Source organism: Asparagus officinalis, chromosome 6, assembly GCF_001876935.1.
Source record: "Asparagus officinalis chromosome 6, Aspof.V1, whole genome shotgun sequence".
NCBI classification, from domain to species: domain Eukaryota; kingdom Viridiplantae; phylum Streptophyta; class Magnoliopsida; order Asparagales; family Asparagaceae; genus Asparagus; species Asparagus officinalis.
Genome location: NC_033799.1, coordinates 39,145,009 through 39,217,097, shown reverse-complemented (window position 1 = coordinate 39,217,097; position 72,089 = coordinate 39,145,009). Strand labels below are relative to the sequence as shown.

The 72,089-nt window shown below is 37.5% G+C and overlaps 1 protein-coding gene across 1 annotated transcript; it reads right to left on the bottom strand.

Annotated features, from left to right (window-relative positions):
- Nucleotides 35,528-56,845, bottom strand: LOC109844746 (putative lipase YDL109C). The gene is made up of 12 exons (XM_020413858.1): nt 56,437-56,845; nt 50,417-50,561; nt 47,845-47,912; nt 47,605-47,675; nt 47,389-47,503; nt 47,234-47,310; nt 39,013-39,176; nt 38,876-38,931; nt 38,694-38,746; nt 36,501-36,669; nt 36,300-36,397; nt 35,528-35,945 (listed from the first exon to the last, which is right to left on the bottom strand). Exons 1-12 carry the CDS (start codon nt 56,612-56,614, stop codon nt 35,841-35,843), a joined length of 1,299 nt encoding a protein of 432 aa, XP_020269447.1. The 5' UTR covers nt 56,615-56,845; the 3' UTR covers nt 35,528-35,840.

Here is a 72,089-nt window from a genome sequence, read left to right as displayed (position 1 = left end):
TAGCCGGTAAAGGCTTCTCAAACCCGTTGAGGCGCTGGCAGGCCGTTTTGCCAAAATCCATATAAATACGGAGCAGTCACTGACGCATCAGCTTCATCTGTTGGTCTCTGACCTGAGCAGTCCAACGACATTCAAAACCCTGGTTAAAGCCGGTCAAGGCGTAACCCTAGCGTCACGAGTCATGGCGTCTTGCCCGATGCAAAATTCAACGTTTACGACGCTATCAAAACCTTTAAGGGTTAACGCCGTCAACGCGTACCCTAGGTCAACGCCAGGTCAGAGTTGGTTGCGAGCAAAATCAACGATACGACGTTTCAGAACCTAAGACGGTTAACACGGTCAACGCGTGCCATAATAGGATGTCAACGCCAGTCAACGCGGGTTGGCGAGGCAAAATTCAACGTACGACGGTCGAAACCCTAGGGTTAACGGGCGGACAACGTGTACCCGGTGTAGGTCAACGCTATCCAATGCGTGCAATTGAAGAATCAACACTCCGAAAAGTATACGAGTATAAACTTGCCCTTCTAAAATACTCCGAATAAAGTATCATGAGTTATAAAACTGTTCCCTAATTTGAGAAGTCCTGGAGAATGTTCTTGATAATATTCTTAAGGATAACCAACAATACAACGCGGACAAGGGCAGATAATAAAAAGACTCCGACGGGCCAACAATCGGATGGGTTCAGCTAAACAGGAAACGACTTCAAAAGTTCAAAAATTCCCGACACACGGTCAGATTAATGCAGCACTGAACTCTTTCAGACATTCCCGACAAAGCGACGAATAAGCCTTGTGGAAGAAAATTGAAGAATCGAAGAACGGAAGTCATTCAAGGTTCCCATTACACCAACTGAAGCGTGTCAGGCGTTGGTGACGATTCATATCCAAAGTATTCCCAGACTCTTCTAATAAAAGAACGAGGAATATACTTTGGAGGCGGGGTATCTGTAGGCATTATTTTTTAACATTGCTTATAAGGTCCCTTAGCATAGCTCGGCACAAACGACAAACCAACGAGCCAACGAGATTGACTAATCGCACGCAAGCAACGGAATACGTCCATTCGCCGTGCGGGATCAAGCCAAGTGTTCGAAGAGTCAACGAGCTCTCCAACCAAGGGGATACTCGGACGAATCACGATCGAATCCAAGATCGATTTCGGAACTCGAACTCAAGTAGATTTTACTGCTTAATCGGGATCCGGATTACTGCCAAATCAGATCAACGAATCAAGTCTGGATAAATCAACCACAAAATCGAATCCGAACCTATCAACCGCAGGAACCGGAAAACGGGCACAAGAGGCAAAACGACAAAACCTAGAGGTCGGCCTCCACCGAGCCACCAAGGAGCTCAGTGGCCGAGCACACAAGGTGGTGGCTCGGCCGAGCCACCTCTGTGGTGGCTCTGGGCGGCCACCAAGCTGGCTCGGCCACCACCGAGCCACCACATGTTGTCGGTGGCCGTGAGCCACCTTATAGGTTGGACTCGCGGCCACCTTGTGGTGGCTCGGCCACCAGCGAGCCCCAAGAGGTTGGCCGTGGCCGACGCCCCAATTCCGGTCACAATGGCTCTTGGCCGCCCAAGCCACTTGTGGCGGCCACCCTGTGCCAAGGACAGTGAGGGTAGCCTATAAATAGGCCACCCCCTTGTTCATTTGAGAAGGTTGGAAAATTTGGAGGCGAAGCTCTGCCGGATTTAAGACTCAAAACTTAAAAAAGATTGGAGCTTTGGGACTTCGGGGACTCACTCTTCCAGATCTGGTGCTCAACGATCGTCAACGTCAAATAAGGCAGGTGTTCGAGAGGATCGGATCTCAGATCTACGCAGGCATATTCCGGATCTAAGCTTGGTCTTAGATCCCGAGGTTTGGACGATTGTTTCCTTGGTGAATCAATCCTCCCCGGCTATTATTTCCTTGGTGAAATAATACCCGTTGTACTGCGTAGATCCGACCGGATCTAGATCGCGCGGTGGTCCACGGCAAACAACCCCGGCGCAGGCAAAGAACCCACAAAGCGAGCGACCGCAAAACAGGAGCTCGTGATTCGTTCGACAAACAAGGAAACAAAGTTGTAATTTTCATTTCTTTTCAATTTGATTTAGTTGTAACCGGATCTTATAAAAAGACCGGATCTTTGTAATCGATAAACTATTACTAGAGTGTACAATTGAATCATTAATGAAGAAAGCAACGATTTTTCCCGCGAACACTCATCTCCAGATAGATCGTCATCCACATCATCAGCAGTAGCTGCTGAACTCGGTCTCGCCTCATCCTCTCCTGGGAAATCATCAGGCTGAAGCGGTGTGATAAAACTCTAAAGCTCAGGTGGAGGTCCAGCTGTATCTCCATGTTCCCTCTGCCACTCTCTCACCAAGTATGCCAAGGTTTCGGTGATGTAGTTCATCTAACCCTGCATCATGTGCATATGAATCTGCATCCTATCCAAACGACTCCACATCCTTTCCAACTCTTCACGAATGGGGTCATGTGTAACTGGTTGGTGCTGAGGAGGATCTCTACCTGAACATCCTTTCCAACTCTTCACGAATGGGGTCATGTGTAACTGGTTGGTGCTGAGGAGGATCTCTACCTGAAGAACCGGACTGATCTCGCCCTGAAATGCTGGTGCTGAGGAGGATCTCTACCTGAAGAACCGGACTGATCTCGCCCTGAAATGCTCCTCCTCACAGTCTTATCATTTAATAACTCATTCCCTGTTTCTAGTTTATCCTCTACAAATACTGGAACATGAAATCTATGGCAGAGTCTAGTAATGAAATAGGGGAAAATGAGCTGAGCTCGTGATGAAGACTGTGTCCTGACCCAATCCAACACACCCTCCACTGATGAGCGCATCCACATAAATATAATACTCGTTATATCAAACTGCTGACTAGTGGCTATCCAAGAAAGAAGGAGTATATCATGGGTGGTAATGACAGAGTATGCAGTGGTGGGTTTCAAATCAAAGTTCAGGAAAAGATTAAGTAATCTGTATTTTGGTTTGAGATTTCCTAAACCGAAACTAGATGTGAAGATCCTCCCACACAAAGTCATGGACATGTTATTATATTTTGGTGTACCAGGCTGTAATGTGGAGGCTAAGTAGAAATAATCTGGTACATCAGTCGGTGGTTCTGTAAGATCAAAGGTAGCACGGATAGTGGGAAGATAAAAAAAAAACCTAACACCCCTCACTACAGAAAAAGCTAAAAATTCTCTATCTGGATCAATTTCCCTTTCAGAATAGAACTCATGGACTAACGAAATATTTGCTTTCTCTAGGGGTTTAGTCATCATGCCTTGAAGACCTACTGCAGTTAACATGGTAAGTGTAGATTGATATGTCTGCAATGCACTAATCTGAAAACCTCTCTCAAAGTGAACATTAAGACCCACAATTCTGGCTAGAATTGTGGGTCTATCTATATCGGTATCAAAAGGTTCTAGAGAAGATGAAGAACTAGCTTGGGATCTCTTTCTAGGGGGCATCTATAGAAAAAGAAAGAAAAAAAATATTTTAATAACAAAATTCCAAAAAAAAAATTAAAATTTTTATTGAGAATTTATTTACAAATTATTCAACATGAGTTAATTTTAAGTTATCAAAATTTTGTTTTGTTAATAAATTTCCTCAAAATTATTCTTTTAAAACAAAAATGTTAAATTTTTGATAACTTGATCGGTGAAACATGCATGTTGATAAAACATCCTCAATTATCCAATCGTTTTTATCATAATAAATTTTCAAATGTGAGAAGTACACCCAATTCAAACTTTTAGTTGACCAATTAATCACTTTTTCACAAGTTAAAATTTGAATTTTCGAATTTTCAAAATTTACACAAAACACCTCAAATTCAAGTTTAATATTTTGCATAAACCCCCCAACTTTAAACTTCAATTGGAATTTATTTGTAAATCAATCACTCTTCACCCAAATTGAAGGTCTGAATTTTTTTCACAAAACCCCCAAGAATTTTCGGATTTGTATAAATCACCCAAATTGAATTTTTTATTTTGCATAAAATACCTCTAATTTTTTTTAGCTTATGGACAACATATTCGCAATTTGAAATCACTCACCTAGTTGAATTCAAAATTATGTGTTTTTGCATAAACCCCTAAGAATTTTCGAGTTTGCATAAAATCCCCAAAATTTTTAGATTTTTGCACAAAATCCCCACTTTAAACCCTCAATTTGTTAACTTGATCAATTTTTATCATGAATCAACACAAAATATGATAATAATACAAAACTACTCATGATTCAACCACTAGATCATCCATGTACACATTCAAAATAATGAAATTACAAGATCAACAAAACTACTCATGATTCAACCACTAGATCATCCATGTACACATTCAAAATAATGAAATTACAAGATCAAGATAGAAATTATACCTTGGGGAGATGTGTAGAGGTGGAAGAAGCCTAAATATAGTGAAATTTTTTTCTCCAATAGATCCAATCCTCTTGAGAGTGAAATTAGGGTTTTAGAGAGAGGGGAAATCGGGTTTGGGAAGAAGAAGAATTAAAGGAGGCTGCTAGCTACGATTTTGAGGTAGCAGGCTTTGGGTATCGATGCGGGCATCGATGCCAGCATCGATGGCAAAGGTGTTAGCGTTTGGGCCAACCAGCCCAAACACAATTTTTTTTCTTTTGGGCTAGTGAATATGGGCCGAACTTATTTTATATATATATATATATTTTCTTTTTAAAGCCCATATTACTTATTCAAAGTTTGTTTTTTTTGTTTTGTTTTTGTTTTTTTAAGTGAAAGACAAACATGAGAAAATGTGTATATATATTTACATATATATTTAATTTTTTCTTATATATATATAGAAAATTCAAAAAATGGTTTTAGACGTTGACCATTTATTTTAAAAATGTCACCATTTTTAGGATTTTCTATCTCAACAACCTCATGCGAGAAAACTTGTTTGATAATAAATGGACCTGTCCATCCTTGATCTTAATTTTCTAGAAAAAAGATATAATTTTGAATTGTAGAGTAAAACTTTTTTTCCTGGAGAGAAAATTTTTCGTTAAATTGATTTGTCATGAAAAATCTTGGTTTTCTCTTTGTAAAATTTTGAGTTAAAATATGCATCATTTTGAATTTCTTCCAACTCATTTATTTGGAGCAATCTATTTTTACCTACCGAGTCTAAGTCAAAATTCAACTGTTTGATAGCCCATATTGCTCGGTATTCCAACTCTACCGGTAGATGACAAGCTTTTCCAAACACGAGCCTGTATGGTGACATCCATAAAATTGCCTTGAATGCTGTCCGATATGCCTACAAAGCATCACACAATTTTACAGACCAATCCTTCCTATTATGATTAACTATTTTTTCTAAGATTTGTTTGATCTGCATATTTGTGACCTCTACTTGACCACTGGTTTGGGGGTGATAAGGAGTTGATAATTTGTACTGTTGTCGCTAATGATCGCTCGGGTCACTCCAACACGTGCAAAAACATTCTCCTTTAGAAACTTGACAACAACCTTGTTGTTTTTAGCTTTACAAGCTACCGCCTCAACCCATTTTGATATGTATTTGACGGCTACTAGAATGTAAATATTTCCAAAGGAATTTAGAAATGGACCCATGAAATCGATATCCCACAAATCAAAGAGTTCAACAGATAAGATGGGTTGTAAGGGCATCATATTTCTTCTAGTGACTTTTCCTAAAAGCTGACAGTGGTTATAGGTTTTGCAAAACTCGTATGAATCCTTAAAAAGAGTGGGCCAGTATAGCCCACATTGGAGAAGTTTTTCAGCTGTTTTTCTTGGGCCAAAATGGCCCCCACATGCTTGCTCATAACAAAAGGATAAAACACTCCTAGTTTCTTCAGTGGAAACACACCTCCTAAAGATTTGATCAGGACAATATTTGAACAGATATGGATTATCCCATTAAAAGTATTTTACCTGGGAGAGGAAACAAGATCTATCCTGTTTAGACCAATGAGAGCGAATCTGTTTCATGACTAAGTAATTCACAATGTCGGCAAACCATGGAACAAATTGGATTTGTAGGAGTTGTTCATCTGGAAAATATTCGTTGATTGGGACGATTGATGTTGGTGCATTCAGAAGTCTAGAGAGGTGATCCGCTATGGGGTTTTCTGCTCCTCTTCTATCAAGAATTTGAATGTCAAACTCTTAAAGTAGGAGAATCCATCTAATGAGCTGTGCTTTAGCATCCTTTTTGGTCAAAAGATACTTTAGTGTGGCATGATCTGTGAAAACTTTGGTTAAAAACCCGATGAGGTAGGACCTAAATTTTTTTAAGGTAAAGACTACACCTAAAAACTCTTTTTTCGTGACAGAGTAATTTTGCTGGGAATCATTCAGAGTCCTACTTGCATAGTAGATCATATGTAGTTTTCCATCAAACAGTTGTCCTAAAACAGCACCAATTGCAGAATAGGATGCATCACACATCAGTTCGAAGGGTAAGGTCCAGTCTGGTGCATGAATCATATGAGCTATGGTTAAATCTTTTTTCAGAAATTCAAAGGCTTTGAGGCATTCGAGAGAGAAGATAAATGATGTATCTTTGGCTAAGAGATTGGTCAAAGGTCTAGCACTTTTGCTAAAATCTTTGATGAAATGTCGGTAAAAACTAGTATGACCAAGAAATAATCTGACATCTTTGACAGTTTTGGGAGGAGGAATGTTAGAAATGAGATCTACCTTAGCTTTGTCTACTTCGATTCCCCTGTTGGAAACTACATGTCCTAAGACATTGGCCTGCTTGACCATGATGTGACATTTCTCCCAATTGAGTGTAAGATTTTTCTCCCTACATCGTTCTAGGACCAGTTTAAGATGATGCAAACATTGGGAAAATGTATCACCAAAGATTTTTCTCCCTACATCGTTCTAGGACCAGTTTAAGATGATGCAAACATTGGGAAAATGTATCACCAAAAATGGAAAAGTCGTCCACCAGTTTAAGATGATGCAAACATTGGGAAAATGTATCACCAAAAATGGAAAAGTCGTCCATGAAAATTTCTAAAAATCTCTCTACCATGTCGGAAAAATACTGATCATGCAACGTTAGAATGTGGTAGGTGTGTTATAAAGCCCAAAAGGCATGTGCCGGAATGCGAATGTTCCATATGGGCAAGTGAATGTGGTTTTCTCCTGATCTTCGGGAATGATAGGGATTTGATTGTAACCTAAATATCCATCCAGGAAACAATAGAACTCATGTCCTACTAAGCTCTCTAACATTTGGTCAATGAATGAAAGAGGGAAGTGATCTTTTCGAGTGGCTAAGTTGAGTTTTCGGTAGTCAATGCAAACTCGTCATCCAGTTTGGATCTGAGTGGGAATCAGCTCGTTAGCCTCATTTTGGATCACGGTGATCCCATATTTTTTTGGAACAACTTGGACCGGACTCACCCATGAACTATCAAAAATAGGATAAATGATCCCATGATCGAGACATTTCAGAATGTCTTTCCTAACAGCTTCTTTCATCACTGGGTTTAACCGACATTGAGGATCTATAGTAGGTTTGGCGTCATTTATCAAATGGATTCGATGTTGAATAATGGTTGGACTCATCCCTTTGACATCAGCCATGGTCCATCCAATGGCTTCCCTATTCTCTCTTAAAAGATCTAAGAGAGCTTCCTTTTGATCGATAGTCAAGTCAGAAGAAATGATAACTGGTAAAGTCTCGCTCTCCCTTAAGTAGCATACTCTAGATTTTCAGGTAGAGGTTTGAGCTCTAATTTAGGGGGTTCCTTCACATATGTGCAAAGTTGAACTCAAGGTTCTATCTCCAAAGGTTCTCATTGCCAGCCAATTGCAGATACATGATTGACCAGCGGATCTAATTCTATTTCATCCTCAAAAGACTCTTCAAACACTAAGTCAGATACAAATGAATCTGACCCACACTCTCCCTCTTGTTGCTCACTGGATATTCCCTGAATGAAGTTCACTCCCATGGGTTGATCAGATGGATCACTAGGCTACATTCCTAGGTTGAAGATATTAAGGTCAATAGTCATGTTCCCAAAAGATAGTTTCATCTTACCCATCCTACAATTGATCAAAGCATTTGAGGTGGCTAAGAACAGTCTTCCTAGAATGACTGAGATTTGACTTTTAAGATTGCAAACGGGTTGTGTTTCCAAGACAATAAAATCAACAGATAAACTCTCCAACCTTGATCAAAACATCCTCTACCTCTCTTTTGGAAACTTTTACGGATCTATCAGCTAATTATAGAGTGCATCTGGTCGGTTTAAGTTCTGCTATACCTGTAGGCGTCTAAAAATGCCTATAGGTGTCCGCACACAGCTCGAGATGGAGAGAAGATGACGAACATCATTATCCGAGTCTAAGAGGATTATCTGATGCCGACAAGTGCATGAACCGGAATGACAAACCAACTGTGTCTCGTGCGCTCACCGACCACCTTCAGTAAACTCGCGCACGTCGGTCAACATGCGCACTTCAGTCAACACGTGCACTTCAGTCAACGCACGTACGTAAATCAACTCGCGCGCGTCGATCAACACACGCACGTCAGTCAACGCGCGCACTTCAGTCAACGTGCACGGAGTGTACAAGTCAACACGACAGACAAGTAAACGAAGCGACAGAAAGTACAAGTCCCGAAAAGTCGCAAATTGCCAAAAAGAAGAAGTTCAGTTGAGGCGGTTAACCTACGACCACGCGAGACGACGCTGGCGGACCCGCGCCAGTGCGGGATGACCCTGACCGTATCGCAGCGAGGATCTGGCGCCGACCCGCCCCGGCAAGAGACGGATCCGTCTGACCCCGCACCAACACGGGAGACAGATTCGTCTGACTCGCGCCCTCCCAACGACCGCGGACGGATCTGTCCGACCCGCCCGGCCGCGGTTCAGCACGAGCTGTTTCGCACAGGTTTGACCCAAAAACGTGTTTTCGACGGTTTTGGGCTGTTTTCTCGAGATTTATCTGTTCTAGGGGTTCCCAACTGACTTAATATCATACACAAACATGGTTGGGCTGTTATTGACTGAAGATAAGGCCGAATCTCTCATTCTCATCCAAATACCCATATCTGAAGCCTATAAATACAGGCTTAGGGGCTCATTTCATGGGGAGGAGATAAAGAGGGCGAAACGCTACCGAATTGGAGAGTGGAGCCACAAATTTACAGTGAGGGTTAACAGATCTTAGCGAGTTCCTGTGCATAAAGAGTGGAGTTCGAGAGATCTGAGATCCGTACCCTATTTCTCCGGATTTAAGCTTAGTTTAATCTCGATAAGAGCCGTAATCTCGCTTGGTCGAGATTATTGCTGCAGCGAATACTTCCTTCATGAAGTAGAAGCTTTGATTCCATAATCTGTCAATCGGATCTGATCCGTAGTGGTCCACGGATATCAACGTCCCCGGTACAGGTAAAGATCCCACGCAAGTAAGAGCTGATAAACGATTCTTATGTTTATTTTCAAGAGAGTTGTAACTTTTATTTTTGTTATTTGAATTCTTTGTAAACGATTAAAGTTATAATCAAATCGATAATAAAGGCGACTTTCAACGAAAATAAACTGGTGACCACAGTGGGAGCCGACAACCTTTCTGTGAAGGCTGACGTGTCGCAACCTCGGATCCTTATCCCAGTTGAAGAAGAGGTCGAGTACGAGTTCGACTAACAAAAGTACGAGGAGTACTTGTCCTCCTCCTCTAGATCCTCCGCCTCTCGCAAGCGCAGAAAGATCAACACCCCCATTGCTACGATGGTTGTACCTTGCACGAATCTACAGATTTGAACTCCTTTTCAATCAGGGAGTTGAGTACTGAAGGCACGCCAATCCTATCGAAGAGGGCATGTCAAAGGCAACTTCAACGTCTAGCTCGCCAACTCGCTAAGCCTTTGGAGCCACTGGACGGGATCTGTTACAGGGCAGATCTGAAATTCAGGGAACACCAAGCGTCCCAACGGCGAACAAACGCCCCCTCCTCCAAATCATCAGCAAGTGAATGGATCTAAGTCAAAAGCACCCATTCAACTCTTAAGGAGAGGATTCAGAAACACCGCGTATTGCTTGTACATGCAAGAATTCTTATGCAAAAAGCCAAAAAATTGTAGAAGGAAGAAGTGGAAAAGAAGCAACCAAGGCTGCATCAAACTTGGAGCCAAAGTCCGAAACAGCGGCCGAGAAAGATCAAAAATCGTGGGTCACTTCAATCTGACCCTCCCAGCCGCGGGTCACTCAGGTCTGACCCTCCAACTCGCGGGACACTCAGATCCGACCTTCCAGCCTGTGGGATACCCAGATACGACCCTCCTGCCCGCGAATCACCCAGATCAGACCCTCCAGCTCGCGGGTCACCCAGATCCGACCCTCCAGCCCGTGGGTCACTAAGATCTGACCCTCCAACCTGCGGGTTACTCAAGTCTGACCTGCGCCAAGGTCAAGACAGAAGATGTTTTGCACCTGTTTCATCGATTCCATCGAGCTCTGCACCTACGGCGGAGATCCGCGACAGTGTGGATTTATCTCGGTTTAAGATAAAGATCACGGATCGCCTTGTCCCTTCACACGATGATCGAGGCAAAGCTCCAGTCAAAGAGCGCTTAGGCCCATTGAACGGATCTCGAACCGTTTTTCAGGCTGGAGGTCGTAGTCGTCCTCCTAAGTAGTGGAGGAGAATGCATGATGGGAAAAGTCCTATAACTGACCACCTCGGACTGCAAGTCAGGATCCAAGAGTCCGTTAAGGTCCCACGCTCACGAAAGTGTGGCTCCAAACGTGTGACTCTTGAGAACGCCATCAAGGCAGCAAGTCCTCAGAAGGAAACGTATTCGTCAGACAATGACGTTATACCTACGGAGTCGTACCAACACACGATAGGTTGCTCTGGTCTTTGGACCGATGAGTTATACTATCGGGCTGGGGCTACGAACAGATCTTAAAAGAGAGGTACCCAAGAAACGGACTCTCACTGTCCGTACACTAATATTATCAGGGTAGTATTATCAGCGTGTAGCTACCCCAAGACCGCTTCGCAGAGGGTCTCGGTATTCCATAAGAAACGATCAGTCGTTCAAGGTAACGAATTTCTGAAAGTTACGGTAAATATGGTTGATAAGGGAAAGTCGGCTCGACCTTCTAGCTCCGACCCCCTTGTATCGCATCGTCTGACTCGGCTACATGCAGGGACCACTAGACGTAGGGATTATCAGAGAATACAGAGGGGATTATCCTCGGATGATGAAACATCAGATGCTAACTCTGAAGTTGCTTCTGACAAAATAGTATCCAGCCCAGGACAATCCCACGAGGCATTTATGATCAACACCGAGCATATCGCCAAAATTCTCGAGGATGCTCTAACCAAGCAGAAAGAGGCATTCAAGATTGAAATAGAAATGGCTATGCAGCGGATGAAGGAAGAGCATGACCAATATATTCGGGCTCTGTCCAATCAATTTGATGAATCCAGCCGTCGCAACACTGCTAACCAAGCAGGTAGCGATTCAGACGTGGATGAACACATCAATGCAGATGACCCTCCCGTTGACCAAAACACTAGGGTGGTCCTACTGAAAATAATGACGCTGGGGGTGGTCCTACTAAAGATGACAACACTGGGGGTAGCCCCGTTGTTCCTCTTAAGAATCGTCCAGGGGTGGTCCTACTAAAGATGACAACACTGGGGGTAGCCCCGTTGTTCCTCTTAAGAATCGTCCAAGGCCTGATACGAGCGAGAATGAGAAAATTAAAGAACTCAAGAGAAAAATCAACGCTCTAATGTCTGCTCGAGAGGTGAAAAGGATCAGTATTCCGTGTCCTTACCCAAGGGAGTGGGATTCGATCCCGTACCCGATGAAGTTCAACCTGATCAACTTCACACCGTTTGATGGGAAGGGCTCGCCTACTCAGCACCTGATTTACTTCAAGTCTCACTTGGACGTGATTTTTGGGAATGAATCCCTGATGGTTCGGTCATTCGTTGGCACCCTTTGTGGGCCCGCCTTCGATTGGTACCACCGTCTTAAGTCTGGAAGCATCAACAGCTGGGATGACCTGGAGAACCTGTTCCTCGCCCACTTCTTTGATGATGATGCCGAGATATCAATCAGAACGCTCTTCGAGGAGAAATATGAAGACGGAGAGATGGTCGACGACTTCATCAAGCGCTTTCGGAATAAGACGATGAACTGCCGAGATCCGATCACGGAGGACTTCATCCCCCTAACCTGTCACAACAACCTCTCTTTGGACGTGTTGGAGGTTATGGGAGTAGCACCCTCCAATACCTGGAAAGAGTTAAAGATGCACGGAGAGCGGGCCGAACACTTCCTTAGAAGGAAGAAGGCCGAGAGGAGCCAACTGACGGCTAATCCTCCGAACTCGAACTTCGCCTCCCGTGGTAAGGGAAAGGCACCTGCAGTAGTTGTTGACGTTAATCAGACGTCGCAACAACAACCCCGAAGGTAGCAAAAGACTTTGGATCCAAGACTCAAAAAAGAGTACTCTTTTAAAGATGAAGACGTTCCAGCCATCTTCGAGTCCCTTCTTGAAAACAATAAGATTAAACTACCACCTATCGCAAATCAGGAGGAAGCTGACAATACTGCCGATCCGAAGTACTATGCGTACCACAGGAGGATCCTTTATCCTACCAAGGCTTGCTTCTCTCTCAAGAATAGCATCCAAACGTTGGTTGAAGCTGGCATCATAACGCTAAATTGAGCCAAGTGAAGACTCCGATAAGTATAAGAGTATAAACTACTCCTTCCGACACTCCGAAGAGTATACGAGTATAAACTGCTTCTTAAAACTCCAACAGGTATATGAGTCTAAATTGTTTCCTTTCTTTCATGGGAAGTTCCTGGAGAGTGCCATGTCTGGTATTCTTAAAGATAACCCGATCACCCAACTAAGTATAATGTTAAACCCAGTTTCGCGAAGAAAGCTGAGGGTGGATGATTCATGTAACGGGAAGTTCCCGAAAGAATGCTACATGTAATTTTCTTAGGGATAACTCGATCATTACGAACAAAGTGATAAATACTAAACTCCCACGGTGATTTTCGAACACTCTTTTGCTGAGACGAGATTCGATCACTTCGTTGGATCAATTTTCCTTCACAAAACTCTTATTGGTGTTTGACGACTCATAGCCTTCCACCACAAAACCCCCACTGATCATACTAATTGATGGTGGGACCACAAATTCCTTTCGGTTGAATCCACTCAAACTTCTGATGCGTCTGTGCAGTCAACATTCCCATTATTAAATTCCGGACATAGTACTTGGAATTTCAACATATTGATCATTGACGACTGTCAAGCCCCTCCGTGTTAAGTATTTATCACTTAACATCAGAAACCCCTTTGAGTGATTTGTACGAGTCAACACTCCCACTATGATTTGTACTCCCACTCTCACTGTTCATTTGGTCAAAACTTCCTATAATTAAGACAAAAACCAAAATCCCCCCTCGATTCCTTCAATAAATGAGAGGTCCACAAATTAAGCGATCAAACCTATAAAAGTTAGGATTGTCTCAAAACTCCCCACTTGGTCAAACCTTCTTACAGTTAAGGTCAAAACCAAAATATCATCTCGATTTCTTTCATGAACGAGAGGTCCACTTTCAAATCGAGCGATCAAACCTTCCTACAGTTAGGGTCGTCTTAAGCCTCCTATTTGGTTAAACATTCCTACAGTTAGAGCCAAAACCACAATTAACTCTCGATAAACAAGAAACCCACCTTTAGTTCAGTAATCAAACCTTCCGATAGTTAGGGTTATCTGAATCTTTTTGATTCTCGGAGTGGAGATCCCACTCTTAGTTTCGCCTCGCGGATTCTCAAAGTGGAGATCCTACTTTGAGTTTCTTTTATAATCGGAGATAGAATATAAAATTCTTCCTCTTTGGTGTCGGGTTCGTCTTTGCCCCAAGAGAAGACACCATCTTTTCAACTCTCATAATCAGTGCCTCGCATGTACGAGGAATTTTATCCCGAATCCTAAGTAGGGATAAGTCAGCGCCTAACACGCGTTGTCGGTTTAGTCTTTCACCGATTAAAAAAGACACCAGAATCCAAATCTGGAGAATTTTATCCCGAATCCTAAGTAAGGATAAGTCAGCACCTAACACGTGTTGCTGGTTAGTTCTTGACCGTAAAAAGAACAAAATCCCATATATTCGACATTGTGGCAGACCGTTATTAATAACGCTAAAATTCGGTTTTACACGCGTGGGGAACTTTATCTCGATTCCTAAATAGAGATAAGCCAACGCCTAACACGTATTGTCGGTTAGTCTTTAGCCGTAAAAAAGACAAAAGCCCACATATTCGACATTTTGACAGGTTGTTATTAATAACACCACAATCCGTGCCTTACACGCATGAGTAATTTTATCCCGAATCCTAAGTAGGGATAAGTCAATGCCTAACACGCGTTGCCGGTTTAGTTTTTTACCGATTGAAGAAGGCACCAGAATCCGAGTCTGGGGAATTTTATCTTGAAGCCTAAGTAAGGATAAGTCAACGCCTAACACACGTTGCCGGGTAGTCTATTCCCATAAGAAAGACGAAGTCTATGTATTCAATATCGTAGAACTAAGAGAGTTAACTCTCTTAGCACAACATCACATGCAGAACGGACTTAAACAATCCGCATGCAAGCCCGATTCAAATGGTAATCGGTAAAGGCACGTCAAATCCGTTGAAGGCTGAGGATTTACCAAAAATCCTAAGTCTACGTTTGATATACGTCGCTGTTTAGTCTTTTCACAGGAAAAAGATGAAGTCTACATATTCAATATCGTAGCACTAAAAGAGTTAACTCTTTTAGCACAATGTTACATGCAAAACGGATTTAAACAATCTGCATACTAGTCCAACTCAAATGGTAGTCAGTAAAGGCTAATCAAACCCGTTGATGGCTGAGGGTTTGCCAAAAATCCTATAAATGTGAGAGTCATTGACGCACCAGCCCCATTAGTTGGTCTCGTGACTTGAGCATCCAACAATTTCAGAATAAGAGCCCTACATGCAGGTTGGTCTCGTGACTTGAGCATCCAACAATTTCAGAATAAGAGCCCTACATGCAGATGAATCAACTTTAATAGTTAGTCATCTAGCCCCAACATTTGGGACCACCACGCTCCAATGCCTTAAGAGCTTAAACTGTGTAGACTCCAGTAAACGTATGAGTATAAACTGTCTTATCGCCGGTCAACGTGCTACAGTAAAGGTTGATGCCGGTCAACGCATCAGCAATTTCGCCAAAATAAGGCAAAAGATGATTCCAGGGAGTTCAATCGCATTCAGATATGAACTTATGACGAAGATGATCAGGTCAGCGTCAACTCAACGACACGAGCTAAGTCCAAAAACTTACACACCAACTTCAATTCAAGACTTCAACAACGGCTAGACAATAAACGCAGCGCCGGAAGAACTTTATCTATTCGACAAGATACTGAATAGACTAAAGGCTGAAGAAGTTAAAAATTAAAGCAGTTCACAGGTCCCTCTACGAGATTGAGGAAAGGGCCTATCTTATCCAAAGCATTCCAGGCTCCTCTATAAAAGAATGAGTCTGAAATACTTTGGAGGGGGTATCTGTAGGCATCTAAAAATACCTATAGGTGTCCGCACACAGCTCGAGATGGAGAGAAGATGACAAACATCGTTATCCGAGTCTAAGAGGATTATCTGATGCCGACAAGTGCATGAACCAGAATAACGAACTAACTGTGTCTCATGTGCTCACCGGCCACCTTCAGTAAACTCACGCGCGTTGGTCAACGCGCGCACTTCAGTCAATGCGCGCACTTCAGTCAACACACTTACGTAAATCAACTCGCGTGCGTCGATCAACACACGCACGTTAGTCAATGCGCACACTTCAGTCAATATGCACGAAGTGTACAAGTTAACATGAAGGATAAGTAAACAAAGCGACAGAAAGTACAGGTCTTAGAAAGTCGCAAAGTGCCAAAAAGAAGAAGTTCAGCTGAGACGGTTAACCTACGACCACGCGAGATGGCGCTAACAGACCCGCACTAGCGCGGGACGGATCCGTCAAGCTCCTACTTCACGAAGGAAGTATTTGCTGCAGAGATAATCTCGACCAAGCGAGATTACGGCTCTTCTCGAGATTAAGACTAAGCTTAAATCCGAAGGAATAGGGTACGGGTCTCAGATCTCTCGAACTCCACTCTTTATGCACAGGAACTCGCTAAAATCTGCTAACCCTCGCTATAAATTCGTGGCTCCACTCTCTAATTCGGCAATGTTTCTCCCTCTTGATCTCCTCCCCATGAAATGAGCCCCTAGGACGGATCCGTCCGACCCGTGCCAGCGCGGGACGGATCCGTCCGACCTGCGTCCCTACGGGATCCGTTCGCCCGTGGTGCTCCCGCGGTCAGCACGGTGTTTCGCGTAGTCCTGACCTGAAAATGCGTTTTCGACGGTTTTGGACTGTTTTCTCAGGATTTATCTGTTGCAGGGGTTCCTAACTGACTTGATATCATCCAAAAACATGGTTAGGCCGTTATTGACTGAAGATAAGGCCAATCTCTCATTCTCATCCAAATACCCGTATCCAAAGCCTATAAATATAGGCCTAGGGGCTCATTTCATGGGGAGGAGATCAAGAGGGAGAAACACTGCCAAATTGGAGAGTGGAGCCATGAATTTATAGCGAGGGTTAGCAAATCTTAGCCAGTTCCTGTGCATAAAGAGTGGAGTTCGAGAGATCTGAGACCCGTACCTTATTCCTCCGGATTTAAGCTTAGTCTTAATCTCAAGAAGAGTCGTAATCTCGTTTGGTCGAGATTATCACTGCAGCGAATACTTCCTTCGTGAAGTAGGAGCTTTGATTCCATAATCTGTCAACCGGATCTGATCCGCTGCAGCGAATACTTCCTTCGTGAAGTAGGAGCTTTGATTCCATAATCTGTCAACCGGATCTGATCCGTGGCAGTCCACAGATATCAACGTCCCCGGCACAGGCAAAGATCCCACGCAAGCAAGAGCCGATAAACGATTCTTGTGTTTATTTTCAAGAGAGTTGTAACTTTTGTTTTTGTTATTTGAATTCATTGTAAACGATTAAAGTTATAATGAAATCAATAATGAAGGCGACTTTCGACGAAAACAACACCTAGCTATTGATATACTGAATAAGGAAGGTGGTTGACACTGGCTCCCAAGTCTAAAAGTGCTTTATCAATGCGAGTATTAACTATGACGCATGGAATTGTGGAACAACCAGAGTTCTTATACTTTAACGGCATTGGTTTCAAAAAAATTTCACTGAGGTTGACAGCTAAAAAGACTTTCTTAGGGACATTCGTGGTTCTTTTCTTAGTGCATAAGTCTTTCAAGAACTTTGCATAAGAGGGGATTTGTTCAATTGCGTCTAAAAGAGGGATATTGATCTTGACCTGTTTAAAAGTTTCTAGGATTTTCTCAACCTGCAGGGAGTTTTTCCTAGGTTTGAGTCTGTCTGGAAAGGAGACAACGAGCCTATACCTATCTAGATCAAGCTCAATCTCATGTTCAGCTTCTTGGTCATCAGAAAGAATTACTCCATCAGAAGGAGTGTGTTGGATGGGAGAAGATGTTTGATCCGGTGGCATTCTAACTTGGTTGTCTATCTGTTTTCCTGATCGCAAAGTGTGAACTGCATTCACATGGGCTGGTTGGTTTGAACTGAATCCATTGTCTTTAGGGTTAGTAATAGGTTAACTTGGAAATTTTCCTTTCTCTCTCTCGCTCACGGCAGTGGCTAGTTGCCCAAGTTGGGTTTCTAACCGAGCTATGGCTTGAGTGTTTGAGTTGAGCAGTTGGCCGGTTATTTGTATGAAGGAATTTAGAGTGGTGGATGACTGGATCAACATGTTGGTGGTTTGTGTAGAGGCTTTGATCATAGCTTCTAAACCTTTTTCTAAGACACTTAGACGTTTGTCATGATCAGAATTTGAAGGATTCACAGGCTGATGAGGATGAGGATGTTGGGTTGGAAAAGGTAGGTTAGCTTGTTGAAAATTGTTTGGTGAGTTGAACAGAACTGTGTTTGCCCTAGGAAATTGTTGGTTTGAAGCGGGAATGAAAGTTTGATTTCCGGAGGGATTACCTTGATTTCATGCAAAATTAGGATGATTTCTCCAACTTGGATTGTAGGTTAGAGAAAATAAATCATTTCTAGGATGTTGGAATGCAGCGTTTATCTTGAAAGTATCCTAATGCCACTAGGAAAGAACCCTAGAGGGGGGTGAATATGGTTTATACTAATCTAATCCGATTTATGCCAAATTAAAACTTATTAACAAATATATTCTAGCAAGAATGATATATTACAAATATATGCGCCAGGATATACAAGTAACACAAGGGTAAATAATTTAAACTAGATAGTAGTTAATATAAATAACAAGCAATATACAAAGACGATATAAGATATGAACATAAAAATAAGTGCGCCAATGCAATCACAAATAAATGATATGTTCATGGAGTTCAGTCCCCACGACCTACGTCTCCGCTCCTCACCTCGAGGAGATCTTCACTATCACACTAGGTTTTCTACGCTTACCCGAAAAATGTTTATACCTCACAATGTCGGTTTTCAACACTCATCGATCAACGTTCATAATCACTCACAATGTAGCTATACTAACTACCACCTCAAGTGTTAGTCTCTAGAGCGTGTCTTCCTTAAGTGTTAGGAATTACAACCTCTCTCTAGGCATTACCACCTACCCCATTCCTCTTAGGACGACCCCGTCTCTCACCACACACTCCTCTTGGTGTACTAGTATAATACAAAGTGAATCTCACAATTCCCGTCTCTCACCACACACTCCTCTTGGTGTACTAGTATAATACAAAGTGAATCTCACAATTTAGGCACTCAATAAATAAATTGTTCTCTACAATTGGTGTACTAGTATAATACAAAGTGAATCTCACAATTTAGGCACTCAATAAATAAATTGTTCTCTACAATAGATGAGAACACAATGTAAGCTCACACTCAATATCACACAAACCCTACAACTCAAGTGGGTGTGTGTAACAAGAGATTTAATAAAACAAAATCAAACTAAACTCAATATAGATTCTAGCTTATGGAAATAAAAATCAATATAGATTCTAGCTCAAGTGGGTGTGTGTAACAAGAGATTTAATAAAACAAAATCAAACTAAACTCAATATAGATTCTAGCTTATGGAAATAAAAATCGAACATATAAAATAGCTAGATTGAGTTTAAAAAACTTCTCTAGATGATAAGAGAGAGAAGGAGAAGAGTTGAATGCTCAAACACCAATAAATGATCTCCCCAAGCTCTTGTGAAAGTTTCTTCACAAACAAACTCTTAAACAAACTTAAACAAAACTTAAACACCCTTAAACTTGTTTTTAACAATTCTTTTTAGTTGATAAAACTGAGGATATGTGGGGGTATTTATAGGAACCCCAAATCCAAGAGAAAAAGGCAAAAAACCAAAAACCTAAATCTGTAAAAGGCTGAAAAAACTAGCCGTTACAGCATCAGTCGACTGACGGCTTTCATCAGTCGACTGATGAGCTGACCGTTAGAGGTATTTTCCAGCTCATCAGTCGACCAAAATAAAACAGAAACTATTTGTTGTTCCAGGCGATTTCTTCAGTCAACACATCAGTCGACTGATGTCATCAGTCGACTGACCAGTCGACTGATAACAGGTTATCAGCTTGTTTGAAACAAAAATCTGATTTTCAAACTGCCTTTAAAAATAGCAAAAAAAATCAGAAAATGTAAAACTTTAGAAAATGATTTAAATTAGGTTGAATGTTTGAAGTAAATCTAACATGAGATTTTTGTTAATCTATTTGCTTTCATGATGAATTTACAAACATAAACATGTTAGGGTTATTAGGATCCCTCAAATTTTTATATTTGTGTTTTTATATATCAGAGTAAACCCTAATTGCACTAAATCGAGATTTATATACGAGTTTCTTTGAAATTTTTTGACTTTGATAAATTTTTGAGAAAATCTAGTGTTTTTGATCTGTAACCTGGTCGGTCGACTGATCAGAAGGATCAACTGACTGAAACTGACTTTTCTCAAGAGTTGAAAATCTTTCTTTGGTCAGTCGACTGATCACGAAAATTAGTCGACCGATTGGTTCGCAGGATTAGGGAATCTTCTCTGGTCGGTCGATCGAACATATGCATCGATCGATCGATCAAGGCTAGATTTTTGTGCATGTGTTGTGTACGTCGCCACTCGATCGACCGATGAGATATATCGGTCGACTGGTCTAGTGCTGTTTTGTAAACATTGATCTGTCCCACGTGCTTTGATCGCAAACACGAAGTGCGAGTCGAATGTCGATACACATGGGAAACCATGAGGGGGCACGTACTGGATTTGAGCACACACAACCCTATTGATATGCATAGTCTAATGTTTTGTGTATGTCACGATAGGGAGTGATGATTATTTCAGTTTATGATAGTTGTAGATGCTTGAGTGTGTTAGTCCTGAAAGCACCCTAATGCCACTAGGAAGGAACCCTAGAGGGGGGTGAATAGGGTTTATGCTAATCTAATTCGATTTATACTAATTAAAAATTTATTAAAAAATATATCCTAGCAAGAATGATATATTACAAATATATGTGCAAGGATATATAAGTAATACAAGGGTAAACAAACAACTAAAGTGATAGGGCAATATAAACAACAAGCAATTGATAAAGGCGATATAAATGATAAGCAATAATATAAAGGAACGTCAATGACAAACGCAAACAAACTATATGATCACGGAGTTTGGTCCCCACACCTACGTCTCCACTCCTCACCTCGAGGAGATCTCCACTATCACAACCGGGTTTTCTATGCTCACCCGAATAATGTTTACACCTCATACTCGGTTTTCTAGCTCACCGAAAACTTTACAATCACTCACAATGTAAACACACTAACTACCATATCAAGTATTGGTCTCTAGCCCGTGTCTCCCTCAAGTGATAGGAATTACAACCTCTCTCTAGGCATTACCACCTACCCCACTCCTCTTGGGATGACTCCGTCTCTCACCACACACTCCTCTTGATGTACTAGTGTATTACAAAGTGATCCTCACAATTATAGCTCTCAACAAATGATTATTCTCTAAATAATGAGAGAACTTAATTAAGCACAACTCAAGATTACAATCTCTCGCACCCTAAATTATACTATGTATGAAAATGCTAAAAGCTCAAGTGAGTGTGTGTAACAATAAGATTTGATAAAACAAAATCAAACTAAACTCAATTTAAATCTAACTTATAGAAATTATGAACAAAATAATAAATAGCTAGAAATAGAGTTTATGAAAACTTCTCTATGATAATAAGAGAGAGGGAGAAGAGCTGAATGCTCAAACACCAATGAATGATCTTCCTCGAGCTCTTGTGAAACTGTCTTCACAAAAGAAACTCTTAAACAAGGCTTAAACACCTTTAAACAAACTTAAATAAACTTAAACACCCTTTAAAAACTTGTTTAAAACTTTTCTTCTCAGTAAATAAAACAGAGGGTATGTGGGGGTATTTATAGGAGCCCCAAAGCCAAGAGAAACCAAGACAAAAAGACCATAAACCCAAAACTGTAAAAAACTAGTCGTTACAACATCAGTCGACTAGCGGCTTTCATCAGTCGACTGATGAGCTGACCATTAGAGACGTTTTTCAGCTCATCAGTTGACTGACGGACCTTATGAGTCGACTGATGATATCATCAGTCGACCAAAACAAAACAGAATTTTTTATTATTCCAGGCATTTTCTTTAGTCGACTGAACATATTCATCAGTCGACCGATAATACTGTATTAGCCTGATTAAAATCGAAAATCTGATTTTTTGAAGTGCCTTTAAAAATAGCAAATAAATTTCAAAAAATATAAAATTTTGGAAAATGTTTATAAACATATTAATGAACATGTTTCAAAAAGAACTTTTGGAATTGCACTCATATTTATGAAAACTCATCATTTTTTAAAACTAGTCCAAAATATGAAAATACAGAACACATGTTTTTAATATTTTAGCTAAACCATGTTTTGAAACTGTATAAACTGATTTTATAGACTTAATAAAATATGTATAAACTAATATTTAAGTCTATAAACTAATAAAATAATATTTTATCAAAAACACCTATATTTTGATAAAATCAACAAATACGTGTGTGTGTGTGTGATTAATATGAGCTTAAAGTATCTACACACAAGTATAAACCTAAAACTAAATTACCCAAGCTTGATAGATCTTCATTGTAACTCAACTTGGTATACTTTACAGATGAAGCTTGAACTTGGATCTTCAACTTGAATTGTATTGCTTTAACCACAATTCCCCCAACCTCCATTGGATTTGATAGTGAATGCTCGATTCCATCCATCCTCTAACACATTGTTTGCCTAGAATAAATACAAAAACACAAACACTAGACAAATAACATTAGTGATAAATTATTTGTTAAACATCATCAAAATAAAAGGACCCAATAAGTACGTGCACCATAATGAGAATGTGGGCGACTACACTCTGAGTGCGTTAGTCTGTGAACGACATTGAGAACATGGTCGACTACACTCTGTGATGCATTATTGTTTTAGTGGTTGAGTGTGCATGTCCGTGTACCGAATGATATATAACGAGCGACTGCACTCCGAATGTGTTAGTCCGTGAGTCGCATGATACTTCGGACGACTACACTCTACATATTTAGGAAGCCTAGAGCTTAGACGAGTGCTATTTGTGAACATAGACCAACATTTGACATTCTTATATGGTAGTGTATATTTTAACGAGGCTTTCACAGGTTTGTACTTTTGCTTTCATGCCACCTACCCGAGGGTAGCGTGAGATACTATGATGTGACATATACTATTTGTCTTGGATGAGATGTTGATGGTGTATTTTTCTTTGCTAATTATTTATTTATTTATAGGATTTGGAGTTGATATATAGCAATCCGCAATTTGAGATACATGGTATATATATGAAGGTTTCTTTGTTTAGATTATTTCGCTCGATGTACTCATCTCGTGTTGTGGATTTCTATATCTTAACTCCTCTTAGCTCAGGATATATGAATCATATATTTTATGATTAGTATTTTTATAGACCTAACCCCTTTCCCTCTGGGGGTGATGGAGATGTTCTCGCTAGCGCATTAACGCTCGTTGTTTTCATCTTTTCAGGCAGCGAGTCAGGGGTTCAGGGAACCGCAGGTTGACGGGGACTCAGTGTAGATTTTTGTCAATTATAGATAGTTAACTTGTGCTCCACAATAGACTATTTATGAGTTTAGTTTTCTTTTAGAGATGCATTTTATGTTGGAGGCTGAGTGCCTATGTATTTTTCAGTTGACTCTCATGTATTAGGGATTCAATGTTCTTATTCTAGTTTACCAGATGTATTTTTTTCTGTTGGAATAAAATTATAGTTATTATTGGATATCTCTTCTTTATATTATGTTCCTTGTATTGTCATCCTTGATATATCTGCTGTACCCTCACTTCTTATTTTGACATCTGCTAGAGCGAGATTAATGTGATGTGAAGCATGTTTATGCATAGTATTTGGTGCATGACAGATTTGGCATCTTTGGATTCACCTTGGACTGCAGCCATGTGTAAAACCAGAAGCGTCACAACAATGCCCTCTAGTCTAGCGAAAATTGATAATATTATAGTGAATGAGGCTAGGAGATCTAAAGATAGACCTACAAGAACATAGTTGGAAGCAATTAAGAAGGATATAATTATGTTTAGCTTAATGAAGAAGATGTCTCATAATAGAATGGAGTACAAGAATAGGATTCATGTAGCTGACCCCAAACATTCGGAATAAAGGCTTTGTTATTGTTATTGTTGTTGTTAAACATTTATTTGTAGCAAAAATAATAATTTGCTTTTTATTTGCCTTCTCAACAATCATTTAATTAAATAATACAGAAATGACAATATTTTTATCCAATCCAAACATAATTAAACTATTTTTAATCTCTCATGATGGATTAACTAAGTTAATCCTTCTCATTCTTAATCCCTTAAGACAAATTAATATACATGACCACTTACTAGAAAATTCTTATATTTTATCTTTTCATTAGGTACTGTATGTAGTTTTTTAAATTATTCACTAAAGGACATGTACAAATCACATGCATATTAGTTTTTCAAACTACCCTCTTCTAGTCTTCTTCTTAAATAATATTGTTTTCTCTCATTTCAATTTATAGGAATCTAGCTTTGTAATTTCCATGTCAGATATTAGTGCATATATGATATTCTCTTCTAATCACTTTCTCTTTCTATCTCATTCCAAAAACTTTTATCCTTTCATATTTTTAAAAATCACAGCTTAATCATCATCTAGTTTTGATGTGAAGAAAAAAAAAAGAATTTGCATCTATTATACTTTGAAGAGGAAGAAGAAGACAATTATTGAGTGAAAATTATGCATGTGAATTGCATATATTGTTATCAAGAACTTACAAATATTGTTAACATTTAGGGGGTTATGCAATAAAAAGATGATGACACATAGTTTCCTAACACGTGATCTTGAGAGAAATTAATAATAATTACTCTTTTAAAAGTAAATTTTCTAACAGATACTTAAACAATTATGATTCATCTATTCGAATACTATTATAAAAGTGTGTTAGTATGTTTAAACAGATATTCCAAAAATGCCTTCCAATTCATGCTAAAACACATACATGAATACATAAAATACATACATACGTATATATGTACATAGAACCATACGTATAAACATAAACCATTGGCCCTTGAATCCTTCTCATAACCTCAGTTAATTAAATATAATAAGCACACATTTAAATTGCATCCACTACATATAGAAAATTAAATTCAATGAAACTCCCTTCTTAATGCTCTTTTCAATTATTGTTCAACACTTTGGGTTCACCCCTCTCAATGCTTTCCCTCTTTCTTCTTTTCGTTTTTTCCCTGTTATTAATAGTTACATTTTTTACTGATTCTTAATTTAGCTTTATATTTATATTTCTACATTTTGATTGATTATAAGAATGGAACAATATGCAGATTGAGAAGACCTAAATGTGATTTGTTGAATATGGGTTTTGTATGCCTTTGCTTTGCTTCGATTGTTAATTATTATTATTATTAGAATTGTAGCTAATCTTCTTTAGTATTTTGCATGGACCATACTTTTTGTTCTTTAGCTTATTGTAGGTTCCCACTAGGAAGTACTCTTTTCACAAAAATACCATCACCATGTCTCATTCCTCAAACACCTTTTTCCTCCTATGTTGATTAGCATCTACCTTATATTTAGCATTAGACTTATCTATCTTCTCTTTCACTTCCTGTTGGATAGCTCATATCTTTTCAGCCATATGATCTGTAGCAATACTCTGCCCTGGAAGCTTAGGCAGTGGAACCAGATCAAGATAATGGTTCGGAAGCCTTCCATACACAGTCACAAAGGGAGCCCTACCTGTAATTCGGTTCTCTATATGGTTATAAACAAATTTAGTTTGTGCCAGAGCAAGATCTCATTATTTTGGACGATCGCCAGAGATGGATTTGAGAAGGTTACTGAGAGTGTGACTTACCACTTCAGTTTGACCGTCAATTTGAGGATGGTAAATAGTACTGCATTTGAGTGTAGTATTGAATCATTATCACAATGTCCTCCAAAAGTGGGATAAGAACTTGGAATCATAATCAGAAGTGATGGACTTTGGCACCCAATGAAGGCATACTATCTCTCGAAAGAAAAGGTTGGTAATATTGCTAGCATATGCTATCTTCTTACATGGAATAAAGTGTGACATCTTTGAAAATATGTCAACTACAACAAAACAGAATCCATACATCATTGAGTTTTAGGGAGTCCTAACACAAAATCCATCGAGATATGATGCTATGGCGTATCAGGAACAGGTAAGGTATATACAATCCCGTGTTTTGAGACTGTCCCTTGGCAACTTGACAAACCAGAATGCTGCACATATTTTTTTATCCTCTTCTTTAGCTGAGGCCGGTAATATATCTCTCTTCAATGGAAGCAATCATCTAATCACACCCCAGATGTCCTCTAACCCGCCGACATGAAGGTCTCATATTATCTGCTCTCTTATGAACTCTGGGGGTATGCACAACTAATCCCTGTGAAATAAATAACCATCCTGTATATGAAAACCTCTGACTGACTAATTTTTCAAGTAGTTGTTCCAAATCTCCTTGAAGTCTTTGTCTTCTATATAGAGCTCCTTTAGTTATTTAAATCCAATCACTTCTGCCTGTGAAGTTACCAACAAAGTAGCTCTCTGACCGAGTGCATCTGCAATTTTATTCTATTGCCCAGACTTGTGCTTCAAAATAAAGGTAAAACACTACAGAAACGTGATCCAACAAGTATGCATACGATTGATGGTAGTCTGACTATTGATGGACTTCAAGGTCTGATGGTCAGTGTTAAGAAGAAACTCTCACAAGATTAAATAGTGCTTCCACTATTTTAAAGACTGGTCTATGGCATACAACTCTAGCTCATATGTGGCCCATTTCTGTTGAGTTTCACTAAATTTCTCACTAAAAGCAACTAGACGCTCTTCTTGGGAAAGGAAACACCAATTCCTACGATGAACGCATCACAATCAACCTCAAACACCTTTTAAAATATGGAAGTGCGAGCACTGTTGTTGTGGACAACTTCTTCTTGATTAGTGCAAAGCTACGGTATGCATCTCTCCCCCCCCCCCTAATTGAACTTGTTTTTCTTCATGCACTCAGTGATTGGTGCAACAATGCTGTTGAAGTTTCTGACAGATCTCATATAGAAAGTCACTAGACTATGAAAGCTACGAACTGCGCTGACATTCCTTGGCTTGGGCCAATCTTGAATAGCACACACCTTTTCTTCATCAACATGGATGCCCTCTGCGCTGACTACAAAGCCCAAGAATAATAGGCTATTGATTATGAAGTTGCACTTCTTCAGATTGATGTCCTTATTCTTTTGCAAAGCTGTTAGTACATCCCTCAAGTGGTCCAGATGCCACTGACTCATTTTGGCTATTAATCAGGATATCATTAAAATAAACTATAACAAACTTGCCAATAAAGGGTTTTAATATCTAATTCATCAAATACATGAAAGTGTTGGGAGCGTTGGAAAGGCCAAAAGGCATGATCAACCACTTATACATGCCTTCTTTGTCTTGAAGGCGGTCTTCCACTCATCTCTTTCTCTAATGCGAATCTGATGATAACCACTCCTGAGGTTAATTTTGGAGAATACTTTTGACCTAGACAACATATCCAACATGTTCCAGGTGAGGGATAGGAAATCAGTACTTCCCGGTAATCTTGTTGATAGCCTTACTATCCACACACATACGCCACTCTCTGCTCATCTTTGGGACATGTAATGCCGGCACAACACACGGACTCACGCTGGCTCGTATAAGTCATTTCTGGATGAGATCATCCACTTATTTCTGTAAGAACTCCCCTTCCTTTGGGCTAATATGATAGTGTGGCAGATTTGGTAGGCGTGATCCAGGGATGAAATCGATCTAATGTTGAATGTCTCGAAGCAATGGTAATTTGGAAGGAAGTTCATCAGGCATAAGTGCGTCAAATTGTTACAAGCGGGTTTGTACTTCAGGTAGAATTTTGGTGGAGGCGGAATCTTCTTTTCCTAATACAACAAGAGTATAAATCTCGTCAGACTGCTTCAAATCTTTCATAAAATCTTCATTGTTAACAACTAAAAGATCTTCTTTTTAGCAACATCTGTCTTGATTGGACCCTCTCCGTAAGAGGCATGAGCACAATTTGGTGACCATCCTTGTTAAAAATATAAACATTGTCCTTCCCCTTGTGCATGACATCAACATCAAACTACCATGGCTTGCCTAATAATATATGATAAGCATTCATCTCAACTATATCTCACAGCACCTGATTAGTATAATTACGACCAATGGAAAAGGATACCCGACATACGTTGTCAACCTGCACATCATTACCCTTACGAATTCAATCGATCTTGTAGACAGCAAGATGTTTCTCTATCTTCAAGCCTAATTTCTCCACCATACGCCGAGAGACAATATTCTCACTACTGCCACTATTAATGATAACATCACAAGTCTTCTATTTCACGGTGTACCTCATGCGGAAGATATTATACCTCTGGAATGGTTCTTTTGTATTAGGAGCCAATAATAATCAACGCACAACACATGAAAGTTGATCTCCGTCATCAGAATATTCAAACTTATCATTGTCATAGTCTTCAGAGTCATCTTGGTTTACATCCTCCTCACCACGATCCACCATTATTTCTTTAAGGGCACTGATTGGACCAATGACCAGGCTGACCACATATGTAGCACTTGATTGGATCGGGTTTGGTATATGGGATTGATACTATTGTTAGTATCGCTCCTGTACCCTTCTCAACCGTAGAATCTTGATCAGAGGTAAATTCAGACTGCTTGTTCCTACCACGATTAAAATTCATGCACGAACCATTGGAAGCTACATGTGTTCCTTTATTATTCCATCCAAGTTGTCGCTCCACTTTTTTGGACAGACTAACTGTATCTGCCAAAGTATATGTCTGCTGTAAGGACACATGATCTTGAATTCCCATCCTCAATCCCCTGATGTAACAAGACATTTGTTGGGCTTCGTTCTCGTTTAAATTCTTGTGGGATGACAATCAATAAAACTCATGCATGTACCCATCAATTGTTCTTTCACCTTGTTTGCAATTTTGGTATTGTCCGAACAAGACTTGTTCATAGTCATTTGGTAGGAAATAGGCTTTCAACAACTTCTTCTTCTTCTCCCACTTATCGACTTTCGACTTTCCCTAACAACATCAATTCATGTATACTAATTTCCACTGACCAGATGCTCCACCCTTAAGTCGGTAGGCTACCAACTTAACATTCTGCTCATCTGGGATCTTCATATACTCAAAAATTCTCTCCACCTCTGCAACCTAATCAAGAAATTCTTCGATATGAAGTTGCATGTTAAAAGATGGTAGATCCATCTTCATCTTAAACCCTCCAGTGTCATAATTTCCTCGTTGTCAATAGTCTCTGTGATCATAACCGCGGGGTGGGGCTTCATAGTCATCGTTGTTGCTGTTGAATTCATCTTGTGGAGTCAGAGCACGTCATTAGGGACCACCAACGCGATTTTGAACTCCTACCATTTTCAGACGCTCCATTACCAACGCAAGTCAATCTATGGTAGTCTTAATCTGATTAACATTAGCCTTCAACTCATCAAACTTAGTTCATAAAATAGGGGTTTCATCGCCTGCCATCAGATTAGAAAAATAAGGCTCTGATATTAATTGACGCAGCGCGAAAATGAAAACCTCGAAATCCACCAAGGGATGTTCTCTGAATCTACAAAGAACAATCTCCAAATCCATGAAAGACTTTGAATCCACAAATAAAATATTAAAGAGGAATATTATTGATAAAAAAATTATGCCTCTAGGGCTTACAATCGTCTGCTTAAACAGAAAATAAACAAGACTCCTACTAGGACCCGAAATTTACCAAAAATAGAAATAACAAAACTTTTTTTAAAAAACTCCCTATGATTAGGGAAGTAAATCGGTCCAATTTGGAATCAAATTGGATTTTCTTCCTTATCAAAACAGACTCCTAAAACATTACCTAAAATAGTAAAAAAAAGCAGACATAACTCTAATATCTCTCAATCTGGAGGGAATTTCACTAAACAGATGGCATCAAACAAAACAACGGTGGGTTTGTGTTGACTTCATCTCGAAAAAATACGCGATTTACATATATAATTCGTCTAATTCAAACGTACGGTTTGAGAGATATGACCCGTTCTTCGTTGTAAATTTTTTCCTTCGGCTGGGCCCCCGTTTGGGCTTTTGACGGTCCCGTTTCTCCATAAATATATCTGCAGTGTACTCTACATCAGATTTTGGGTGTTTTAATGTTTTTCATTCCTCCTTTATAATTTATTTCTTTTGCAATAATCCATGGTCAATTATTCTTAGAGTTTTTTTGGTCGTAATTTGTTCTTGGATTGAAAGCTTTAAATATTCAAAACACTAGTACAGATTAATTTCTCTGAGTTATTTAGAGTTCTTCTATTTTTAACATTGGTTGGTGAAACCACATGGATAGCATCCGACTCAAATTTGATTTCAAGAGCACTAAACCAAAGTTATGTTGTCCTACAGTGTCTCAGTGACTAGAGTTTGGAGCTCTTGGATACGTTGTGACTCTCAATGCCAGAGAATGCTATCTTTTACCTCAACTCATTTGCTGACAGTAATTACTCCATTGCCTTCATATGGGCGACGAAGGAGTTAACTAGCCCAAGACAGAAAAGTCTCATTTGTGGATATAATTTGACGCTACAATTTGACAGCGTTGTTATAATGACATGTTTGGTTACACCTCGTACCGCCTCCATACTAAGATTAATCGTACATTCGTAATAATTACAATTGTTCTAAACAATTTACAAAAATAGATTTTCCGTGCTTGGTCTCAAAAGACAAAAATAAGAAATGGTTTATCAATCGGGAATCCATCCTAATTCGCATGGATTCTCTATTTAATTATTCAGTTTTAAATTTTACATACAATTATAATAGGTAACAAATAAAGAATTCTGTTAAATTGCTTTACTTTAAATATTATTTTTCCCTTTCAAATCACATCATCATGTTCAAGTCCATGAGAAAAAAAATTCTAGAAAGTAAAACAAGTATATCCACGTACGACGCACAAGCACTATACTTGTTACTATAAATGCGCCTTCATATTGATTTTAAAAACGATATTAATTAAAAAAAATGAATCATTATGATAAATTTAAAGTTTCCATATTTGTTGAATTATCTAGAGGAATTTAAAGATTTCTTCCAGTCCAATAGACGAGACAAGACTTTAGCCAATTTTATATCTCCAAAGAAAGGGTGCCGCAATAATTGAATTTGAATTCTTCTGATCGGGTTTATATTTTCAAATTAAAATATTTAGGGAAAAATGTGTACATGCCCCAAAAACAGAAACTTCATGTGACGAGGTCCCTCACAGTTTTCCCCATGTGAATCAGCCTCTTGATGTGTGACATTTTGTACTGCAGCCATTTTTTATTAATTATTACATGCCAGCTAAGTTAAAATCCCCAAATTCTCCTTATCCTCTCTCCTCAATCTCTCAGACCCAGCAATCATATCATCTTTCTCTCTCATGTCCTCTCTCTCTCTCATCTCTCTCTCTCTCTCTCTCCTCTCTCTAAAACTAAGAGCTTTCTCAAGCTCGTCAACCTGGCCCTCGCCCTCCTCGCCGTTGCCGCCTCCGCTCAGGCCCCCAAGGCTCCCCTCGAGTTCGTCGTCGCCTCCCCCTCCTCCATCCGTCCTTATCGCCGTAGATCGCCGCCACTCCCCCGCCGTAGATCGCCGTCGTTGAGACACACAGAGCGTTAATCAATTAGCTAGAAGAAGAAAAGAAAAAAAAGAAAAATTGTTTGACCAGCTACAAATAAATTAACGATTTAATTTTAAAAAATAGTCAAAAGTTGTCCTCATTTTTCCACTTTCACGAGACATCCACGTCTTTTTGGATGAAGCTGAATTTGCAATAAACCTAATGTGCGCAGTCTTTTTGTATTTTAATTTCGAACAAATTTTTAAAATAGACCATTTTTAAAACTTAATTAGCAAAATAGGCTGAAAAAATATATAATTACCAAAAATCGTTGTAAGCTGGGACGGTAGTTATAAATCGTTGTTATAAATGAGGATACAACCATGTTTTTATAAATCGTTGTTAATTATATTTGATAATAGTTATACCTAATGATATGTTATTTCTAGATGCTATCGTGGTAGTTCTAGTAGCCCTCGAGTTAGTTCTAGCTTCTATTACCCTAGTTCCAGCTTGTATACAGCCAGTTCTAGCCCACACCTTGCTAGTTCTAAACCAAGCCCGTGTTTTTTTACAAGCAAACTTGTTAATTCTAGCTTCTACGTTAGTTCTAGCTTCTATTACCCTAGTTCTAGCTTATATACAATCAGTTCTAACCCGCACCTTACTAGTTCTAAACCCAATAAGGGTTCTTTACATGCACACTTGTTGATTCATGCTTCTACGTTAGTTTTATCTTCTATTACCCTAGTTCTAGCTTATATACAGCCAGTTCTAGCCCACACCTTGCTAGTTATAAACCCAACAAGGATTTTTTACATGCACACATGTTAATTCTTGCTTCTACGTTAGTTCTAGTTTCTATTACTTCTACGTTAGTTCTAGCTTCTATTACCCTAGTTCTAGCTTATATACAACCAGTTCTAGCCCACACATTGCTAGTTCTAAACCCAACAAGGGTTTTTTACATACACACTTGTTAATTCTAGCTTCTACGTTAATTCTAGCTTCTATTACCCTAGTTCTAGTTTGTATACATCCAGTTCTAACCCACACCTAGCTAGTTCTAAACCCAACAATGGTTTTTTACATGCACACTTGTTAATTCTTGCTTCTACGTTAGTTCTATCTTCTATTACCCTAATTATAGCTTGTATACAGCCAGTTCTAGCACGCACCTTGCTAGTTCTAAACCCAACAAGGGTTCTTTACATGCACACTTGTTAATTCTTCCTTCTACGTTAGTTCTAGTTCTAAACCCAACAAGGGTTCTTTACATGCACACTTGTTAATTCTTCCTTCTACGTTAGTTCTAGCTTCTATTACCCTAGTTCTAGCTTGTATACATTAATTCTTCCTTCTACGTTAGTTCTAGCTTCTATTACCCTAGTTCTAGCTTGTATACAGTCAGTTCTAACCCACACCTTGCTAGTTCTAAACCCAACAAGGGTTCTTTACATGCACACTTGTTGATTCTTGCTTCTACGTTAGTTCTATCTTCTATTACCCTAGTTCTAGCTTGTATATAGCCAGTTCTAGCCCACACCTTGCTAGTTATAAACCCAACAATAATTTTTTACATGCACACATGTTAATTCTTGCTTCTACGTTAGTTCTAGTTTCTATTACCCTAGTTCTAGCTTGTATACAGCCAGTTCTAGCCCACATCTTTCTAGTTCTAAACCCTACAAAGGGTTCTTTACATGCACACTTATTAATTCTTGCTTCTACGTTAGTTCTAGCTTCTATTACCCTAGTTCTAGCTTGTATATAGCCAATTCTAGTCCACACATTGCTAGTTCTAAACCCAACAAGGGTTTTTTACATGCACACTTGTTAATTCTTACTTTTACGTTAGTTCCTTGCTAGTTCTAAACCCAACAAGGGTTTTTTACATGCACACTTGTTAATTCTTACTTTTACGTTAGTTCTAGCTTCTATTACCCTAGTTCTAGTTGCACACTTGTTAATTCTTACTTTTACGTTAGTTCTAGCTTCTATTACCCTAGTTCTAGCTTGTATACATCCAATTCTAGCTCACACATTGCTAGTTTTAAACCCAACAAAGGTTTTTTACATGCATACTTGTTAATTCTTGCTTCTATGTTAGTTCTAGCTTCTATTACCCTAATTCTAGCTTGTATACAGTCAGTTCTAGCCCACATCTTGCTAGTTCTAAACCCAACAAGGGTTTTAGAACTGGCTGTATATAAGCTAGAATTAGGGTAATAGAAGCTAGAACTAACGTAGAAGCTAAAATTAACAAGTGTGGTTGTAAAAAACCCTTGTTGGGTTTAGAACTAGCAAGGTATGGGCAAGAACTGACTGTATACAAACTAGAACTAGGGTAATAGAAGCTAGAACTAAGATAGAAGTAAGAATTAATAAGTGTGCATGTAAAAAACCCTTGTTGGGTTTAGAACTAGCAATGTGTGGGCTAGAACTGGCTGTATACAAGCTAGAACTAGGGTAATAGAAGTTAGAACTAACGTAGAAGCTAGAATTAACAAGTGTGCATGTAAAGAACTCTTGTTGAGTTTAGAACTAGCAAGGTGTGGGCTAGAACTGGCTGTATACAAGCTAGAAGTAGGGTAATAGAAGCTAGAACTAACGTAGAAGCTAGAATTAACAAATTTGCTTGTAAAAAAACGCGGATTTGGTTTAGAACTAGTAAGGTGTGAGCTAGAACTGGCTGTATACAAGCTGGAACTAGGGTAATAGAGGCTAGAACTAACTCGAGGGCTACTAGAACTACGACGATAGCATCTAGAAATAACATATCATTAGGTATAACTATTATCAAATATAATTAACAACGATTTATAAAAACATGACTGTATCCTCATTTATAACAACAATTTATAACTACCGTCCCAACTTACAACGATTTTTGGTAATTAAATATTTTTTCAGCTTATTTTGCTAATTAAGTTTTAAAAATGGTCTATTTTAAAAATTTGTTCGAAATTAAAATACAAAAAGACTGTGCATATTAGGTTTATTGCAAATTCAGCTTCATCCAAAAAGACGTGGATGTCTCGTGAAAGTGGAAAAACTGGGACAACTTTTGACTATTTTTTAAAATTAAATCGTTCATTTATTTGTAGCTGGTCAAACATTTTTTTTCTTTTCTTCTTCTAGCTAATGGATTAATGCTCTGTGCGTCTTGACGGCGACGATCTAAATCGGGGGAGCGGTGGCGATCTACGGCGACGAGGACGGGTGGAGGAGGGGAGGGGAGACGACGGCGAACTCGAGGGGAGCCTTGGGGGCCTGAGTGGAGGCGGCAACGGCAAGGAGGGCGAGGGCTAGGTTGACGAGTTTGAGAAAACTCTTAGTTTTAGAGAGAGAGAGAGAGAGAGATGAGAGAGAGAGAGGAGATGAGAGAGAAATATGATATGATTGCTGGGTCTGAGAGATTGAGGAGAGAGGATAAGGATAATTTGGGGATTTTAGCTTAGCTGACATGTAATAATTGATAAAAAAAAGACTGCAGTACAAAATGTCACACATCAAGGAGCTGATTCACATGAGAAAAACTATAAGGGGCCTCGTCACATGAAGTTTTTACTTTTGGGGCATGTACACATTTTTCCCAAATATTTATGAGAAAACATTGTCATAAAAAGAGTCAATGGATTCTAACATCGATCACAACGCAGACCAGTTCAATTTTATGATAAGTCTGCTAGCTCTAAAGTTCACTGAGCATGAACAAACCTAAGTTTGGATATCGAACACAGCAAATGATGGATGAATTCATCTCTTTCCAGCTGAGTCTTTACATACCGCAAGCAGAATATGAATAAAATTTGATTTTATAAGCCAAAAAACTCTTATTCAAAGAAATAAAGATAAGAAAAGCCCGCAAATCTAAATAGTCCAAACTATAGAATTTCAAGAAAAAGTTTCCTTACTTCGTCCTCTGTCCAAAACTGTACTTGTGCAGGCAAATTAATTCACGGCAAAATTGAAGCATCGATTAACTACAAAAAATCTTAAGGGGATCCTAAAAAGAAATTTTTTTGCAGTTAGAGGAATTACCTAATTATTCACATGCACATACATGTATTACATACACACACACAACATACAAACCGATGCACACATGCGCAATGTCACATGTGCGCACACAAATGTACATTTGCCCGTGTATACACGAGCAAATAAAAAGAACAGAAGCATTATATAACTTAGTCCTACAATTTATTGTAACTTGTTCTAACTTTCATAGATTGATTCATCGCCTCAATTTATTTCACAACATATTACAACTATAGTTCTTCTTGTCACATCAAGATATGTGTATTAATATTGCCTAGAGGCTTGCAGCTGTAACTGGCCGGCGTTCTTGCTGCTTTAGAATGTCTGCAACATGAGCAATGACACCAGCGCCAGCATTGTGAAGCCACTCGCTCTTCACCTAAAATACAGGCCCTTATCTTATTGAGGAAGTATAAAAATAAAAAATAAAAAGTAAAAAAGGGCTAATTACAAATTCACCCCTTGTACGATTATAGTGTAGATACTTATGCGGTTATACCCCCTAAGCACCTATGCCCCCTAGATCTCAGACGACATTATTCCTTTTGCCATCAATTTAGAGGATAATTTAGTCCTTTTAAAAATAAACTGAGGGCAACATGTAATTTTTCTTCACGTGATGCCCAATGCACTTAAAACAAACGAAAAAATTAATGTCATCTGAAGTTTAGGGGCATAAGTGCTAATAAAATAAAAGGCAAATGAGATTAGTTCTAGTGTGTGAGAACCATACATGAATGTTGTTATGAGCAAAGAAGGGCCAAAATGCAGAGTGAAAACTGACATCGACTTTCTTCCATCCTACTCTCTGCAACCCCCGTATCATTTCCTCTGATTTTCATCTTACAACTGTTAATAGATGCAAATATTGCAAGAACGAGAAGAAGAAATAAGTCAATGGAAAACTGTACTTGGTTCTTTCAGCAGTACTTGCCTTCCATAATATCGTGATATTCTGTTGTGTTTTCAGTGTTTGGCACAGTTTGGGCAGCTTCCTTTATTTTGGCAGCTTCTGGGGGGAAATGAGGGCCTTCAGACGGTACAGGGGGACAATATTGTACATTTACAATATGCTTGTAACCATCCAATGATCGAAGAGGGGGCTGAAAATTAGAGAGGAAAAAATCACAGAAAAACACAACAGAATTAACATTAAGTCTGTAAGTTGTGAGCACAGAGCACAGTTACTTTGGAGGGGAAAAAAGGCCAATAGCAGGAACCTGAAAGTTTATAAAATGGAGTTATGTACTATTTAGCCCAGTAATGGTGGATCTGTACATACTTGCTATCAGTTTGAGTCAGGACACCACCATATACAAATGAAACTGGATTCTCTAGTGCTTCAATAATGGAACCAGGGTTAATTAGAATCCTACTGATAGGATTTGGGGCTTTCATCATCTCATTCCTAGACTATATATTGCGTAACTTAAATAGAAGACTTGCACTGTTAAACATGATATGAATCATTTTGACAGCCTAATAATTGATGCATAGTTGTGCATCAAGTGGTCATAAAAACCGGGGTCTTAAATGATGAGTCGCTTAGATCAACAATGCAGAATATTATAAACACCTAAAGTTTAGTGTTAGGGTTATATACTGTTTGGATCAACATCAAAATCAGTAGGTTCAATTATTACTTTAGAATCTCAGCTGGATAATTTTTCTCAACATACTATTTTAACCTGTTGTACAACTATAATGATAAAAGTCCACAAACCATGTAGTTTTTAGTGTAGCATGCTTATTTAATAGTTTAATTCATGTTTAACAGTTTGGTTTTTCTACATAAGTTACATAAGATATATTTTCTAATTGATAAGATCAAAATTCAAATCTTACAAGGTATGACTCTAGTGAAACGTGTATAGACACATGCCAATTCACACCCACACCCACATGTGTATAGGGTATACTGGATATGAGTTGTCAGCTCATTTAGGAAAATGAGCTATCGATGGATGTAAGTGATGAGGTTGACAATTTTTGATGGAACTATCATGATGGACCTCACCACTAGTCTATCTCTTGAAAATGAGCTGCCACCGCATACCCACTATTTGCATGCACACCCATGCACATGCAGGACAGCGTATCAATATCAGGGGAGGAAATTTCCTCTTATAACACCTACCCTCTACTCACCTCCATTGTTTAATAGTTTTAGGCATTTATTTTAGATAGTTATAGCTATCACCAGGCTTATATATACCATTTTAAATACTGGTGACCCTGGAGTTTTCTTTAGAAGGTAGCATGCCTTGGTCTAAAATTTTTGCTACCCCTGCAGCTTAAATTTATATTATACTTTCGTTTTATCACTTTGCATGGTTATCTTATAACACCTACACACTACTCACCTCCATTGTTTAACAGTTTTAGGCATCCATTTTAGATAGTTATAACTATCGCGATGCTTATATGTACCATTTTAAATACCGGTTAGGACCCTGGAGTTTCTCTAGGAGGTAGCATGCCTTAGTCTAAACTTTTTGCTAACCCTGCAGCTTTAATTTATATTATACTTTTGTTTTATCACTTTGAGTGGTTATCTAGGAAATAGGCAACACTTGTAAGATAGTCGGTTTTTCCTTGTTCATCAAAACGTGAAAGCTAATAGATGGAGCTAGCACCTTACTGCAATATAAGGTGGAAGAACCCATGATCTAAATCATGCGCCATGTCTTCAAGGAATAAATGGAAGGTGTCTTTTAACAAGAGCCTAAAATAAGTACATACAAAACCTAAGTATCGAGGAAAACTAACTATATTTTATAAACTGTCCATTTAGCAAGATGAAGCATCCTTTGTGCATATAGAGAGGTACATCTTGATCTGTGCAGATTTCTCATTTTTCATACTTCTTGACATCACGAAGTTTTGATCAACTAGCATTTCCCATTTATTGAGAAACTATCAATTAAATATTGTTGACTAAAGAACCCTGGTATGCTAAACTATCAACTAGCACTACCTATAAAGTTTTGATCAACTAGCATTTCCCAGTTATTGAGAAACTATCAATTAAATATTGTTGACTAAAGAACCCTGGTATGCTAAACTGTCGACCAGATATAGTTCAGAGATTTAACTGCAAGCTCAGAGTATATAAGAAGCCAAATACCTTGATAAGCTCAGATTCTCTCCTTATCGAAGATGTGCGCCAGCCAACCATATCTTACAGAAATCTCAAGAAAAACTGATGTGGAAAGAAAGGAGCTAACAAAATGAAGTACTGATAAAAGACGATTGCTCAGTACAACACATTACGTCATGAATCTTAGAATATAAGTCAAAGAAGGATACGATCATATGAAACATTAGCATAAAGAGTACAGCTTCTAAAAGCAGCGAGAGAAGATCTGCAATAAAGACCATGAGAGCCTAAAGTTAGTACCAGATAATATTACTCATCTAAAAGGTATATTCCCCTTCCTACTTACATAAACATTTTATCTTCATAATCTGATGTCATTCTTAGGAGAAGGGGAGGCTTGCTTGGTTTACCATCTGTAAGAAACAGTTGACGACCAGTTCGACCAATTAATATGGGAGCTATAGGTGGAGCGAGTTTTTCCAAGATAGGTACTCCCAAGAGAAATGGAAGCTGAAAAATAAAATACAAGAAGCATATATTCAAAATTTCACTGTTTGGTTCAGTGGAGCTGAAAACCATTTCCAGAACCAACTATGAGCACTCTTATCAAATAAAATATTAGCAAGACTGCAATGCACAGATTTTCTAGTACATGCATAAGTACAGTTGTCATCTTTCGTCCCAGAATTAACACCTCATTCGGTACGTTGGGAATGAGATGAAATAGAATGTCCATTCTTCCTTCCCACTCATGCGTACCAAACATACCATGAAATGCCCATTCCCACTTCTAATCCAACCCACACATTGTAGGAATTGGCATTCCCATTGAGATAGTAGGGAATGGGCATTCCCACATAAGTGCGAATCAAAAAAATAAACCCGATTCCAAATATACCTTTTTCAGAGATATGAACAGGATCTGATATGTTTACCCTTTTAAAAGATACGAACATGATTTTTTTTCTCGTTGTTCAGCTCTAGTTCCTCATCATTCTTATTGGAACGCCTTGCCTTCACTTTTCCTCTTTCGTCCAGCCACCCAGCGACAGGCAAATACCTCGTCATCAATCCTAGGTAATTGAGGGATTTATTTTTTTTCAAAATATAGATGTGTGGTTTCAATTCTTGTTAATAATAGTATAGATTTTATTAAGCAGCACACACTAAGTTAGGGTTCTAAGGGCACTGTAGATCATTATGAAACAGCCTTTATCCTGAGTTCATGTTTTTAACTAGAATGAACTTTGCCTATGTTAAGATTGTTTCTTATGTGTCTTTGATGTTTCTTAGAGGATACTTGATAGCTCTTCTTTTTATTCTATTTAATATTAATATTTGTATTATTGAGTTGTTTCACTTTGTAGTTACACATGGCTAGTCAAGTTTATTTTCTTTCTACTGATATTAACAAATCATGAAACAAAGAAACTTGTATAGGACATCCTTTTGATAGAATTTCAGTGGGAATTTTTTCTATGTATGGCTTCGAGAGCTTAATTTGGATTTAACACCCAATAGTTTTCCCTACTTTGCACTTATATACCCTCATTTGAGTTACATCACTTGCATATGCTAGATAATATACATTTTTTCCTTTTGGGTGAGATATCTTGACTGCATAAGTGTAAAGATTGGAGTTTTGAATCAATCAAAGAGCATATCTATTTAATTCTGGTTCTAGAACCAGTAGTTCTAGGGATCGGCTCAGCTCTCTCAACCTGTTTTTCATTATTAAGAAAAAGTAACAAAGATAAAATACGAGCTTGTTTTATAGCAAAAGTAATTAATCGTTATTGTTTCAAGGTCAATCTATTCACCATTCTAGATAATATTTTTCATGTTCACTAATAAATCGACTAATTAAACTCATGTTTCTATAATCAATTCGATCCCCCAATTCAATTGGGGGAAAACCCCTACGAAAAGATCGCTTGGATTTATCCATGGTTTATTTCATATCTCTAAAAGTCTATTTCTTTATTCAAATCCAACTCAAATAGGTTTTATTTGTATTTGTATAATATCACAAACACACACACGCACACACATGCACACACACACACAAAAACACATACATACACACACACAAATATGTTTATATGTTAAGGTTAGTTTTAGAATGTAAACACTTTTAATACATAAAATATGTGTGAATCTAAAGCTAAGCTCAACCATGTCTTATACTGTAAAACCCCAAAAATTTTGAAAATATTATTATAAATGATAATAAATGAGTTTTATTATGATTGGTGATCATTCTGGGATGAATGGATCAGATTGGAATTAATTTGAGATCGATTCGTAGTTTCAACCCCGATATCGCGAGTCTATTGAAAACTGATACTATTTTATTTTTAGAAATTTTTCTATTGATCAGATGGGCACGGAATTTACACCATTGATCTTAGAATATCAAGACCATGTTGTGGATAAAGTTTCATTGCATTTTGACAACGGAGACTAAAATACTATTTTGAGACGGTATCGCGTTTACTGACATCTATCGTATTTGTATTTTTAATAATTTTTCTGTTGATCAGATGGACATAAGGATAACACCATTGGTCTTAGAATGTTGAGACTAGGGGTGCTAAACCGTATCCGTATCCGAAAAAATATCCGTAACCGTATCCGTTAGGATACGAATATAGTTACTTAAATCTATAACCGATAGGATATGGTTACGGATATGGTTTTGTAGTGAAACATCTGTATCTGTATCCGAAATATCCGAATACATATTAGTCATACTCTTACGATAGTTTTGATTCTTAGATCATGGATTTGTGGTTAATTTTGATGATCGAGATGTCTAATTTTAACTTTTCAATTATAATGGACATATTAACGAACTCTTTTGTATCACATGAACTATGTTTTTCTCAATACTATATAGTTTTTTCACATCCGTTTATATATCCGCATGTATATCCGTAATCGTATCCGATTTTAGCGGATATGGTTATAAATTTTTCTTATCGATGTATATCCGTATCCGTATCCGAGATGGGCAAGCGGATATGGATATGATAAGCATCATATCCGAGCCGCATTCACTAACCCCCGCCCTGTGCCACTAACCATTTAGATTATTATTATTATTATTATTTGTTATAAAAAGGGGACGGGGAGAGTTATGGGAACAACGAAGAGAAAGACAGAGAGAGAAAGAGGAAAGAGAAAGAGAAAGAGAGAGAGAGAGAAAGAGAAGGAGAGAGAGACAGAGAGGAAGAAAAGAGAGGAAGAAAAGAGAGGAAAAGAGGGAGGGGATTTTGGCAATTCGAAGAACAGGAACGGATAGGAATTTTAATTTCAGAGATCAATAAAGGCAAATTTCAATCCACCATTTTGTTTCTGTATACCATCCCCGGTGAATAGACTAACTATGGACAAGAATTTAGTAAAAATAAAGACTAGACTTCACTTAGCTACTTAGACAAATACATATGTATGTATCTACCATTTATGTAGGACCCATAGCTAATAAAAAGATGTTTTTCCTCCAAAAAAGCAGTCTCTAAAAGTACATATGCCTAATGTATCTTCCCTGGTGAATATACTAACTATGAACAAGAATTTAGTAAAAATAACGACCAGATTTCACTTATCTACTTAGACAAACACATACGTATGTATCTACTACTTGTGTAGGACCCATAGTTAATAAAAAGACTTTTTTGTCTCCAAAAAAGTAGAGTCTATTGAAAGTACATATGCCTAATATATAATCACAGTAATGAACAACAGATAATTAGCTAGCCATCAACATAGTTTCTCGCATTAAGGTGCTATTCTTGATTTAGTCCTTTCGTAATAAATATTCACTCCTTAATAAACAATCACACTACTAATTTATTGTGCAAGGTGCCAATGATTGTTTGCATATGCCGACACATGGGGCAAGTTTTGTTCTCAATGAGTTATCGAGTAACGCATCTCCAATGAACGACGTGACCAGGAGAAATTTCCCTTCTTTCGACCATCTAGGCTCAATCTGTTCTAAGCAAACAAAGCACTCACTTTTATCGTCGTTGTCATCTTTCTTATCTCTCCATCTTCGATGAGTTGTAGTGTTCATCTATTCAGTGAATTCCATAGTCTTATTATTCCTCACCCACTAATCAATAGAAGAGAACAAATTTGTTGTGACATCATGTTCAGTCTCGAGGGCTTCTTGCACATCCTGAAGGAATTCACTTATATTTGCCTTCAATTTAGTCTCAAGGGCTTCTTGCACATCCTGAAAGAATTCACTTATATTTGCCTTTAACTTGTAATGTTCATGCTCCATAGGAAATTCAGAACTCACCACTTCATAAGCAGTGTCAGATTGATATGAGGTTTAATGCCTTGCAACTCAAGCGACCGCTGACAGACTTGTAAGTGAGAAAACAATGGAAGACGTAAACATAGTATTGTTCATCAGTTACTGGGATATGGACTTTGGTAGTCATCCATGTAGAAATTCACGTGGAGGATACTATTACCGACAGCCCCGAAAGCAAATGGTCATAGGACAAAACTAAGAGGCGACAAAGACCTAATTGGAGAAGCTTCATGGGGTCTCGATAATTCTCTTCTTATTCGCGAGTTCATGGGGAAGGCAAAGAAATTTAATGGAAGAATTTAAAACACTGAAGGTTTCAGAGCCTCGGCCTCAACGATAGCTCGTTGCTGATGAGCCATAAAGGGATGCAGGAGGGATTTGAGATAACATTTTGGATGGGAGTTTGAGGGGTTTTAGAGATCAGGCTTTTTTTAAGGAAAGAGATTAGTTTGAAGATTCATAAAAGCATAATATTGGATCACAATTTTTTTCACAATACTTGGCACATGCCATTGTGCAAAGTAGCGTATTCTTAATGCGCATTAAGATTTTCTTTCTTACTATTTAACATTATTATGCATTTATTTATTTAATTATTGTTTTTTTAGGATGTGCAGGTGTTTGTATGTGGAGGATGCATACCAAGATGTAGTCACGTTTTATGAGCGTTGCGTAGCAGTTTGCACATGAGCTAGCCCAGAGCATTCAAAGTTTCATGTGTGGGATGTGTGGTGGATCGGTAAGCTGCGTGATGCGCAATTAGATGCGAGAGATCTTTTTCTCTTCTTTATCATCTATCTCTATAATCCACTTTTTATCCCACAACCAACAGTGAGGATTCCTCTATCTGCTACAACAAAACCCAATTGTCTATTGAATGAGAAAATCTACTGCATATTTAGGAAATGAGCTTGTTAGGTCTAGCTAATTGTTTAAGGATGATTTAGATGAAGTGACTTTGACTAAGAAGAGAGAGATTTACTGAACATGTAATGGACATGAATTTAAGCATGGATCAATGTTTTAGGGCAATAGGGATGATTCGTAGTAACTACAATTTGCTAGATTTGTTCATCATACTCGGTGATGATTTTAAGGAGACATGGGTGAGACAATATGCAAGCGGGTAATCTTAGGTTGGCAATTTGGAGTTAAAGGCTAGGTTATCATATTTCTATTATAGAACTTATTATTTTAATATAGTGGCGGTTGTTTAAGTATTTAGTTGATATTGTTTTATAGATATTTTGATTGGGATTTGGTGATTTTGATAATTTGTCGAATAGGTCATTTTATATATCTAGAATTTTGAATTGTGGATATCATTGCTTATACTAATTTGGGACCTATGAATGATGTAGTACACTTTCATTTATTTTTCCTTAATTTTTTGTTAATTACAAATTAAAAATATTCTTGATAAGAATACAAGTAAATTTGAGTATACATTCCACAAAGAGGGTGAAAAAAGTGAACTCAATCATGTTATTTGCCATTTTTGTTCTACAAATGGATATTGCTAATGCAATAAGAGTATTGTAAAAAGCGGCAAATCGCGCCGCTATAGCGCCGCGGATCGCGGTCGCGGGGCTTCACCACGCTGCTTAAGGTGATTGCGAGGTGTTTAGACAGAGAAAACCGCCTTTCGCTCGAAAAGCGCGGAATAGCATGTTTTAGCGCTTAAAAACGCTAAAACCCGCTACAATGGATCTTAATTCTCTCCCTGAACCCGACCCTTACCCATTTCACATAAACCCCTCTCGCCTCTAATTCCCGAACCCAACTATCCCCTAGCCGCCGCTCTCTCATGACTTGCCTCTCTCTTTCACAGTCTCCGGGTGACGACTTCCAGCGTCGCCAACGCCGTCTCCGCGTCAACGTCGACTCCCACCACCAGCAGCACCTCCGGTCAAAGCCATCTCTCTCTCCGGTCAGCCCATCTCTCTTTCACGGCTCTCCGACGACAACTTCCAGCGCCCGTACAACGAGCCCAGTCAACGCCGCCTCCCGCACCAACAACACCTCTGGAGTCCGATGAAGCCCATCTCTCTCTCTCTCTCTCCGGTCAACCCATCTTAGCATCTCTCTTTCACGGTCCTCCGGCAATGACTCACCTTTCTCTCTCACTTCCTCCGACGACACCAAAACTTCCCTCCACAATAGCCACAAAGTAAATTATAGTACTTTGTTAATATTATGTAATTATTACACATCTATTTCATGTTTAGGCATCAATTATGCATCTATAGAGTTATTAGATTTTGTATATGATTTTTCTTATTATTTAGAATATTTAAATATATTTATATTTGACCGCTATTTGACTGTGCGCTATTTGTCACTATTTCGCTACAATAGCCCCAAATAGTCTTAGCGGTACCTCGTCGCGACACGCCACTATACGCTATCAGCAACCTTGGCCAATAGCTAGCTTGTCATTTATCTTGCTTGAAACTAAAGAAAAATGAGCATTTTGGGCTTTCGTGTTTTTAATTTAAACTTTTTGAGCGGAAATCAAAGTTCTTTCTGTGTTTTAAGAGTCTTCTATATGCAGAACAAGCTTTTAATAATGTTTATCCTGCTAAAAAGTCAATTTTGTGTAGCATATGAACCAACATGCATATGTATGAACTTTTGATTTTGATGTTTTTCCTTATACTTGCAAGTACATGGAAAAACATCGAATGTTAAGACTGAAACATGAAATATTGACTTTTTTTGTCAAGCTTTATTTTTTAAAAGAATGGAATTATTTAGTTATTATCATTACTATTTTTGTCGTTTTAAAATTCTATGTTGTTGTAACAGCATTATTAGAAAACAAAATTTCATTCTCATTTGTGAATGAATAAATGATACCAAACATGGGAATGGGGATAGATTGTCATTCCCGTTTTATTATACAAACACACCCAAACATGTAAATGTGAATGGGCATTCCATTTCCTCATTCATTCCATTTCATTCCTCCCTCCACTCCATTCTCACTTACCTCCATTCTTGCATACCAAGCAAGGCATAAGCGCTTGCCTATATAGACCCTTTTCGCCATTCTCTAAAAGAAGTTGAGTGGTTATTGTGATCTTAGCTAAAAAACTTGTGCCTGCAAAGAACATGGTCCCCTCGAATAAAATAGAATCAACCACTTAACTAAGACTTTCTTGTTTGGCTGTAACTGTGATTTACTTTCAAGATTAGAAACAGTAGTAAATGTCTTTAATCTCTATTTTACTGCTTAAGGTGAAGCTTCACTCTACTACCTTTAATAACAATTGTTGGATAACTACCTCTTTAACCACTTTGATCATATTTTCCCTCAGATCTCTTGTACAACTCGAATAGAGGACAGAGACAAAAATGGTGAAAGTAGGGAAGAACTGACGGTTGTAACCAAAGTTCTCATCAAAATGCATATGAAAATGCAAGATTTATTGGCTTTTGCATATTGAGCGGCGATTGTTCTGCTATTACACTTTTTCCAACGTGTTCATTTGTTCTTTGTTTATGATTGAGGATTGAGATCGCCAGTAAACAACATGTCTCAATGCAAACCTTCTTCATAGGCTACAGTCCATAATGCACGTGCAAAAAGAAAAAAAAAGAAAAAAATCTAACTACTTTGCATTACTGACCCTTGCAGGATATTAAAGAGACAGACTATTTGGCAGTCTTTCGAGCGTCTTCTTTAGCTCAAGTTAGTCTTCTTCATTGGTTCATGCTGGTCACTATTCGAGTTCCTTGCTCATTTTGGAAATTGATCGAGTCTTGCTTGACAAAACCATTCCCACATTTATCTTGAGTTCTTGCGGCATTTGAACATGATGAATGTGATATACTATTCTTTAATCTCATGATTTGCTCCATGGCCTTCCTCTACGCTATTGGGGTCGAGTTCTTTATTTGTGGAGATATTTGCCTTATTTTCTCATTGATTTTATATAAATTCTTTGCAGTGTCTTCCTTGGGTTTGAATATTGGGGGTGGGCTGGGTTAACTGTATGATCAATAATTTTGTTGTGTAGCAGTTAAAATGATACATTGGTCAGTGGAAACATTTATGCCATGAAGATCAAGGTACTACTACAGTAAAAAAATAAATCAGAAAGCTTAAATTTCAAATCAGAGCTTGAATAAGTCATCCCGGGGTAAATGAGAGAAGATAAAAAAAATACCATGCTATTATCATTTATCATTTAACAATTAACAAGGAAGCTTAGAAATGAACATTAAAGCTTACCTGTTTCTTTCCTCTGACTCCTAAATGTGGGGTTGCCAAGGTAATAAAATTAATGGGTTCCAACCCTGCAATTTTCCCTGATCAAGAAGATATTTTAGAATTGCTTTCTATTGCTATGAAATTAAAATTTTGAATTAATATGATTGCAGGCTTACCAGTATCCGATGAATAAAGCATAGCCATAGCGTATCTTGCAAACAACCCACCCAAAGAATGTGCTAAAACAGATATCCTTTTTAGGCTTTCTGTTGTCTTCACCACACTCAAAATCTTTGCAAAAAGATGAACGAATGTGACATTACTCTCAGGCTCTCAGCATAAAGCTAACATATACAAAAAGGCACTTTAGATAATAAATATTTACCACATACTTCATCTGCTAGGCGCCTTCCAGCTCCGTCGATTCCACTAAAGGTTTTCGTATAGCTATTGGATGAACTTGCTGAACAACACACAGTAAAGAAGACTATAAGGATAAAAGTTAAAAGAAAAGAACAATCAAACTTAAAGCTAAGTTAGAATAATGCAGCATAATATTATGCAGTGTAACAGCTGTTAATGGTGTGAAGTCAAACATTTAAGATACTTCATATATAATGCATGTGGCGTACCGTAGATTAAGAAATTTCTCCCCAGTTGTCTTTTCAACTCAGCATCTGCATATGTCCAGTCACTAGGACTGCAAAATTTAAATCAGCAAAAGAGAACTTCAATTTGGGAGATTTTCACAGCAAAGAAAACTAGTAAACTGGCGAAAAGAAGAAACTCAGCCAGTGACCAGTATGAATACAATTTAATTAATCAATCATGTTGGAAATGAAAATAAGAAATAATAGAATGTTTTAAGACTTGTACCAAGTTCAATAGAAGAGAGACAGCTTATTTCTAAAGTAACAGGGAAAAAAAGGTTTTAAAGCAAGATCAATCTGCTTACATATAATTATGTGCTAAACAGTACTGATCAATTATCAATTTGAGAACCTATAACCTAACAAAAAATTGTTACTTCGTACAAATTTTGAAGAAGCAAATGCAATTTTTAGAGAGATATTCGAGATGAAGTCCGATGGTATATGTTATTTGTCGATAATATAGTATTAGTTGACGAGACTCAAGAGAGTATAATATCTAAAGTATAAAGGTGGAGACAAGCCCTCAAAGACTAAAGGTTTTAGAATCAGTAGAACAAAAACAAAATACATGGAATGCATATTTAGTAAAACTAAAATGCGAAAAGAGGCTATAATACATCTTGATGGCCAAGAAACACTTAAAGTAACCACTTACGTTATTTGGGATCAATCATTCGTCATGATGGTGAATCATGATGGTGAGATGGAGGATGATGCTGTCTATTGAATCAAATCAGGATGATCAAAGTGGAGAAGTGCTTGGAGAGTCTTATGTGATCGTAGACTACCTATGAATTCTATAGGATAGTTATAAGACCAATAATGATTTATGGGTCGAAATGTTGGGCAATTAAGAAACAATATGTGCAAAAAATGAGCGTAGCAAAAATGAGAATGTTATGATGGTCTTGTGGGTATACACTAAAAGATATGATAAGAAAGTTCATCTGTAGTAAATAAGATGTTACTCCAATTAATAATAAAATGAGAGAGAATAGACTAAGGTGGTTTTGTCATGTATAACAGAGACCTCTTAGTGCACCGGTTAAGAAACGTGATAATATTGTAGTTATAGTTAATGGAAAATAGAGATCTTGAGGTAGACCTAAGGATGTGATAATGGTTAATTTAATAGAGGAGATGGCCCATAATAGAACGGAATGGAAGAATAGGATTCATATAGTCAACCCCATGATAAAGACATTATTGTTGTCGCTACTGCTTCTGTTGTTGATCATAAAGATCTGTTTATATTTTCTTACTGGCTTTCTCTTACTTATACGACAACAAGATGGAACTTTTCAAAAGAACCACCACCACTCCACATGCACATATGAAAAACAGAATAACAAAGTCCCCCAGTCCGATCTTACATCCTTAAATTCCAATCTTCAATCCATATGACCTACCAACTGATGCAGAGGTAATTGATTTGTTTAGATTTATTTTGGCTTCCTTGATGAAACTATATAGTCATCTGTCTAAATTCAAACCCATGTCATTAGCTTGTACTAAAACACGAGTCTTATTCCTTTCAAGAACACAATGCACAAGAACTTGTATATCTACTTTGTTTAGCCTATTAGAGCATAATTAAAAATCTTTAGCTTTATTCTCTCAAGTATTCTCAGATCCTTTTATATTATCACAATTTCAGGAATGAAAGCTTTGCACTAAGCCACTAACATATATCTCCACCTTTCAAAGTTCTCTCTCGCATACACACATGCCCACACAATCCACACCCAAAATAATACACAAAAGAATAAATATAAGATAAGATAATAAGATTAATGAAAGTAAGGAGAGAAGCCAAAACACATGCATATGCATAAAACCCACAACTTTAGTACAAGTGCATCCCAACTGCACTGCCCCAAGAATAACAAAAGGATAAAAATCTGAAGTAGGCCACAGGTGCGATAAGCATCTATTTGGTGCTAAATGGTTCAGCCATCAGATGTTTCACATGTACACATTTCCTTCTGCTCGTGATGTAAAGAGAAGAAGTAAGGAGTTCAAATCCCCACAAGATAAATATTAGGTGTCAAATTTTCAATCTCTCGACATATCACACATTCAGTAGAAACATAGGTCAAATCCCTTGTCTCATTAGTGTAATTAGACTCAACTGATATCTATAAAAGAAAACACATTGACTTAGAAAACACTCATATGTAGTGGAAACTATGACATGACTGGCACATTATTTTTAAATTCAATTTATTTTTAATCATCTGAGCACAATCCCAGAACATGAAATTTGCAGAAATTTTAACTGCAGGCAGACCATCAAGCATCCACAAAACCAATGTGAATGCTCATTGTGCACTATGTCAAGAGGGCAGAACCATTTCTTCATGAACTTAAGCTTGTGAATATCTAGAGAATGACCATATAAGTATATATTAATAGTTTATGCCTGAACATGAAAATTGAAACTTCACTAACAGTACTTAGAACATAATATCCAAAGTTTAGCAATATCATTTTTCCTATTTCATTTTCACTTCATACTGTCTCTTAGATGGTTAAGAAAAAGTCAACATACCTAGCCAAGATGCCATGAACAAGAACAAGGAGATGATCAGGTGCATACTTGGAATCAGACATGTTCTTGGATGTTACAGAACTTTCACATGTTGTACTCATTGGTTTTAGTCGAGAATGCAGGCAGCTACCAATTATGCTCAAGCCTGCAAATAGAGCCCGCTGAATATATAAGAAAAAAGGGCATGCTATGGATCCAAAATACGAAACAGATTCTCTGATATAGGAGTTCAGGGATGAATAAGGTGCATAGAATATGCACATATTATTATGTGAAGAGGTAAAGGTTATACAATCCAGATTCTAAAAGAGATCATATTGCCAAAAGTTTTACCATTAGCAGCTTTCCTATTTGAAAATCCACAATATAAGGAAACTCAAGGTCTTTATTGATTTTAAGTTAAAGGTATAGCTGCTTATTGAGATACTTTGCTAATTTTTAGAGTTCTATAAGTGAACAAGGACAAAGTGATAAATGACTGGGGAAGGTTAATGGGTTTATAGCTACATGCATATTTGTTTCAGGTTGTAGAGTCTGATCTTACTGAAAATACAGATCCAACCACATTTTGGGTGGAATACTGTGCAGGGAGATAGAGAACAAGCCATAATTTGGGAAGCCCAGTAAGAGCAGAGGGTGCAAGTTCCATAAGAATGTACTGTTAAGGAATGGACATTTGCTAAAATGGTTGTGATTGCAATGAGTACCGTTAATTCTACATGCTATCATGGATCATCTGAAGCTAGCTTAACCACAAGAGAAAGAACCAAAGTTATCTTATTCGTTAGATTAATATTAGTAGTTTCTAGATGAGGATGCTAGGAGAATTGTGATTAGGTAGTTAGTCAAAATTCTCATTATAAGACGGATTGTTAGGATGATTGAGATTTAATTATTTTGCGTAGATTAGGATTCCTGGTAAGTTTGCCATGGAAATAGTTATAAACAAGGGCCTGATGAATGTAAGTGATATTTTTCCCTATATTTTATGTCTAGTTTGATAAATTTAGTTTTCTTGCTCTCCCGCTGTCATTAGGGTCCCAAGTGTTCTTTTTCATTCTCTATTAAGTTTTGCAACAGAACAGCAGCCTATATCTATACAACTAAATTGGAGGATGTTTGTCCATGTTGGGAACAGCATAATAGACAACCTGATTACTGTTTATGTATAAAAAATCTGAAATAAGAGGTATTGTGGGTTCCAACTTTGGTAGGTGGACAGACACACATGGAATGTGAGGAAAATAAACTATCCATGCAACCATTAAGACCTGCTGCAGCTGCTATGCAGAGGTGTGGAGGGAATCTAAATATATTTTAAATTTACTGGAGAATAAAGTATTATTGGGCAATATAGTGGCACTGCTCAAAATTTATGAGGAAACATAAAAACACCATGCCCATGAAGGAAAATTCAAACAGAATCATTGAAGCTCATAGCTAACAGTATGTGATTAAAAGTAAAAAACATGTAACTATACAAGCAACAGATGAACAGTAATGCAAGAAGCAACATGATACAAAATGGAGCCTGGAAGTTATTGTTAAGAATGAAATCACATTTATAGGTTGAAGGACATCTAAAATCAAGTTGTTATGGACCTTCTTGGTTCAAGTCAAGATTTAAATCTACTATATCATATGCTTCTTGTCAACTATTAAAGATGGAGGTGCATGTGAACTATGAAGCACCGACACGCGAAACTTGACCTGAGTCCGTGTCCGACGCATGTCCGACGCGGACACACGTTCAACACGGGTTCGACACGCGTCGGACACGCGGTCAACGCCCCCGACACGCGTCAACACCCCGACACGCCCCCGACTCGTTCCCGACACAGCTGGGATTCGCGAACAAAAAGGAAAAACCCGAAACCCAAACCCAAACTCTAATTTCTTCACTTACCAGAGTCCCGACGCCACCACAATCCCTTCGTCCTCGTCCTTGTCCTCGTCGACTCGTCGCTACTAGGCCAGTCTCTCTCTCTCTCCCGATCTCTTCGTCTCTCTCTCCCGATCTCTCGATCTCTTCGTCTCTCTCTGGATCTCTTCGTCTCTCTCTCTCTCTCTCTCTCTCTCTCTCTCTCTCTCTTTCTCTCTAAAATGTTTATATACATGATGAAGGAGTTGAAGCTATAGAACGATCTTTTTGATGTTTCAACTTGAAAATTTTATTTTAAGATACGTTTTTGGTTGTAATTTTTATATTTTTGCAATGTTAGTAACTTAATATTTTGTAGCCATGGAACTAGTTACAACTTGATCTTTATTCTCTTGTAATTTTTATATGTTTGTAATGTTAGACTTGTTAGTAGCTTAGTATTTTGTGTTTGAGGATTACATTTTAGTTTGTTGTTTGAATTTATAAATTTATCTATATATAATAATAATATTAAAAAAAATCTAGTCGTGTCATCGTGTCCTATTTTTTTGGGTTTTGTCGTGTCCGTGTTCGTGTCGTGTCCGTGTCGCCGTGTCCGTGCACATGCTTCATAGCATGTGAATGCTGATTGACACAGCACACATCTACTGGGAAAAGGGAGAAAGCTATAGTCTGTGGCACATTGCAGAGGAAAGTTTTCAAACCATGTCATGAAATTGAGAATTCTAAAATGGCATTATAACCAAAAGTTACAATTTAAGCATCAAGAAAAAGCAAAGTTCCTGATACGGGCAAATGTAAAGTTTGATATATAACAAGCAGAAGAGTTCTTTGAACAAGTAATAAGTAGAAAATTTCTTTAACCAAAAAAGCACAAGAAAACTTTTCAAATGTCAAAACAAGATGTGGTACTCTTTGAAGTTATGAAGATTGAAAGCTAGGATCTGAAATCTAACAAAAAGAAAAAAATATGGCCATTAAAAGTTTTGGAAGTTCAGAGGTTATAAAGCAGAAATAGTTTCCAAGTTGTGCTGTGGATTTAGAAATATTAACAGTTACGATTGGTCCATATGCAGTATAGCTCATAATGAATTATCTATGTAGTTACGCCTTTGCAGTACATGATATTCAGAATTTGGTACTTAGGCAAGCTTTAAAAACTAGGTGATATAAAATTACAAATACATATAGGCAGTATAAAAATAGAACCATGCTGATCTAGTTCAGCTAATACCTTTGATATTGACTAATGACAACTAACACAGGATAGACCCAGGTTTGAAATAACAAAAGTTAATTGGATGGTATTTTATTCGGAAAAAGAATTTAATATATCAATAAATAAAAAGCTTGAATGGTTGAATTTGACATATTTAATATAAAGGTTAAAGGAACAAAATACAATTCAACTATTCTGATCAAAGTTGCAGATACCTCTGAACTCTGGTATTGACATCAAAAAGATGAACCAGGCTTGGTGTTGACTTACTGGCGAACTAAAATTTCAACAATTTGACTTTTCAAAAGAATCAAAGCTATCAGTTGAAATTATTTCCAGCTTAACCTACAAGAATGCGCCTGTTTATTGATGTCAACCTTGTGGATCAACATATGATAAATTGAAGTCTGATACCTATTATTACCACCTCTCAAAACCATATCTTTTGGTTGGTTTATAGCCAAGGATACTATGGCCAATGGGGAAGCAAGGGGATTACTGTGGACAAAGAACTGGAAAAGACACAGACTTCAATACGGATAACTTGAAAAATGCTATGTACAGGTGAAGCAGAATACTTCAGGCAATATAGCACAACAGGATAAGGTTTAGAGCCTTTTCAAAGTAAACATTCCTAATCATTAACAAGAACATAGTTTTTAAACTTTTATCTATTAAAATACCCCTTAAATTTGGCTTTTTTGCGATAACCCCCAAAACGTTTTAAATTCACCTAATCCCCTTAAGTTTTATACGATAGCCCCCACAAACTAACATTGTTAGATCTGACTGCACATTTGAAAAACACTTTTTGATCCTTTGTAATCATTTTAACCCCGGAACGCATTTTCCATCATTCATTCTCGTTTTCGCCCAGGTTAGAGGACTTGATCCCCATTACTTTTTGCTAATTTTTTATTGGGCGTATTGTCAACCAATCAAAAATGGGTCTAACGCAGTTAAGGAGCTTACTTACAAAACTTGAAGACGTTTTGAGGGTTTTGTGAGAAGCATGGAAATTAATGGGGGTTATGCGGCTTAAGTGACATTAATAAATTTTAGGGGGTTATCTCAAAAATGGCCGAACTTAGAGGGGGGTATTGTAAAAATTACCCTAAAAATATAAGAGTTAACTGCTTAAAGTGTTTACGAAGGGAACAAAAAATACATTCTTAGTAGGAAAAATATAGGAAGAGAATCAGAAAGGTCAACAAATTGACTTTTTGACATAGAAAAGCAACTAGCAAGTTAGCAAATATACTTTTTTCCATTTGAAGGGAGTCACTCTATACATCATAAGGAGAAAGAATGCGATAAAATTTAATAAATAAGTTGAATATGTCAACGAACAATTAACTACTCTTCTAATACCATCCTATGTCAAGTGAAAACATCTACTGCTGGGGTTTGAAGCATAAGGTAGTATTTTTATAAGAAGAGGATTTGTCAATGGGAAGGAGCAATCTGTAAGTTGTGTAGAGAGGAACATGGAGATGTTGACCATATTCATTTAAAAGAATGTAAACTTCTGATTGCTGACATTTTCTAGTTATGAAGAACACCCTTAACATAATGATTCGCATGGCATGTGATCATGAATAATAAATTGTGTTACTCAATAACAAAACTCCACAAATTCCCACTTGCATGACCAAGAAATGATGGAAATCAATTATGTCCTCTAAATGCTCACAAGTAGCTCGAATTGTTGTGGTCTCAATTCTCAAATATAGTGACCCATAGATACTAGACTGAGACCATTTTCAACCCAAGAAGAACAAGTCTTGCACTACTCTATCTTTCTGATGTGGGACCAAACCCGGAGACAAAATCCTATTTTGAAAAAAATCCTATTTTGAATGGGTACTCAAATGAACGTTCAAAACCCGAACTTATAAGGAAACCATTGTGACTTAGTTGGAATGAAATCACATAATTTAACTTTCAAGTCTGAGCATATTCCACGTTGAATAAAACACTTGTATGACCAATAAATGACTACTGACAATTTAGATGCCTACTCAAAGTAGTATGTTTTGTGGTCTTAAGAATGAACGATTCTAAACTAGAGAAGTAACCAATGAACCTCATCCATTAATTGTACATTAAAGGATGTCAACCTTGGATCAACACTAGTCGCTAAATCCATTAACCCAAGAGTAAATATACATCTGATGCAACATTAATGCAATGGACTGGGACCTGTCATACTTTTTCTTAGATTGCACTCAAGATATTGTACTACAAAATTCAACATTTGTACCGTAAAAAACAGGGCATCAGAGACCCAACAATTTACTGCTACTGAAAACATGGTCACTAATTCCTCATTTGATTGAAGTCACACCATTCAATTTTCATGGCCAACTGGAATAAACATATTGAAACACCAATCACTCAGAATGAGAAAGGAATAAAACAACCATGAACTTACAGCGTGTTTTGGAGATGACTTAGGGAAGGGAAGGAAGGTTCATTACACCCCAATTTGGAGTGTAAGAATTTGGCTCAAATTTTCCCCCCATTCCCCCTTCTCTACCCGTCTAAATGGAACTCCCAAACAATGTTAAAATTAGATTTCTCTTCACCTCTTCCTCCCTACCCTCCATCCAAACAAGCTAGGGAAAAAATTCACATAAAAACTTTGCTGCTACGTATAATAATAGTAATAAAATTCATGATAAGTTATTAAAATTCAAGAAATTGCATTCAACAACCTAAACTAAATATAAATCTGGACATAACCAACCGACTTTGCAACAAAATGCGCGTTTCCTCAGCGGGAAACAAATCGAGTTCCAACAGGTAGAAATTAACCTAATCACTAGCCACCGGATCCAAATCCACATCACGATAAAACACAAAAAAAAATGCGAAAAATCGAAATAACGGGGAGGGAGGGAGGGGGAGAGAGAGAACCTGAGAAGTTGGAGAAGAAGCAGAAACGCTTGAGATCGAAAGGAGCTCCGAATCTATCGGAGGCGGAGAACGAGAGGGGTGAGCACACGTGTCCACATCCCGCTCCATGGTCGATTCGATAGGAGAAATAGCGACTTTTATAGCAAGAGGAATGGGCGAGGGATGGAGAGCACGCCATCCAAGAAACGATGACGATGACGATGATGTGAGAATTTGCTGTTTTTAGAAATTTTGATTTTTTGTTTCTTTTTGCCGGCTTTTTGCGTGTTTGGTGCGATCTCTCACGGCATCATCACCATCATCGCCGTTGCGTATCTTACCATCATCGCCGTTGCGTATCTTGCCCGGCGCTTGTTGGGCTTTATGTTGCGGGGAGTACAAAAGCGGGAGCCGCGCCAGAAACGAGAGTTGGATATTGTGGATGTTTGTCAGGCTTATTTCACTTTGGTACCCAGAGTTTACTCATCTTGTCACTTAGAGGTTGTTTGGTTAGTTTCCTAGATAAAGGGAATTGCAATTCCATGTAAAGAAACTTAAGTTTTGAGTTTTCCAAACTTTTTCAAGAAATAGATTGTTTTGGTTTGGTTTGCACATAAAATAAGGTGGGAAACCAATGTATTGATTTTTTTGTGTTTGGTTTGTATAGAAACAAAGGGAAAACTTTTGTTGATTTGACATTTCTCACTTTTTTGTGTTTGATTGGTTTTGAAATGTGTAGAGAAAAATATATATGGTCACCATGGTAAGATTACTCCCCACTAAAGACAAATTTATTTGTAATCGTTATGTGAAGTAATTTTAATAAAATAAAACTGTGAATCTAACATGAACAAATAGTAAATTAGCGAACTCATTATAAATATTTGTTTGCCTTAAAAAATCATACGACACCTGGAATAACATAATTAAATTGCTATGAATTGTGTACCTGATTTGACCTGAAATATACCTATTTGAGATGGAAAAAATCAAATGAAACCTGTTTTCGAGGAAAAAAATAAACAAGACATGTAATACCATGATTATTCATAATTTTATGAAATACGTACCTGAATTAGCCAGAAATTCTTATGAAACCTATAAAAACATATAAACAACCTGATTAGCCATAAATAACAAGACATGTAATACCATGATTATTCATAATTTTATGAAATACGTACCTGAATTAGCCAGAAATTCTTATGAAACCTATAAAAACATATAAACAACCTGATTAGCCATAAATATGTATATAACATAGCAAATCGCATCAAACTTGGAAATACCAAACATGTACGTAATGGCTGAGGGCTCAGAATTTGGTCAATATCTTCATTGTTAGCCGTCCAGTGCAATATCAATAGATATTGCAGGTTGCTAATCTTAGAAATTTTGATAATCATCATAGCCTAAACAAAAAAAAATTGACAAGCAACAAAACTATTTACAAAACTTCACAAACACTGAACGTCATCAAAACTGAACATAAAACTTCACCTGAACACAAACCTGAACACAAAACAATCTCACAAACACTGCCTGAACACTAGATAGTCTCACAAAACTGAGCACACAACTGCATGAACACAAGACAGTCTCACTAAATCTGAGCACAAAACTTCTCACAAACCTAAACACAAAGAAAATACCAAGGGGCTGAACACAAACAGTGCACAAAAACTGAAAATATGTGCACAAATCCTGAACACAAAACTCTGCACAAATAGCAACCAAAACCCCAACAACATAGAGCTAAACAAGCTCGAATCAGCATAGTAACAAAAAACAGCCACGGGAGCTCGGCGAGGAGCACAAATAGCAACCAAAAACCCAACAACATAGAGCTAAACAAGCTCGAATCATCATAGTAACAAAAAATAGCCATGAGAGCTTGGTTTGCACATAGTAACTGAATACATGTAAATGTTTGTGTTCAGGTAACTGAATACAAAAAATAGTAACTGAATACATGTAAATGTTTGTGTTCAGGTAACTGAATACAAAAAATAGTAACTGAATACAAAAAATAGTAACTGAATACAAAAAATAGTAACTGAATACATGTAAATGTTTGTGTTCAGGTAACTGAATACAAAAAATAGTAACTGAATACATGTAAATGTTTGTGTTCAGGTAACTGAATACATGTAAATGTTTGCACATAGTAACTGAATACAAAAATAGCCAGGCTTCCACATAGTAACTGAATACATGTAACAACCATGCCTCCACAAGTACTAAAATAGCATTTGGGGTGTATGCATAGAGGGCTTGGTTTGCATAATGTGTCTCACCATGGAAATGTTTGTGTTCAGGTATATAACATGAGGGAAAGAAACAGTCTCACCAAGGAAATGTTTGTGTTCGGGTAAATGTATAAAGTAAATGTATAATTCAAGCGCGAGTATATGCAAATTACGGCTTAGGGCTCAGAACTTCGTCAATATCATCATTGTTAGCCATCCAGTGCAATATCAATTGCAGGTTGCTAATCTCAGAAATTTTGACAATCATCATAGCCTAAAAGTAAAAAAGTCACCAACTAAAACTCATGACATAACAATATTTTCATTAATAACCCACAGTAGTAGCCATCCAATACAATGTAGATACATTGTAGGTTGCTTACATACAGTTTTTTTAGTTGTCATGTATATGGTGACTAATAAAGTTCCTGCAAACACAAGTTCAATGTAAAATTAGTATTCTACAATCATCACATAATGTTGGTAGCCACTGCCAAATATTTTTCATAGGCCTTTTATGACTTGAAATGACAATAAATACAAATAATCTCAGAAAGGCAGTGATTTCCCCAAATCCGACGAAAATTCGACGAAATCACAAAATACCACACACACCCATATTATGAATCTCAGAACTTAACATTGTAGGTTGCTAGAAACACCAACCAACAATACCTCAATAAACACCAAAAATGATCATAATAACCCCTTCTCAGTCAAAATCCGACGAATTTCATATCTCAACATCAAACTGAAAATGATCACAATAAATGTCTCCTTAGTCAAGCCAAGTCAGTTCATCATCACCCTAACCACAAATGATCACAATAACCTCTTCTTCCTCCTCTAATCCAACACAATTCATCATCACCCTAACCACAAAATCATAAATTTAAAGAAAATGTGTAGAGTTTAGGAACTCACCGAGCAATTAACAGCGACAAAGAAGCCGACGATGAAGGAGGATTTGAGTTTATTATATGTTTCATTCGAATGGTATACTTGGTATGATAATGAGAATGGGTTTGGGATTTTAGGCTGGGTTTAGTTTAATTTTGTTTTTCTGTTACTATGAGACAATCAACAAGCCATCCAAGCTTATAAAGTTATAAAATTTAACTTTGTAATGGTATACAAAAGGGACTTTATACACTATATCATCCAGTGCAAGAGAAAACTAACACCAGTGCAAGAGAAAACTAAATCAATTACCAAATCCTCAAACCATTCCCCATGCATACTTTCCAATTTAATTGGAACAACAACAGACTTCCACGTCTTGAACATTCAACATGAGAGAACACTACTAGTAGGTCAGCAAGAATATATGGAAACCACCAGTTAGTTGTCATGCAAAAGGGACTTCATACCTTATATCATCCAGTTTATTTTTGTTTATTTTTGTTTTCATATGTTGACATTAGTTTATTTTTGTTTTCATATGTTAGACATTGCTTGCATAAATCTTCATTGAAAAGATGAAGGAAAAAGAGTGGGTGTGGCTCCACGGGTAAGAATCATATCTTAATCTGTTGGTTCACCAATACTTGTAAAATTGTAGTAATTTAACTAGATCTGGAATGTATTTTGTTCTTGCTCCTTTTCTTTGAAAATCATAGATCCACCCTCGAGTACCAGCAAAAAGCATTACAATTTGTAAAGACAGCTGAAAAGAATTTGGGATTTCCTACAAGGATGTTCTGCCCTTGCACGGAATGTCGTAATATGAGCCATCAAGATGGAAGTACAATTTTTGAACACTTGGTTACAAAGGGGATGGATCTTTCGTACCGAATGAAATCACATTGGAATAAGCATGGAGAGAAACAAGAAAGTGGTGAGAAGCTTGATTATGAAGCCACTAAGGACGAGACATATAACTTATTCCAAGCTGCCTACTTTATAGATGAAGAACTTGTTCAGCCTATACCTATTAATGAACCTTCTGAACATGGACATGGTGACGAGTTCATAAGGAGACTAGAAGAAGCACAAACTCCTTTGTATCCAGGCTGCGAAAGTTACACAAAGTTGTCAGCCATTGTAGATTTGTATGGACTCAAAGGCAAGAGTGGATTATCAAGTAAACATTTCAATGAGTTGTTAGGTATCATTAAACGTATGTTGCCAAAGGACAATGTTTTGCTAGATTCAGCCGCCTCGATTAAAAGCTTCCTCAAGATATTTGACATGGGGTATGAAAAGATTCACGCTTGTGTGAATGATTGCTGTCTCTTTAGAAAGAAGTATGAGGAACTGGATAACTGTCCAACATGTGGTACTTCAAGATGGAAGATAAATAAGCGTAGTAAAGAAATCAGAAAAGGCGTTCCAGTTAAGGTTTTGAGATATTTTCCTATTATTCCTAGATTTAAAAGGATGTTCAGGTCTTCACAAATGGCTAAAGATTTGAGATGGCATTTTGATAACAAAAGCACAGACGGGAAAATGTGTCACCCTGTTGATTCTTTAGCTTGAGACCTGGTTAATGATAAATGGCCCTTATTTGCAGCTGATCCACGCAATCTCAGACTTGGACTTGCTACTGATGGTTTCAACCCGTTCTCCATCTTAAGCTCTAAATATAGTTGTTGGCCGGTAATGCTTGTGAATTATAATTTGCCTCCTATGTTGTGCATGAAGAAAGATAATATTATGCTAACATTGCTGATTCCTGGTCCAAAGCAACCGGGAAACGACATAGATATCTATTTGCAACCACTTGTAGATGATTTGCAATTGTTGTGGGAGAATGGGGTTGAGGCTTATGATGCATTTAGCAAATCAACTTTCAATTTGAAGACAATGTTGATGTGGACTATAAATGACTTTCCAGCATATGGAAATCTTGCTGGCTGTTCTACAAAAGGAAGAAAAGCATGCCCTATATGTGGGAAAAATACACATCATAGATGGTTACGCTTCAGCAAGAAGTTTTCATACATGGGTCACAGGAAATTTCTGAAACCCTCACATCCATACCGAAGAAAGAAATCGTGGTTTGATAATAGTGTAGAGCATGGCAGCAAGCCCAGAGCCTTAACAGGTCACAATATTTCTGCTGTTCTAAATGATTTTCCAAATGATTTTGGAAAAGGTGGAGACAAAAAAAGAAAAAGGAATAATAATGAGAATGATGGTGATGATGATGAGGATGAGGATGACACAAGTGACATTGATAATCAGAATGAGCTTACTAGGTGGAAGAAAAGATCTATCTTTTTTTCTTTACCGTACTGGAAGGTTAGTGTTCTGTTTTTCCTTTATTTCATATTTTTTATATATTTTGTTTTAGCTTTATAATTGCTTAATGTATTTCTTTATTTTTTTATTTACAGGAACTTCTATTACGTCATAATTTAGACGTGATGCACATAGAGAAAAACATTTGTGAGAGCATAATAAGCACTATGTTGCATAGTGGGAAATCAAAAGATGGGATAAATGCTCGTAAGGACTTGGAAGATATTGGAATTAGGAAAGACTTGCATCCAGAACAGCGGGGAAGCAGATTGTACCTTCCACCAGCACCACATACATTTTCAAGGTCTGAAAAGAAAAGATTTTGCAAGAGGATATATGACTTCAAAGGGCCTGATGGTTATTGCTCAAATATCGGGAACTGCATAACATTGGAGGATTGTAAGATTATGGGGCTTAAATCTCATGATTATCATGTCCTAATGCAGCAATTGTTGGCTGTTGCTATAAGAGGATTGTTACCGAAAGAGCCTAGAAAAGCGATAATTCGATTATCTAGATTTTTTAATAGATTATGCCAGCGTGCTATTGATAGAGAAAAGTTATTGGACCTTGAGAATGAGATCATTGAAACTTTGTGTCAACTGGAACGCTTTTTCCCGCCGTCATTTTTTGATATCATGGTACATTTACCGGTTCATCTAGCAAGAGAGGCACGCTTGTGTGGTCCGGTTCATTTTCGTTGGATGTATCCTTTTGAGAGGTTAGATTTTTTTTATTATTCTTTTTCATGCTGAAATCCATTATGAAATTTTAATTTGATCATGGACAAGATTAAATTCTTTTATTCAGGTACATGAAGACACTAAAAAAATGTGTCCGAAATCCTGCAAGACCTGAGGGGTGTATTGCAGAGTCATACCTAGCTGAAGAGTGCATCGCCTTTTGTAGCGAGTTTCTGAAACAGTCAATACATGTGAAGGAAAAGGAAGTTCGCAATGAAGAATTTGAAAATGATGTCATTTTTGAAGGTCGTCCTATATCTAAGACTACTTCAATCACACTTACCGATAAAGAGAAAGATATTGCACATCGTTCAGTATTACTGAACACAGCAATAATGGATCCATTTTTAGAGTAAGTACATTGCTATTTTTATGTACTTATTTAGTTTGCTTTTCTATTTATTAGTTTTATTTTATAATTCATATGGTCTTGTGTTCTTGTGTTCTATTAGTATGCATTTGGAGGAGTTGCAAGCAAAATACAAACAGCTTGAAAAAAATCAGACCTTACTTTGGAAGCGGCATACTGAGAAAATTGCAGAATGGATAAAAAATAAGGTTATTTAAAATTAATCATCTTAAATCTGTTCTTGTATTTATTACTTAGCTGAGGTACACCATTTAACGCTTATATTAATATTTTGTAGATTCCTATTGACTCGAATGATCATTCAAAGACATTAAGATGGTTGGCATATGGTCCTAAAAAGAGTGCACTATCATGTAAGGGATACATTATCAATGGGCTACGGTTTCACACAAAGGATGTTGACAGGGAAACACAAAATAGTGGGGTGACTTATGATGCAATAACCATGTGTAGAGCAAGTGCAAAAGATACTGCACAAGTGGTTGATCTGGTTTCATATTATGGAATATTGACAGATATCATTTTACTAGACTACCATCTGCTTTATGTTCCATTGTTTAAGTGTCATTGGGCCAATAAAGGAAATGGTGTTAAGGAAGAAGATGGATTCACACTTGTAAACTTACAGCAGAGTCAAGTATCATTTGCAAGAGATCCATATATCCTAGCATCTCAAGCAAAACAGGTTTTTTATTCAAGAGAAGATGATTCATCTAATTGGTATGTAGTAATGAAGGCACCACCAAGAGGTTACCATGAGTTGGAGACAGATGATGAGAATGCAGATGCATCTTTTTTGCCACAGGAAATTGAAATGGATATTGATGATTATGAGACAGAGAGTTATGTCAGGGTGGACTGTGAGGGACTACTTGTGTGATTGGAACTAGTTGGTAAGGAGGTTGATTGTTGATCATACTTTAAAGTGTTTGATTTATCTTGTATTATTGGCTGCTACTTTATAATAATTTTGGTGTTGTTCATGCTTTAAATGTGTGTCACTGTGTTTATTTGTGATTTTGATATATGTATAATTTGTTTCACATATGAAACCAGGTTTAACTATATAGATACTTACCTTTATTTTTTCTAATACAGATAAACGAGGATGGTTGGTGAGACTACAAAGACAGGTCAGCGTAAAAGGAAGAACAGTATTATGGTATAGTTATCGCATGATCATATGCCTATATTATCCTTTTCTGCTTTTTATAATTTTAGTTTTCTATATTTGTTCTATTTTTCAGCGTAAAAGGAAGAACTGTTTATTTTTCTTGTTTTTTCTTGGGAAAACAAGACATGCCAACAAGTATAATTTCATCAGTTTTAGCTTTTGGATCTAACAGTCATATCAGAATGATGATTTCAAATATAGGTAAGCTGTAAGCTCATTATTAAAAAAGTGGAGGTTGAAGAAAGCTAAATTGGAGATGTTGCGTTTGAGGCCAGTTTCATAAATTAAGCTGCAAAGATAATTAAAATTATTAGATATCATGAGTCCTACAGTTTTTAGGGGATTTAATAAACTAATTTTGCTAAATGAAAACATTTCCCACATTCCATCAAGTTCTTTAGCAGGTAGAATCCATTCATTGAAGCCAGAAAGCATCTCGTCTCCACTAGGTTCCTCACCAGGACCATCCTCACTACGCTGTCAATATGTATAATTTGTAATGTTCAATGGTATATACTACTTAGAAAAAAGAAGACAAAATAAAGCATCTAACCAAGAATGCTTGGAGAATTCATGAAAGGGTATGCAGGATTGCCGTAAACTTGTTCATCAGAGAGTGCCATTTTATGTACATTTTTCGCTGAACTACCACGTCTGTCGGCAATTGGTGAGTCATCAATTCTCATCATGTGAATTGATGCTGTGAAATTTGTCTATAAGTTTTTAGTGAAAAACAACAGCATCATGTGAATTTCCTTTCAGTTTGGTGAGTCATCAATCGCATGCAGCCATCTATTACTACTAGTGATTATGATCTCCTTTTTATGTTGGTGAATGAGGGGAGATGATTTGAAAAGGCTATCTTGTCTAAAAAAGTTCAGATGTAGCATCATTTGCTAATGTGAAGATCCCTGGCCTTTTTGTGGGAAATCAGTCTCCTTTGAGATGTGAAAGCTACAACCTAACGCCTTGAAATTATGGGTAGTGCACTGAACAAACAAAACTAGTTCAACCTGCATCTCATCCAATCTGAAGCAAAAGTTGTACGTAAATTGTTAGGCGAAAATTTACCCTCCAAGTATTATACCTGACCCAAACTTTGTATCCGAATCAAGCATTCATGGTTATGATTCATATCAAATGAGATTATGATCACAACTCATTTCAAACAAAACTAGTTCAACCTTACAAGCCAGAGACAAACATGTGCTCCAGCTAAAAGAGGAAAATTCTGAATTCCGAAATAGAATACAACATTTGGAGACTGTGGTCCATAAATTAGTTGGAAATCATCAGGTACATCTATATAACTTTCAATTAAAGGACTGTATTTGCCATCCAAGCCATTATTTCATAAATTAGTTCACATCATATTTTGTTATCTTCTTTTTTATTTTTTTCTGTGAAAAAAAAATATCTGGAAAATTACCCTTGGCATCAAAAAGAGAAAATGAGGATGTGGGTTCCTTCATTTATGTAGGTATTTATAATTGACGTTATTGATACTATGATGCTACTGCTATAATGCTATGCTGGTCTGTTTTACACTATGGAAGTACCTTTATCTTTTTATTTCAAGGTTTGCACCAATAAAGAAACCGATTGCCATAAGATTGGCTAACCTTTTCTGATGAATTGTTACTCACACTGCTTATGATAAAGAGGAACATGTATGCCATAAGATTGGCTAACCTTTTCTGATGAATTGTTACTCACACTGCTTATGATAAAGAGGAACATGTATTTATATATATATTCTCCTCGAAACAAATTTTGTACTAGTAAGTTTGTGTGTTCTGTCAGTCATTCTGAACTAGGAGAGCTGAAATCAAATAATTAACGTATTGATGCATGTTTGATAATCGGAGTTCTGCAGTGGCTCCTGTAGGCAATTTTGTGGGACATGAGCATCGAGTCTTTCCAAGATTATCAATCATTTATTTGATATATTTATGGGGGCTTGCTCCTGTAAGTTATCCTCCTATATTGATGCATGTATATGTACTGATGTAGTTCAGTTTTATCTTTTATTTTTTATTTTTCTGCTAGCTACTGTTTTGCATATTTTGACTGCAGTGGTATCATGGACTCATGAAAGCCAACATGTATAAAACGATATTATTTGTTCTCTTCTGCTTCCTCATGTACGTCTTCTTCGTTGAATTAATAGACTCATTCCTTTGGACCACTGTGACTATGCAAATAAACTTTCCCCTATTTTCCATCATAGTATATATTCTTGTCACATCTTGGATGCAGAGATGAAAGTGACTTGCAAAAGATGAGAACATGAACAGAGGGAACCTCATTCCCATGCGTCATTACTGTTTTGGTATATAACTTTTTGATATGCCTGTTTGAGAGAGGGCCTCATTGAATTCACCCTTGTTTCGTTTATAAATTAGTTACTGGTCTTTATAACTAGATTTGCTAACAATTATTATTAATAATATTTTTTTTGAGTTGTTAGAGAATGCAGAATGAGGAATATGAAGATGAGCAGAATGGGCCCAAAATTGATAAGACCAGTCCTAAGGTAAATAAGTCAATTATCTAGCATGTTTCTTTTTAATCGATTATGAGGTATAAAATTTGAAAATTGCATGTGTTATTATCCGGATAGAGTTTTATGTTCTAATTATAGTCTGATACATTGTAGAGTATGTGCCCTAAACCCAATGACAAGTGCAAGCTTTTAGATTGGTGTGGAATAGATGAGGTTGTAGCTGAAGGACGTTGGTGTTCTAGTGACCCAAAGGAGCTTGTAAATCATGCTCGTCTTGGTCCTAATGCAATGGAAGTGTTGGTAGACATTCCAAACAAACCAGAAGCTTTTCTTTGGAGGCCTACAACTAATATGTTCTGTATGCAACAAGCTCAGGGGAAGACAATAGCGTGGCCAGCTGATAAGGTGGTGTTCCAAATCAGTCATCAATCTGACAATGAAGACAATATATCCATGCATTCGGTAAAATAATTTTTAGCTTGCTCATTTACTTTTATTACTCATATTAGTTATCTTACATATAAATAGTTAAGTCGAGTTTGTTTGTTTTCATTTATTGGTAGAGTAAAAATATGAATCATATAAAGTGCAAGATCTTCAATTGGGCCGGAAAAGATGAAATTGTTGTTGAAGGTCGTTGGGTTTCCAATGATTCAAAAATGCTTGTTAATGGCATTCCTCTCGGACCTAATGCCATGATTGTTTGGGTTGATGTCCCGACAAGTCCTGAAGCTTTTTTATGGAGACCCACGCCTGACATGACATCTATTGAAGATGCTATCGGCACTAAAGTAGCGTGGCCTGCTGACAAGGTTGTATTGGAAAATATCTCAATTAACAATGTGTGATACTATCATTATTTTGATATTTGATTGTACTAGTTTCTTTTCTATAATTGATATCACTGTTTTTGTATTGTTGCTAGAGTGTGAACAACTCAAAGAAAAAGTGCAACTTGTTAGATATTGGTGGCTCGGGAAAGATAGTTGCTGAAGGACATTGGTCTTCAAGTGATCCGAACCAGGTTGTTCACTTTGTTCCTTTAGGTCCTAATGCTATGCATGTTTGGGTTGATATCCCTAGGATCCCTAGTGCATCTCTTTGGAGGCCGACATCTAAGTTAGAATGCATTGAAGATGCCGTTGGTACGACAATAGCTTGGCCGTCAGACAAAGTTGTTATGCTTTGAAAAGCTGGTAAGTTTTACATAATTGGTGACTACTGCTGTTGTTGTTGTTGTATGTGCTAACATGTTCCTGTTGATGTATAATTTTGAGTTTGGTGGTAACTTTGCTTAGGCTGCTAAATTGAATGTTTCACCAGAATGGTTCAAAGTTACATTAGGGATGATAAAAAAATCCTTTTTCTTGCATTTTGCCTAGAACACGTAAGGAAATTTCCAAACCTGGTCCCATTTCCATGCATTTTTGACTCGGAGAAGTTTCTTTTTGTGCACACAAGATCTGACCTTTTGGCAAAGAAAATCTGCAGCCTCTGAAACAATAAATTTGTTTGTTTGAAGGGCTTTTATTTTCCAACGCCAAGCTGCTGTATTAACAAGTCGTTGCAACATAAAACCAAATTTCCCAACCACTGAAAATATCTCACAAGTTAACACCCACCCAACCAGAATGGTTCAAACTCATATTAGGGATGATAAATTAAATCAAACCTTTTTGTTATTTAAGTATGCCATCTAGAAGCATAAGTAAGCTATGTATGTGAAAAAACTTGATAGATTTTCTGACAATGTAAAATGACAAAGTAAAAATGACTATGTCATCATCATTATTGGCCACAAAGTTCTGCAAGACAATTGACTAAAACATTAAGAATGCCTGGCATTGTGGTCTGATGGTAAGACGCTATTATATTAGTTTAAATTCCAAGCAAGGCAATTGTAAAGCATATTCCAGAAATTGTAGATGACCAATTACTTGTTGGAAATATCGACATTTCTGTGTGATACTGATCTCAGCTTCTATGCTTTACCCTTACACTTGGTTTGCATACTCTGGTTAAGCTCTGATTCATGTTGCTGCTGATCTCATGCTGCTGGTTAAGCTTGGTTTGCATACAGATCACGCCATACTCTACGCAGAACTTGATTTATGTACTAAGGTTTATAATTGATACTTTATCTTTTGTTATTAGTTGCTGTTTTCTACAGTTGTTTTCCTCTGTTTCCCATGTAAAAAAGCTTGCATTTATATAAATCATAAGTAGATGTTTGTTTATACACGTTACTACTGATGTATTATAAATAAAAAAAAGAATGTAAGCGATTCGTATGTACACTGATCAAATAAGATTGTCGTTGAAATTTGCTTTGCTTGTGATGCCGGTTGGGATCAGGAGTAAGGAGGGACAGAACACACTAAAACAGCTCCTACAAGCAGTGGATGCAAATTATCACTCACTGCAATCAAGAAATAGAGGTATCAATTATGTTTACAGCAATGCAGTGGATGCAAATTATCACTCACTGCAATCAAGAAATAGAGGTATCAATTATGTTTACAGCAATTCTAGAAGGAAAGAAAAAGAAAAAGATTAAGCAATCAAGAAATAGAGGTATCAATTATGTTTACAGCAATTCTAGAAGGAAAGAAAAAGAAAAAGATTAAGATGTTAAAGCTGTCTTGTTAGATAGGAAGTTTATTTTGCCATTTGGTCAAAAGCCAAAGTTGGAAAACAGGTGACAAGTTAACTTCTTTCCGGATGAAATTAGCTATATCACTTGCATGCATCTACTGCAAACATTTTCATATGTTTTTTTTAGCATTCAGTAACTATACGATGTACTTTGGATATTACTTTGAGAAAGATTACACACATGATCATTAGTGTTATTGTTTTTGTTGCCGCTAGACCACTACATCTGGATTTGGATGATGTTTGTGGGGAATATTTGATGCATGATGTGCGTTTTTCTTTTATTTTCCACTGGTTTTTGTTCAACATTTGCTCCTTGTATTATACATTTAGTAATCAGCTATATCAATTATGTTTACACCAATATTCACACAAGAAATTAATGCTCAAGCCTTATATATCAATATAGGGAAATGAGACCAGCTACCTGGAGAGTACCAGCTGCATGCTGACCCTGAAGGTGAATCGCTTTCACCCATAAAGAAAAACTATGGATCAGAAAGAGCAACCTAACCATTCAAATAAAGGTATTGACTCTCTTTGCTATCATTAAAGCCAGTTTTCATGCAGAAATTAATAAAGAACAAATTATTGTCTTCTTATTTTCATTAATAACAAATTTAAACAAAATTATTAAAGAAATTAATATAAGCTTGTGATTTTTAATTAATGGTGTTGTTGTTTTATGTTTTGTGTCCATATAATGTTCATGGCTCTAGGATCTCATTATTGGTGTTGTTAATTTCTGTTTTTTGCAGCAGTACAAGAACTCAATTGCTGAGGATGATGAGTCTTCCAAGTCATATGTAATGCAGCAAATTTAGTTTCTGTTGTTCTGTGTACTATGGTTAATTTCTTGTACTCCATGTTAGACTATCCAAAGACTAGTATTTGTTTTTTGGCACATTTGTGTTGACTATTCTTATATGCTACAACTTGGTTATGTATCAGTTTGAATCTTTAAATGAAATGTTTGTTTTTATGGTTGTCACAATTGGATGTTATTTCTAGTTCAACCTCAAAGGTTTATAGGCACAATTGAAATGCTATAAGAAGTGGTTACAATTGCTGAAATGCTAAAAGAAGAAAGTTAACATTCGTTGAAACGCCATTGTAGTAACTCAAACGCTATCAAATGTAAGACAATAGCAGCGTTGAAATGCTATGAATGAAAAATAACTAATAGCGTTTTTCAACCGCTATTAAAGATATTTGTCATAGCAATATAGAAATGCTATTGAATACTCTTTTATAGCTACATAAAAACGCTATGGTTGGAAACTAACTAATAGCGTTTTTATATAGCTATAAAAGATATTTGTCATAGCAATATATAAACGCTATTGAATACTCTTTTATAGCTACATAAAAACGCTATGGTTGGAAACGTTTTGATAGCGTTTGGGGAAACGCTATGTAAAGCCACAGACCTACTATAGCGGGCTCGGACACAGCGTTGATTAAAACGCTATGAAATAAGACCATAGCGTTTTTCGGCCGCTATGGTAGACTTCAGGTGTTGTAGTGATAGTGGCACGAACGGCTGCATACAGACCACAAGCGTGCAACTCCTCGCTCCATCGGCTCAAGACGTACTTCGTCATGCGAGTCCACCAAAGCTTGTCCAAAGAATGGACCCAACCATAAAACCTGTGGCGTGTCGCAGGCATCTCCCGTCCTAAAGCAGCGAGGCGATTCTTCAAAGTAGAAGCAGCGGCAAGAAGCTCGTTACGTGGCGGTGCATCTAACCCTAATACTCCAGGATGCAATCCAGTGATGTGACTCCTGCTCGAACCAAGAGCTGCCTGATGAGTAATGTATCTGCAGTGAACGCTCTCATGCTCCTCCGTCAAGCGCCACGACATCTCCCGTGTCACAGCCTGACGCCGGAGCTCAGTCAACGAACGATGCCGAGGAATCTTCGGCAAATATATTAAACCACTGCCAGTCTTATGAAGCCACTGCTCAGCATCAATAAACACGGCATTCGAAGGATATTCCACTGAAAACAAGCAGTTAAGTGTTTGTTAATTTCAGATATAAAAGGAAATTGAATTCATCTTACAAATTGGTAAGATAGAGTCATTGCCTTATAAAGGGCGAGACGATTTGGCCACATTGCGCATTTATAAGATAAGGTATATCGACTATATATCCCTGCCTTATAAGGCACAATGCAGCGTCAAAACGCCCCCTTTATTGATTTTGAGATATGATTTTGACCAAGCAAAACATATCTTTAAAGCGTCGATCCTCGCCAAGGAGAATCAAGGCTCTTCCCGATTGCCTCACCAAGGAGAACAAAATGGGGTGAAAATGGACCAATTTGCAAATTTCCAAGAAAAAATGGACTAATTTGTAAATTTCTAAAAAAATAGCTCACCAGCATAAGAGGGAGGCACGCCATCAGCCGACGCGGTAGAGGATTGACCCCTCGCAATACGAGACATAGAGACCTACAAAATAAGTTAAGGAATCAGATCTAGAAAAAGTTTCTCTTTTTTGCAATGGCGAGCTTGAGGCATCAAATCACTCCCTCAACCCTCGCATGCGACCCCACAAATTCATAAATTGAATTAAGCATAAAAAATGCTAAAATGATTGAGGATTTACCTGAGGAAAAGCTCGTGGATCTAATAAAAATCAGATCTTGAAAAAGGCTCAGACCACGCGCTCGAGGGGCCTGAGAGAAATTCTAAATATGGAAGTTTGGAGGGATTTCTCAGTCAAAGAT

Coding starts and splice junctions, on each gene's coding strand:
- LOC109844746 (XM_020413858.1), bottom strand. CDS start 56,614: ATGGCGTGCTCTCCATCCCTCGCCCATTCCTCTTGCTATAAAAGTCGC. Junction 39,177..47,233: donor GAGTCAGAGGAAAGAAACAG/GTAAGCTTTAAT, acceptor TTTATTTTTCAG/CTTCCATTTCTCTTGGGAGT. Junction 38,932..39,012: donor TATGAAGATAAAATGTTTAT/GTAAGTAGGAAG, acceptor TCTTTATTGCAG/ATCTTCTCTCGCTGCTTTTA.